Raw genomic sequence first — 70,884 nt, 5'->3', positions numbered from 1 at the left:
GTTCATAAAAATCAGCTCAAGTCACTGAATCAAACACGCTCTTGTTGTTTTCATGTAGATTATGGGAAACTAACAAGAAAGTAAGTAATATGGATATCCCAACTGAGGGTTCTGATAGAAAGTCAGATGTGGAAAAAAAAAAAAAACAACTTTGTTGTTGCAATCAAAGTAATGTTGACGTAAGTGGTTTGGAAATGTCACTGATCCACTGTAGTCCTGGAACAAGATTTTCAAGGAAAGCAGAAGACAATGCAAATAATTACAGTGCTATGACCTCTGGCTCAGGAAACTTAGTAATTTATAGAATTTATTATTTAAATGAATGCTTCTTGAACCTGCAAGCAACTAAATAAAGTGTATGTTGATCAGTCTATGGGGAAATGCTGTGAAGTGGGAGGGATATCGAGCTGCTGGGTATCTCTCTGAGAGCACGGCTGTGTTAGAAAAGCATAAGGCTCAAAGAATAAAATAAATTCCCAACGATTGGAGTCCAAACCAACACGTTTAGTAAAGCCCAGCCTTTCAGAGCTTCCTCTTTGGGATGCTGGATACCTGCTCTCACAATAAAGCTTTGGAATATTCTTGCAAGTGCAAGTTAAGACACCGCATCAAAAAGTGGTCTCATGACTTGTTTTAAGATCCCAAGATTTTTCAAAAATTAAAAATGGCATTACCTACCATGACTAATTGTTTTTCCCACCAGATCTGAATGATTTTACACCTGTTTGCAAACATAAACCCCACCCTTCGAGAACAAATCCTTGTCATCCTTGAGGAAAATCAACATCGTGAGACACCAGCCTTGAGCCATCCGGTTACATAATTAGATAGGGCCGGAGGGGTGCCTGGGTGGCTCAGTGGGTTAAAGATAGGGCTGGACAGCTGGAGTAAAGCCTCGGTCTGGTCCCCTGAAGAGCCCACTCCTGGCAAGACGACATTGGTTTTCGGTGTGAGGGCAGTGTGTTTTGCACACTTCAGCTCCGTGGCCTCTGTTCACACCTGTGTGCTATGTGGTCCACACCCTGAACAAGGTTCTTCCCTCATGTGGGGTTTCTGGAATCTGATCAAGTGAATGGCTGAAGGCCCTTGAGTCTGGACAAAATGCAGAGGTATCTTGCTTCACCCAAGCCATACTTAGCCCTTGTCCCAAGATCATTTAGAGCCACTGCCCCAAGGTCATATGGAGTCATTCAAGGGGATTCTACTGATTATGTCTTTCCCCTGAAAGGTGTTCAAATCACAGGCCCCTGATTCTGGCAGCTCAGGAAGGCCCTTTGGAATCACCAAGGGAAGCAGGGGAGAGAGTCCAGAGGGACCACAAGACAACTGAGCAAGACCTTGTGTTTTAAGAACTTCTCAAGGAACGGGAGCCCTTGAGAAACCCTCCAATTGAAATACCCTCCTGTATTCTGAAAGACAGGAAGTGTAAGGCAGCTCTGGTTTTTGGTTCAAGGTTAGATTCAGTTCGAGACCCTAATCAGAATAGCTTTTTACTGGGGCAGCTCCATCGGTTAAGCGACCAACTCTTGGTTTCTTTTGGTTCAGGTCATGATCTCAGGGTGGTTGAGTCGAGCCCCAAATTGGGCTCTGCTCCCTGCGCTCGGTTGGCATGAGTCTGCCTGGGATTCTTTCCTTCTTCCTCCCCATCGGCCTTTCCCCCTCTCTAAAATAAATAAGGAAAACTTTTTAAAAAATAGCAACTTTTAATTTACCTTAGATGTCTCAATCCAATGCATAAACAACAAAATGACGTACCTTTCAACTTAGAAGCCATTCACTTTTCGTGAAGAATCCTCACTCAGAAATAGCTGCTCTTGCCATTGCTCCAAGAATTGGCATTTCGGAATGCTTTGCAACGTGTTCCAATGTGGTTAAGGCATAGGCCCGTTTGGGATTTTACACTTATTTTTACAAAGAGAAAAGAGGGAGTCCCTTCAGCAGGTGAGTGGGGTGGCGGGAGCAGGGGACAGGGCAGACACACAGGCGATCAGTCACACGTCATGGGCCGTTGTCGTGATGATACCTTGTAATTCACCCATATTTCACACCACCTGTTGTATGTGTTAATAACGTTTCCAAAGACAATAAAGAGAAGAAGGTAAACATCTTCAACGGCTAAGAAGAAAACATTGAAACACACACACTGAAAATTATTCATCCGTAAAAAAAAAAGGCAATCCTGCCATTTGTGACTCCAGGGGTGGAATTTCAGGGCGTTGCACTGATTGAAATAAGACAGAGAAAGACAGATACCCTACGATCTCACTGATATGTGGAATTTATCAACAACAACAACATAAGTCGCCTGAACTTAGAGGTACAGAGAACAGGCTGGTGGTTGCCAGAGACAAGGGATTGGGGTTGGGCAAAATGAGTGAAGTTTAGTCAAAAGTTACAACTTCCGAGTGAGAGAACAAATTAAGTCCGGGGGATCTCACAAACAGCATAGGACTGTAGCCCAACTAATAATACTGTATTGCATATCTGAAAGTGGCTGAGAAGGTCAATCCTGGATGTTCTCATCACGAGAGAAACATTTGTAACTATACATGGTGATGGGTGACAAATGTTAGAAAAAATTCTTTTTAATTTTAAATAAAAATTGTCACTTCGTGGGGGTACCTGGGTGGCTCGGTGGGTTAAGCCTCTCTGCCTTTGGCTCAGGTCAAGATCTCAGGATCCTGGGATCAAGCCCCGCATCAGGCTTTCTGTTTGGCAGGAAGCCTGCTTCCCCCTCTCTCTCTGCCTGCCTCTCTGCCTACTTATGATCTCTCTCTCTCTCTCTCTCTCTCAAATAAATAAATATTTTTAAAAATTTGTCGCTTCATGAGAGTCCACTGTCACCAGGAACATGATCACCAAGTCCACCTCTGTCCTGCATCGACAGGTGCTAGCTTCCTGTTCCACAGATGCAGTAACAGAGGCTGGTGTTGAACAAGGCACGCAGCTGAGAAAGGTCTAAGGGGAGACTGAGGCTCAGTAGTGTGTGACCCAAAGCCGGCATACTGGCCACCCTCTGCGCCCGCTTTGAGCTGGACCATGTGTGGGGAAAACAGGCTATCAGTGACATGGTTCTGATGTTCTTTGTTGTTATTTTTATGCTCTAATTGCTGAGCAGCTTTAAAAAATAAATAACTCTCCCAACACATGCTGTAAACTGAACAGAATTATGAACCAAACTTGGGACAAACCTAGTAATGAAAAAAAAAGATTTTAAAATGAAAAAGGTAATTAGAGTACAAGAATAAGATAACTGCACCCATAATGCACGATCTTACCCTAACTCCTGGTGGTTCTGATTTTTGCATATACTTATACTCCTTTACAGACACTTACACAATTGTGACCACGTGTATGTAAAATTTTATTGTCTTCTCTTTCAAAAAAAGTTATAGTGTAAGGATTTCCCCATGTCTAGCATTTACATAACTTTAATTGCTAAATACCATACTATAAATTTGATATATATGTTTTTATATATATTATTTTTAGCTTTTCTGCTACTATATAATATACTATAATGAACACCTTCATATACATGGTATTTTGTTGTTGTCCTTGTTATCTTAAGACAAATTTCCACGGGGGATGTCAGTCGGCAGGACGCAATATTTTATAGCAGCAAGCTACCTTCTCAAAATTATAGGGTCAACCCACAGGGCCATCAGAGTACCACCATGAGTGACGCTCTTTGTATTACAAACTTGCCCACACAGGTGGGCAAACCTTCCAGACAACACCAACAGATTGGCGTCATCATTAGCTATTCAAGATGCCATGTATTTTCTGAAATGATTACAGTGGAAAACAGTAAAGCATCAAAAGACATATAAAACAGAATTTAGGTATGATTCTGATTACCAAATTTTAGAGCTTACAAAGACCCCAGGAGGAAGGAAAGGCTGGAGACACTTCACTCTCACCCTTTATCCAGCACACGAAAAATCTGAGCCTCATTTGCCCGAAGTCACAAATCAGGTCAGTAACAAAATGGGATGGACACATCGACAGACCTACTGAGGCTTTTGATGAGAAGTCCAGAGCAAAGGGGAGACTGACTCCGCCCCTTCCTCCCCCTTCTCAAGTCAAAGCCCCAGAACGAGTCCACCACTGCCTCGGAAAGGGAAGTCCGAACATGTCCCTGTGATTTCTGGGGACTGGAATCCGAATGTCAGAGCGTTTCCAAAGTCACTGCGACAAGCAACGTGTCCCAGACCGCTTACCCACTCCGATCCCTCCAACCCTCCTTCTCCACTCTCCTGCCTTCTGTTTTTAATTAGGCCCTTGGAACTCACTAGGTCAGATCCGAGCAATTTAAAGAATGACTTTCAAGTCGTATCTTTTAAGGCAAATGACTCTTGGTCGCCAGCCTCTATCAGTCAGTACGCCCTCAGGGAAATTAGCAACCTGATTCTTCCCCCGGCTGTCATTTAAAATAAAAAGCTTTCTTATTTGCCATTCAAGAAAAAGTACAGTAAACCTGGCAGCAGGCGGATAGGGGTAATGAAACATAATTAACCATATTCAGCAGGTTCCCAGGATCATATGTACCTGCATGTTTCTCGGTGATGTACCTTGGGGACGGTGGGTAGTGACCATTTGCAATCATGCTGCCCCTGCGAGTGTGGAGTTTGCGTGTGACAGAGAGAACAGCGTGTCCCACAAGATGCACTCCATGTTCCCAGGGCTGTCCACACTGCCCCGAGGCTGGATACACAGAACCAGCATCTGTGTTCAACACCAAGCCTTCAGGGAACCCCCCTGCCTCTCTCCTGGGCTCTCTTCACAGAGGCTGTTTGATGGCACTTACACCTTCTGATGATTGAGTTTCTCTGGCTAAATACAGGGTTTTCCAACCCCTCATTAACCCGTGCTCACTGTGTGCCACATTGTCTTGGGCACTTTCCTGGTGTCCGTGGGGTGAGTCCTCTCAACAAAGTTACAGGAAGATTCTACTACTCTCCTCAGATAAGGAAACTGAGGCACAGAGTGCTAGGTAACCCACCCCAAGTCGGGGCAGGAGACACGGTTTGACGCCAGGCAATTGGGCTTCTGAGGCTGCATCCTCTCCCAAGCCTGTGCCACCTCTTTTTTTAAATATTTATTGATTTATTTGAGAGAGAGAAGGAGAGAGAGAAAGCAGGGGAGCGGGGCAGAGGGAGAGAGAATCCAGAGCAGACTCCCCGTTGAGCCAAGAGCCGGAGGTGGGGCTTGATCTCCCTACCGGAAGACCAGGACCTGAGCTGAAATCAGGAGTCAGACACAGCCCACTGCGCCACCAAGGGGCCCCCTGGGCCACCTCTTCTGCTGGACAGTGTCCAGGCTGAGCCTCTCAGGCAGTTAGCTATGAGGGCCTTCCAGAGAACTGGGGGTACACAGCCTCACCTGGGGGACATGCCCTGCCAGTAATATGCAACCTCCGTCAGAGCCAACCTTTATATGGAATTCTAGAAGCACAAGTCAAAGAGAGCCACCGGGAAACAGGACGTTCTGTTTAAGCAAAGCATTAAACCTGATCTCTCTCTCTCTTTTTTAAAAAGATTTTTATTTATATATTTATTTACAGAAAGAGAGAGATCACAAGTAGGCAGGAAAGTAGGCAGAGGCAGAGGGGAGGGAAGCAGACTCCCTGCTGAGCAGAGACATCCCCCCACCATGTGGGGCTCGATCCCAGGACCCTGAGATCATGACCTGAGCCAAAGGCAGAGGCTTTAACCCACTGAGCCACCCAGGCGCCCTAAACCTGATCTCTTAAACACACACACACACAGACGCATATCCCAATGCCATGGGGAAAGAGCAAAAAGCAAGCAGAGGCAAGATGGCTGTTTGAGATGAAAAGGAACTAAGGAGACAGCATGTGTCTTCCCAGATGAAGTTACAGCATCACAGGTCCTATAGTTACATGATATCTCAGTCTTGCTCATTCTCTGAGGTGTGATTACAGTGTCGTGTCGTACAGAAGAAGGCACTTATTTCTAGGAAATGCATGCTGAGGTCTTTAGGCAGAAAGCATCACAAAGTCTGCAGCTTACTTTCAAATGGTTTACAAGGACACACGTACACAGAGACGAGGCAGAAAAGGCAAATACTTGTTAATAACTGTGGGATTCTGGGGCACCTGGGTGGCTCAGTGGTTAAGCGTCTACCTTCGGCTCAGGTCATGATCTCAGGGTCCTGGGGTCAAGCCCTAGGAGAAAGCCTGCTTCTCCCTCTCCCACTCCCCTGCCTGTATTCCTTCTCTTGCTGTCTCTGTCAAATAAATAAATAAAATCTTGGAAAAAAAAAATAAAAGTAACTATGGGATCCCAGTGGTAAGTTCATAGTTTTTCATCACATTGCTCTTTCCTTCTTTCTTTCTGCGTATTGAAAACTTTTCATAATTTATGTTGAAAAAAATAATAGATCTGGCTAGACTTATTTTGGAGTGTGCTGCCTAAAAGGACAGCCACAACTCAAATCTTCGAACATGAAGTTACAATGGAGAAGGAACCGGAGATACCGCGCAGTTCCGCTCATCTTAAAGATGAGAAAGGTGACCACGTTGAATAGTCAAAAGCTATTTAAGATACAGTGTTATTAATATTTCCATCAAGTGTTTATTTATCCTTTTAACCATTTTCACACCCTTGAAGGTGGAAAAAATTAAAATGTAAATAAACAATGCTAATTTTGCTAATGATTTTTTTGCTAACGATTTTTAAAATGTCTAACAGTTTAATAAATTAATATTGCTGGAAAATCATACAGCGTAAAGGGCAGTGACTTGCGTATCTGGCTCATGTCGTAAATGAAAGTAAAGAATAGAAAGACCCGGGACTTGACCAGACGGGGAAGTGAGGCTGGCAGACCCGGGTTTGGTTCTAGACAACTAGAGTGGAGGAAAAAGGAACATCTTAAAACCTGGGGAGAAGGGTGGAGAGAGGGTGTAATGTGACGATGTTACAAGTATTTCTACGTTGTTTATACCCACCAGGCCACACGTGGTACAATAAATAACCCTAGAAAGCCAAGTCCAATGTGGAGGGACCAAAGCACATCTGAGGAGGCATAAGCCAGGTATTTCCAGATGACAGATGACTTTGTGATGGGACCACTGCTGTCTTATTGGACCAGGGCAGTATGCATCTGCCTCCAGTAGGGAGTGTGCCCAGCGGGAGGCCCAGGGTCGAGGTGGGAAACCAAGAGCATGGATCTGGAAGTTATCAATAACTCTGTCCCCACGCTCATGGTGTTCACCCTCTTCTTCCGTCCTTTTGTTCACCATCCCCAACCTCAACTCTCTTCCTCCATCCCCCAAATCAGTGACTGCAAGATACCAGGAAGGTCAACCCCTCATCTTCTCTTGTTTCCCAACACAGGGACCCCCCAAAAAATTTTTAAAAACACACAGTCATTGGAACTCTTGATTTCCTAGCATACCTGTCACCCAGGTGTTTCCAAAATTCTCCAAATTGCTCTGTACCTGAGGAACTGGCCACGGGCACTTGTTGGAATGGGGAGCAAGAGTAAACCTGAGGGCTTTCGTAGCTGCTCCAGAAAGGTTTCTCCTCCTTCGGCATTTTGCTGCCTGGCCCTGGACAGCAAGAACCAACCTCTTAAGCACGCTTAAACAAATACATCGTCAGGTCTGGGAACGGATCAAAATCTTCATCTGATTTCCATCACATGATACACATGTATTTCTTCATGCTCTCGATCCTGGATAAAATATGTTCCAATAAGTGAGATTTTAAGCCCCTCATACATGTCACGAATTCAATATCCAATTATTTCCATTTCATCTTTGTTAATTGATATGAATCTTTTAAAATTTATACTAACTTGCATATTTATTTAATTGATCCAGTAGTGCTAGAAATAAACATTCCTGGAAGGTACACATTCGTATAACAGGTTTAGAAAAATTTTCTGCTATTGTTTCAAGTCACCTTGGGTACTTGATAAAATCCTGTTCTCCGGGTACGGAGTACTAGAGCACCCTAGCAAATTTGTAGCAATTGACTTTTGACATGTCTACCTGTTGGACTCAGTTCTGTGGCATAACGCTATTTGCTTGGGCCGTAGAGCATATTAACAATCACTAGAAAGATGAAGTCAGAGGGAATAATGCGGGTCATGGAAACTGCTTGGGATGTTGTACTTAGAGCAATGCCAGCAAAACTTCGTGACCCTGACCTTGAAAGGTGACTGGGGACCTGGCAGCCTATTGTACAAGGTTCGGTTCAGAGGGCGAAACTCTGACCCCGCTGAACGCTGCATTAATGAGCTGAGATCTCGCCCCAGCTCCCAGCTCCCCACTTAGAGTTTTCCCAGTTACTACATGAATCAAGTTACGGGCACCTCTGCTGGGTTTCCTGTGAAATAACCGATCTTACTGTAACCAAATATTACCATCTCGGAAAAACTTTATGCAACTAGTGAGGACTCTTCATTCTCAGGCAACAGAGAAAAGCTTCTTTGTTTTGAGCTTGAACACCTGGAACAAGTTATCTGGTGGGGGGGGCGCTCCCTGGACCCACAGTGGAGAGGGGATTCCCAAGACCCAATCACATCCCTGCTTGCTGAAGGCCGGCTGCCGGAATCTTCCTCCGGCCTCCATGTGGCCCAATTTCATTGGAACTTGCAGTTGGCTGAAACCTCGTAGCAGAGGGACCCCAGCATCCCTATGGGAGGATGACAAAGTTAAGGACCACAGAACTCCAATACAACATGCCACAAGACAGAGAGAAGGAAAGGGCTTAGGATTCGGAGATGGGAAGCATGTAACCTCTCCTCCTGCCCCCAGACCAGTCTGCGGTCCCCTCCCAACCCCCAAAGCAATTACCAACTAAGAATCCCAGCTATGCCTCGGAGAGAGCAGGCAGACATCTGGCACAGGATCAGTCAGCGTGAGCATCTGTGCGTGGCTGCCCTTGGAAACCAGCGAAACTCAGCGTTTCCACCTTGGCCTCCAACCATTTACTTTCCAGAAGAAAATCTAGGGCTGCTTCTTTTCTCTTTACACCATGGCTGGTCCAGCAGCCACAGAAGGGGATCCAACTCGGGCCAGTATGGAGGCAGGAGGAAGGGCTGGTACCGTAGGGGTCAGGATAGAAAACCGTGACCTCACGTGCTGTGAAAACGGGATCGCTCCTCAGTGTGAAGATCCCGGGCGACCGTAGGCAAACCCCCAACCACACACTAACAGGACTCTTGGAAGATAATAGCCCATCTTGGATCACACCTTTTAGTCTTAATAAAATGTCAGGTCCTTGCGGGAAGGGTCCGGCTCTTACCCATCTTGGGGCCACTCACCGAAGACGCCTGGATGAGGTGTGCGGTGATCAACACACATTCTGAGAACTGGTCTTTCAAACCATTATGGGAGCAGCAGTGCCCTCGGGACTGGGGCGATGCAGAGTCTGAGTCAGTGACAGGGTCAGGCCTGACTTAGCGAATTTTTGAGTGAGTTCCCATGAGATGCTGGGGCTACTGGCTTCAGGTGACCCTGAGTTAAGGGACATCCTGAGGACAGTTATTTGCCTACCGAACAGGCAACTTCCCACATCTGGTGAAATTACCATCTTTGCCTGTGTATCTAAAATAGTTGTATGAACATAGCTTCTCCCCCAACCAAATAACAACGTGTAATTGTGTCTCTGTATTAATTCTTGTGTCATTAATTCAGCCATACGAATGGTGAGAACGTATCTAAGCAACTCACAACATTTTATTTATTTCTAGAGAGAGTGGGGGTGAGCCAGATGGTGGGGGGAGAGAGAGAGAGAATCTTAAGCAGGCTCTGTGCCCAGTGCGGAGCCCAACACAGGATTCGATCTCACGACCCTGAGATCATGACCAACCCACTGGGCCACCCAGGGGCTCCCTAACTCACAGCACTTTACATGAGGATTCAGGAAAACAAAGCTGAGACTTTTTTACGGAGTGGTGGGAGCTGTATTACTATTGTTGCTGTTGCTATTTTTAATAATTTTAAATAAATTTTAATCAAAACCATTAAAAAAAAACCTGCTAAAGACAGAGGTGTGTTTTGACAGGGACAGAAAACCAGTGAAAGCTTGTCTGAAGGATTTATCCTTTGCACAAAAGTCATTGGGAGTCTATACCTGGTTGATGCTTTAAAAACTCCTTCCTTTACTTCTGAACTGTTGATAAAGGACTCTGTTAGCAGACGATTTCCCTTAAAATGGTAGGGCGACTATTAATTATTTCCCTCCCAGGGTTCTGTTTCAAGGGACCCGGTGTGCTTTTACTCATCCAAGCTGGTCCTTCCAGCAAAATACAATTCGGCTGCTCCTTCTGGCTTTAAAGCAAGTTTAATTTACTCGATTAAAAGTACGCCTACATTCGTCGTGTCTCCAAAGAGCCAGGGGAGACATTCATGAAGACTTTCCCTTTGAAATAAAATATACAGATTTTGTTTCCCGTTGTTTCCATGTTGATCTTCCTTGCTTTGTTAGTTTTCATGTAGTATCCAATATCACAGAGGCTGGCAGCAAAATGACATGGGAAGGCTTCTGACGAGGGCCCATTCTCTGGGCTTGTAGGCATAACATATATTTTACAAGAACAATGAGAAATCAGTGAGGGATCCACTTTGCACGTCCCCATAGAAGGAATACTCTCCGCGCTAGAGTTGGGGGCGGGGGTTGGTGTTTAAGTGCCTCTGAAATAAAGCCCTTGCCAGAAAGACATGCATCCCCCCATTTCTTGGGATTTTTCTATCACTACATTCTCTTCTACAAAGTTCCCCTGTCTAGATTGTTCACACAAACCATAGAAATTTATCAAAGAGAAAAGGAACCCTATTGACCAGAATTAATTACCCATTTAAAAAAAAATTGAGTGTTTTATATGTATTTGTAGATTTTTATCTTTCAGAGGAAAGTATGAGACGTACCTTATTTTTACCATCATGTGCAGAAATTCCTTAAGCAAATATGTGATTAGACCATTTAAAATGGAAGGCGTATTTATTCATAGCTCATACCCACACATTTATTTTTATTTACCCAAAAGATTGAAACTGCACTTTCCTGGCCCTTTCTTTGGTTTCCTGTTAAAATATATAATTAGGCCGATTTTTTAATATACTTAATAGCCCTGAGGAAACTAAGCAGTGATCTTTTTTGAAACTTTAAAAATATCAGTAGGAAGCGGTTCTCTTTTCTTTTTTCCCCCCAAGTTCAATAGCTCAGCTATCCGTTTCCTGTTTCCAATAGCCAAGGTAATTAGACCATAATGAGAACTCTTTGCTTGGAAGATGACATCTGAAAATTGAAACTATTTGCCGCGCCAACCTTGACACAAGGGGGAGGGGGCAGGGATCTCCTCCTTAGAGAGAGAAAATTCTGCCACTAGAATGTCATTCCTCCAAAATTATTTCTTCCTGGAAAGACTCTGAAGTCTGGGAGGTAAAGTGACATGCATACTGTGTTTTGTTGATTTGTTCATTTGTTTTTTATGGAGTGATCACTTCTTCATTGTTAAAGAAACATCTCTAAAAGCTTCAGAAAGAGCCAGAACATGCAGGAAACCTGTTCACTACATCAACCGCTTTTCTTTCTAGGCACAGCACCTGTAACGTAAAGTGCATGTGTCTTGAAAGTGTATCTTTTTTTTAAAATATTTTATTTATTTATTTGACAGACAGAGATCACAAGTAGGCAGAGAGGCAGGCAGAGAGAGGGGGGGAAGCAGGCTCTCTGCTGGGCAGAGAGCCCAGTGTGGGGTTCGATCCCAGGACCCTGGGATCGTGATCTGAGCCGAAGGCAGAGGCTTTAACCCACTGAGCCACCCAGGCACCCCTTGAAAGTGTATCTTGATGGCACAGCAGAGGGAATACAGACAATGGTGTTGTAATTGTAATTACAATGGTGTTGTAATAGTTGTTGTACTAGTTGTAACATTTGTTGTAATAGTGTGTGATAGTGTATGAGGTACGGTGACAGGTCACAGCTGCACTTGTGAGCACAGCCTAAGGTATAGACTTGTCCAATGTGTACATTGTACACCTAAAACAATGCAAATGTGTGTCAACTATATTTCAATAAGAAAAGTGTATCTTGATGAAGTGTTCATCTTCCCTGACACTCCTGTGCACCTACTACCAGCGTCAACAACTGGAAAATATCCAGCCCCTGAAGGCTCTTAACCCCTTCCTGCCAAGACCTACTCCCCAAGGGAGCCCCCGTCCATCCTGATTCCCATCCCCCAGATCGGTTTTGCCTGGCCCTGGATTTCACATAAATGCAGCCACGAAGGGCATACCCTTTCTGTCTGGTTTCTTTCTTTCCATTTTGTGTCAGATTCAGCCCCCTGGTTTTGCATGCGTTGGGTTCTTGCATTTTTCATTGCAGTGTGGTGTTTTCTTTGTGTGGATATGCACACTTTAATTGATTCTACCTTTCACAGACATTTGGGGATGTCCCGGTGCAATGACCATGGGCCACATCTCTAAGAGGGGATGCGTCCCTTGCCTCCCTTGGGGAGGAGCAGAACTCCTGGGGCATCGAGGGTGTACAGCGTCGGCAGGTTCTGTCCAACTGCCTTCCAAGGAGATTCTAGCCATCCTCCCTCCCAGTGGGTGCCTGCTGAGCACTTTGGGAATGGCAACAGGGGTATGGTCTCCCTGTTGAAATCAAAGTCCCAACTGTTCCCTAAAGGGATGTCCTAAAGGGAGTCCACTGGGAATGAACAAGAGGAGAGGAAGGAAAAAACAATTCGCAAAATGAAAACTACTCCCCAGGGAGGAAGCTGGTCCTGGTGATGTGGGATAGCTCGGGTCAGTGTCCTAGGGCCTCTCTGGGTGAACCGTTTCCCATACCCATGCTGGTGGGGTAGTGGGGGTCCGTGGCACTGGTCGGGCAGCTCACATTCCCAGGGCTTTTGGTCACATGCACACCGCCAAGGCTCTTCCTGGACAAGTAAGGCTGTCTCAGGGACAGGCTGCCTGTAGCCCCGGCCAGCCTGGTTCCTATCCCTGAAGAGGGATACTGAGCCTGTCTCAATTCAACCAAATTCCTTATGTTCTCTTTTTCCAGTAATCTTTCTAATGATTGACCAAAGAGTGACTAGTGGGACTATCTAAGGAATAGTCCTTGTGGCCAGTAATCCCCCAACCCGTGGGGGGCCTGCTGCCCTCTATGGGTCCTGCCTGCCTTCTGGGGGCAGCACCTCGTCCTCTCCCCTTATTCATAGACCCTCAGTAGCCCCAGAGGGGAGACTTCATGCTCTGAGCTTTAAGTAGGTCAGAATCCCAGGGGAGGTGAGAATCCTAACCTCCCCCACCCTACCAACCAGCAATTCTAGAAATACAGGAGAGGGAGGTTCATAAGAGACCATTGCCCCTACTGACAACTTCTCCATACAGACACTACGATGTCATTTTAAAAGTTTAATACGCCTGCTGTTCCCTCTCCAAATTAAGAATCCCTCACTGGCAGGAGCCCTGTGGGTTGTCACATGGTGACTTGAGAGACCCTTCTCCTCAGGATCAAGCCCCTGGCTGTACACATCTTGCCTGCCTCTCTCCCCCACCACCATCGCTCCATTTGCTGACTTCCCACTGGGTTTCCTCTCAAACCTTCTGCTCCTTCCTCCTGTCTGGAGCCCTGATTGGTTGAAATCTCTGCTGGGAGTTTCACAGGGGCCTGGTCGTTCAACAGGCTCTTGTCCTTGAAGTTTCACTTAGAACTCAAAGGGTTACACACACGATGGTCTGTCATTTCTCTGTAGCACAGACTTGAACCCAGACCCTAGGAGGCTTGTGTGCTTAGTATATACTGAGCTAGTGAGGGGCCCCAGCCATCTGTGCACCTTCTGCACAAAGGAACATCCCAGAGTGCCTGGGCAGAGACCCCTGACTCCAAAAGGCCAGCAGGTCAACATTCCAACAGATGTTGGCAGAGCAGAGTTGGCGTGAGGCAGAGAAGGGGTAAAGGCAACCTCAAGGACTTAGGTATTTCCCTTCTTTCTCTCTCTTCGGCCTTACTCACCAGGAGACCCTTGAGAGGCTTGCACTCCTCCCCTCTCCCTCTCTTCCCAGTTGGAGAGAGAGAGGGATAGGCAGAGAGGCCACAGCTACAACTGAGGGGGGTGCTGAACTGGGGTCAGAATTACTCACAGCTAAGCTCTTCCCAGATTTCTGAGTAAGAAAAATAAATGTCTGTTGGTTGAAGCCACTAAGCTTTGGAGTCATTTGTTATACAGCAATACTTCACTAAAATAGAAAGTTATGGGTACTACTAACCAAATATTTCTGGTCTACCTTCTAGAAACATAAGGAAAGGACATGCCTCCTCACCTTGGAAGTTAGATATGTACGTATCGATTTCTTTGGTAATGAAACTTCAAAAACTGATGTGGTCACCTCTGTGAAGGCACCTCAAGAACCAGGACACTGGCATCATTTCTTTCTCCCTCTACCAAACCAATGGTCAGTTTTTCCCAATGCTTCATCAGCTTAGAGCCTAGAGTGGGGGTGAGGGGGTGAAGAGCTCTGAGCCAACTCACCGTGGACATGGACATGGAAGCAGGAGAAGAAAAAAATCTTTGCAGGTTTAAACACCTCCATTTTGGGTGTTTGTTACCGCAGCAAGACCGGAACTATACTGACTAATGCAGGCAAGGATGCTCAGGAATCCCCTATCCCTCCACCTCCATTTCTTCCTGCCAACACCTCCATTGAGGTCAGCAGGATTCTACCCTTAATGTGGGATTCCTACCATCTGCACAGGGAACAGTGCTCTCTCCCCCCGAGGAGCCTGGTTTGGGAGCAGCTTGGGACGCTGGGCACAGTCCCCGGGACTCCTGTAGGTTAGAACCCAGTGAATGGGAAAAGCTGGTGTGTGAGTTAGAGGAGTTTAAGGTGTTAACAGCCCCTGTGATCTGGTTCTGAAAGTCACAAAGTCAACACCGATTGATCCTTTGCTTTCTTTTCCGGAACCATAGAGAATTTGGGGGAAGTTACTGTCTGGCCACCCAGAAAACAAAGGCCAGTTAGGATTTGTTTTATTTTCTTTTCTTCCCAGATCAATCCCCAGTTCCCCAAGGATCCGGTGTGGTTTTGAGCTTCCTCTATGCCTGTTCTGCTCTTCTCCACACATCCCCTGCTCACCCCTCCCAACCCCCTCAACCGTTCTCTCCTTCCCCACAGCCTCCTCTCCCCACCCCCCCACCCCCGCCCCCACGGTCCTTGGGCCGTGGCCTCCTCGTTAGGAAGTGTTAGAAAGTTGCTGGAGTAAGAAATGAGCCTGTGAAAGCTCCTTGTCCTAATTAAACTTCAACGAGCAGAGTGACAGGAGGCGACGGGGAGGAAACGGGTGCCACAGGGGTCTCAGACTGGGTCCAGGCTGGGGAGGGACATTGTCCTGCAGAACAAAAGCTGGTGTTTGCATGTGTTAAACCCCATCAAACTTCATCAGACCCAGGTGCAAAAGCCCACATCCCAAATGCCATCCAGGCTTATGCCACCTTCCAGAGGGCTGCTGGGACCCCAGCCGTCAGCCCTAATCAGGACAGGGCCCCACATCAAAGCTGGGCTCCCTCCACAGACAGCTTCTGCTCCGAGATGCATTGTTGTTAGGACTCCCTAGGCGCAGCCCTTGCCCCACGAATTAGGGCACAGAGCCCCCCATGGCATGGCTGGTCCCTGCCGGCCTTGTTGTTAATGAGGTAGGAAGGGCGGGTTCCTCCTGGCCTGGGACTGACATAATCACATAAAGCTGTTGCTTTGAAACAGACGGAGCTGCCCCAGAGTCAATTTCCCTGAAAGCAACGCAGAGCAGAGCTTCCTGGGAGAAGACACAATGCTGTCTATTGTCTCTGTCACTTCCTCTGCACCCTCCCGGCCTGGAAGCATCTACTCGGGAGCCACAGCCCCTTGCACAAAGCTGTTTGCTGAGGCCCAGCCGCGGTTTCCAAAACCCCCGTGAGAAGCAGTTTCTCTCCACAGTCATTGTTTCCAGACTGGCCAAGCCGGCTGGGAAGGAGAAGCCAGACCCAGGGAGACTGTCTTCCCGGCCCTGGGAAGAGGCCTAGCTTGCAAAGACACTGGACCCTGGCGGCTCAGGGTGTCTCAAGATCTCTAGAAGCACCCCGTTTCTGGGCAGAGGCTGGGGAGGTCGCCAGACCCAGCAAGAGACCCCTACATGGGCCGGGCCCTGAGTGAGGAGAGAGCGGGGTCCCCTAGGAGGTTCTCAGAAGGTTGCTGGGGCCCCGCAAATGCCCCAGCCACCTGGGCCACCGCTTACGCACCCCTCCTTCCTAATTCTGGCCCATTCCAGAGGCTCAGGCCTGCTCCCAGATGTGGCCCACCTGGGCGGAAGTTCCCCTCACACTCACCGGATATCCCCACATTTCTCTCTGTGCCCCCCCACCCCGCTATGTGTTCCCAAGAACCCAAGCAGAAAGAAGATGGGCCTGGGGGAGCCCCAAAATGGGCTGAGGAGGACCTGGGACAAGACTGGGGTGTGGAAAGGGAGCGGAACCTGGATGGGGTGTGGGCGCTGGTCTCCACTGAGCGCTGGCTAAGAGTCGGGACATTTCAGCCGAAGTTAGGTCTCCCCATCTTCCCGGCTCTGTGTATGGGGGGGTTCTGCCGCATTCACTGGGCCACTGAGAACTCTGGAAGGCACCAAGATTCTAGGGGGATCAAGACAGGGCCCAGTCTTACCAGCTGGGAGAGGGACGCGTGAATAGTCAAACCTAACCCAAGGCAGAGTTTACTGAGGGTTGTTTGGAAGGTGTCCTGAACGAGGAGGAAAGAGAACGGTTTGGTGCAGAGGGAGGGAGCCAGCCCTAGAGGGCTGTCCTCACCCAGCCTCAGTGGCCCTGGGGGACAGTGTGGAGAAGGAGTGGAGCAGGGGTGAGGGGAAGCCCTGACATGTTGATCACAAAGCGGGCTCAGACGCTTTATTCACCCCCCCCCGCCCCAGCCCTGCCTTAGCCTTGTCTCCAACCAAGTCTTTGGCATTCTTGGAAAATGGTGACTTTGTTAACCTGCGGCCAGCTCCCCACGCCCTTTTCACCTTTCATTTTGCAGTCTGGCACATGTGGCGGGCCCCCGGAGAACACTCGCCCATCCTGGGGGTGAAGCCGTGCTGTGGGGCCCCTGGAAACCGAAAGGGCCCACTTAAGCAGATCACTCTTGGATGCTGGCAAGAGTGAAATCACTCGATAGGTATTTTGTCGTGTGTTTCTTTTTAACTATATTAAAGAAAAAAAAAAACGGGGTGGATGTGCAAACCCAGCCCAAGAATACCTTGGCTCAGGCTCAACGAGATGAAACTTTAAAAAATGATTTAATGTTCTGTTAGACTGTTGCATATTAAAGCAATGTAATGCCTTCTAAGAGAGGAGAATCAGATTCTGAAAGCGATGACTTGGACACATTTGAAGAGTTAGAGCTCACTTATTACAAAAGCATCAATAAACATCCCACCACATGCATACAGCAGCCTGGACCTCTAAGGAAGGTACGCAACTGTCCTTTCGTTCCCAGATTATAACGCTCCCACCTTCTACTTCCCTTCCAGAGCTGCACTTTCCCAAACAGCAACCACGGGTGTTGCCGGGAAGCTCCCGGGAGAAGGGAGTCTGTGGTGCTGCGTGATCCGAGAGTTGCAAAGTCAAAGCCCTTCCCCGGAAACACAAGTTTCCAATGGCTCTCTGGCCGGACTTGGCGGGGGGCAGGCAGCAACGGTGTGTGTCCGTGATGTTGCACCTTGAACAGCGCAGCTGTAGAACCTCACTGCAGAGAGGAAAATTATTGGGCACTTGGCCCACAGCAGATGTGACGGGAAATCAAGCCAGGAGGAGCCGGGATGTGGCAGGAGAAAAGACATGGAGGGACTTCGAAGTCTTGCAAGGTGACCACAGGCGGAAACCTTAAAAACAAAAAAAAAAAGAAGAAGAAGAAGAAGCCATTCCCACCAGTGCCAGAAAATGGGGCTAACTTAAAATGCAGTTCCTTTCCTTGAAGTGGGCTTGGCAGGCCCAGTTGTTGAAAGGCAACAAAAAAAAAAAAAGAAAAGAAAAAAGAAAGAAAAAAAAGAAAGAAAAGAAAAAAAACAAACAAAAAAAAAGAAAAAAAAGAAAAGGAAAGAAAAAAGAAAAAAATTAAATTAAAAAAAAAAACAAGAAAAAAAATCAACATGTTTTACATTTGTCTAGCTTACAGTTCCCTCCAGGTCCCCCTAGCATGCTGAAATGATGTGTGAGATCAGAACAAAAGGAATTTAGAGAAATTTTTGCCATAGGGATTAGAGCTAAGGAGGCTACACTTTGTAATTTTAAAATATTGTTTCGTGCATTTATGATGTGAAATCGTCCAACAGGTAGCACCATTCCAGGCCCTCTTGGATGTTTCCAGACTCACAGAGCTGGGGCCTCTCCAGCCATGGCTTAGGAGGGTCACCTGTGCCCCTTGCCCCCAGAGGCCATCTCAGCCTGGAAGCCAGAGGGAAGTGTGCTTGTCCCCTTGCGTTCAGAGTTTTTTTTTTTTTTCCATTCATGTTCCAGGAACTTAGGTCCTCACCCCCACCTACCCCCATCCTCCAACTCTGTTCTTCTGTGAAGAATGGAGACTTGTTTATACTCTAGTGTGGACGACAACCCCGACTTTTTCTTTGGATGGCTAGGAAGGATTCCGTTCTCACTGGTCCTAAGCTAAAGTAAGATTTTTTTTTTTAAGATTTTATTTATTTATTTGACAGAGAGATCACAAATAGGCAGAGAGGCAGGCAGAGAAAGAAGAAGGGAAGCAGGTTCCCCGCTGAGCAGAGAGCCCGACACAGGGCTTGATCCCAGGACCCTAGGATCATGACCTGAGCCGAAGGCAGAGGCTTTAACCCACTGAGACACCCAGGTGCCCCAAGCTAAACTAAGATGTTAAGCAGATGAGGCAATTATATTTAGGGGCAAAATGTCCAAACTGGATTCCTATGAGCCTTCCCTGAAATATGAGGCCCCATGAAATTTCGTACCTTTGGGCCTTATGCAGCCCTTTCCATCTGCAATGCTTTCTGCATAATCGACTCATATTTTCTTTCTGCTTAAAGACGACACACTTCCCCAGAATGATCTTCTGTGATTGCGAGTATCTCTGTGGCAGAAGCTGCTAGTTGTCTACCAACATCTCTTCCCCTTTCTTCTTGACTAACAGACCCCTATGTTGTTGGGAGCAGCAATGGGGCCAGCCAGAAACAAACAAACAAAATATAAAACAAACAAACAAACAAAAAACCCTGCATTTCCTAGGTATACAGATATCTGCGGCTGAGGAGATGTAAGTAGAAGACATTGGGGACAGGGAGAAATTTCTTCAGAGAAAGTTCTTCAAAGAGGGACTAATTAAACCAGGAAGCCAGTTTTCTTCTTTGCCTTTCTCCTTGGAATATGGCCATGATGGCTGGAGCTCCAGCAGCCATCTTGGGACCAACCTGATGATGGAATTAATAAGCCAAGGTGGCTGAGCAGAAAGAAAGACCAAGCTGTCAAGCTTTCTAGTGACTTGGTGTGGAGCTGTCTCACCAGCCCTTGACGTTTCATCTATGTATTTCTTTTTATTTTTATTTTGTATTTCTGTATTTTTACGTGAAAATGAACTTGCTGCACCTTCTTTAAGCCCAGGTTCTGACACTAGCTGAACTTAACCTAAGTCCTCCTCTCTCTGCACTCTATGGATGGTTTTTTACACTTCCAGTTTCTCGTTCTGAGCCTGTCTTCTCCCCAGTCTGTAAGAGCTATGAGGTCAACCATGTATCTGTCCTGAACTTTCACCTTTGGAGCCTCAGTGCCTGCCTTGGAGTCTGGCGCATAATGGCAGCCCTGTACATGTTTGCTGACCGAGAGACCCCTGAAATACGGCTCTGCCTATGGGTGGGCCCACTTGGAGCTCCCTTTCCATGAAGTTAACCAAGACTCCAGGACATCAGGAGCCAAGCCCATGAGAAATCAGTATTTAGATTAATTTGGATTCAGAAGAGGGAAAAGCACCTATTTATATTTATTTATTTTTTTAATTTTTAAAAAAGATTTTATGTATTTATTTGACAGACAGAGATCACAATTAGGCAGAGAGGGGGAAACAGGCTCCCCGCTGAACAGAGAGCCCGATGTGGGGCTTGATCCCAGGACCCTGGGATCATGACCTGAGCCAAAGGCAGAGGCTTTAACCCACTGAGCCAACCAGGCGCCCCCTACTTACATTTATTTATAACAACAAAATAGCTATTTCTGAGCACCTGCTATGTGCTCCAAAAATTGGCTCCTTCTGTCCCACTTCACTCCCCATTCTTTTAACATTTCCGTCTGTGCGTCATTACTGCAGATTAAGACATATTCCCACATGTACGTTGCCTACCTCACCCTCCCTCTCCTCAGCCAGGAATTTTCCCTAGTGAATCTGTACAGGTGCACCAGGAACCAGGGGCCTCCCTGGGTGGGGTGGTCAGGAAGTGGGGGCTGGGAGCATGACCCTGGAGCCCGGAAGGAGCCCCCGGATTTCGGTCCCCACAGAGCTTGCAAGTTTTCCTTTGTCCACCCCTGCATCTATTTTGCCCAAACGTGCTTTGGGGCGAACAGTTACCACGGAAGCGCAGGCCAGGCCCCCTGGCCTCAGAGCTCAGCCTTCAGGGTAGGGCAGAAGAAAGAATGTAATCAGAGTTATGGCTTAATGAAGTGAACCGTGATGACCATAAACAGACAATTTGGGATTTGGTTTGTTATTTTGTACAAGGCAGTACCTTTCAACAGTGACTGGTGTTCGGGTCGGGCTTAAACATTGTCATATTATCCACCAAAAAAAAAAAAAAAAACCACTGTACTTTTCCACCTTAAAATGGGAATGGTTTTGTGGGTTGGGAAAGTTACCAAAAATAAGTTTCTTCAATCATAGGAGTAGCACAAAGGAAGTTGCTCGATCATTTGAAAGCAGAGCGGGAGAGGACTGTAGGTAAGAAAGAGCGGTTACCGGCAAGAGAATGCCAGACCACTTACACTGTAGCTTTTTTATATTTGATGTCTATAGTAGATGGTAAATCCAGCATAACTAGAGGAGAAAAAGTAAGTTTGTCTACTAGTTCCTGTCGATGAGGTAGAGCCCAAATACGTGTATGGGACAGCTCCTAGCTGTATGCTATGTTTTACGGAATAGCAAAAAAAAAAAAAAAAAAAAAAAAAAGTGTCCTCCCTCTTGAGAACCAGGATCTCAAATGCAGCGAGCCCAGCATGGCAGTGCCCAGCAGCATGGTGATATGGCTTTCTGAGGTCAGGATGGAGGGAGATGGAGGGGGTTGGGGGGCACGGGCAGCAGTGCCTCTCTCTGCTTTGGAAAAGGGCTCTGCTATAAGTTGGTGGCCTTTATTTTGTGTCCAAACATGTCAGCACCGCCTAGTAATAGCCCAAGTCAGGCCTATTTCTGGCCCTTTCTGAGTTTACAGCCACTCGGGGGTGCTCTGAAGGGGTTGCTCATTTTTTTTTTAAAGATATCATTTATTTATTTGACAGACAGAGATCACAAGTAGGCAGAGAGGCAGGTAGAGAGAGGGGGGAAGCAGGCTCCCTGCTGAGCAGAGAGCCCAATGTGGGGCTCGATAGAAATGCCTTGTGTGGGAGATGCTGGGAGGTAGGCAGAAATGGCAGGTCTGAAGAATAACAGGATGACTAGGCCAGATGTCGGGCCAAGGCTTGCCAGCCCTGTGGCCCCAGCGTGATCCTTATACCTTGCCCAGAGGTGAGGCTGGGACTCTGGCACCTTCAATGGCAGCCAAGCCAATGCTGCCAGCTTAAACGATGACACAAAGGTCCAAGTGTAGGATCTTGACTATATCATCTTAAAAACTTTCCCTCTACCCTAAAGAACCATCTCTTACCTTTATCTCTCTGGGACGGCAAATCAGGCATTATTCTACCTGCACATGTTTTCCCAACTAAATTAGAAACTCCTTGAAAGCAAAAACCATGTCCCATTTCTCTGCGGTCATCATAACCAACTCTTTTAACAAAGCATAAAACTTCACTTGGGATTGACCTTTTTACTTCTTCCAAGATAAAAACCAAGAGGGTACTTTGGCATATGCAAGGGATCATAGTTTCCCACCTGTAGAAGTCACCCGAGGTCTGGGAGCCAGGTGGCTGTGAGTTCTAGTCCTGGCTTGGTCACAACGAATGCCCTGACCTGGACAATGCTGGTCCTCCCAAGTCCAGAGCTGATTGGCCTGTGAAATAAAGAAATAGGTTTTGGAGATCTCTGTGGCCTCTTACCAGGTCTGCAGCATAGGCTAACCATTGAGAGTGGCATCTCATCTAGGAACATCTTCGGGACAGGTGGGAAAACAAGTGGGATTTACTTGTACTCTCCAACTCAAGGCTTTTAACTTGTTCTAGAAAGAGAATCAATGGCGATGCATTCACTACAGACCTGCAAATGAACTACCAAACTCACAGTTGATGGAAGTGCGGAATAGGTAAACAACCGCTTGCATTTTGAATATTTGGGGTCCTTTTGGAGATCTAGTACCAAGCTGTCCAGGGTCCATGACGCCCCCTGGTGGCCAGTGTGGGTGGTGTCTCTGCAGTTACGCATTTGGATTCTGGATGACTTGGTGTCTCTGTTTACTGAGCATCTGCTTTTGGCTCAGGTCATGATCTCAAGGTCCTGGGATTGGGCCCTGCACTGGGCTCCCTGCTCAGCAGGGAGTCTGCTTCTCCCTCTCCCTCTGTGCATGCTTTCTCGCGCTCTCTCTCTAATAAGTCATCTTCTTAAAGAAGGAGCAGAAGCAGGAGACCAAACAATAAGCCAACTTGGCAAGGGATGGTAAGTGCTATATGGGCCGTAGGACAGGATGTTGTGAAGGAAGAATGTTGTGTGCACTAGTCAGGGAGGCTTTTCTGATGAGGCAGCATTTGAGCCGAGACTGTCATGACAGAAGAGGTCACAAAAGAGCATTCCAGGCAGAGGCAATTGCCGGTGCAAAGGCCCTGAGGTGGAAATGAGATGGACGTGTTTTCAGAACAGAAAGACACACTGGGCAGCTGGTGTCTGGCGAGCATGCAGTGGCGCCTGGATGTGGCACAAGATGGAGGACAGACCAGGAGAGGCGTCGCCGGGTGTGAGGAGTTGATTCTGAGTGGGAGGGGTAGGGAACCAGCCTTCCTTTCCATCCCATTGAGAGCAAAATGACCCTACCCTTGGCCAGTGTAGACCCTGGGGCGTTGGAGGACCCCTCCTTGAGGAGATGAAGAGCAACCACACACGCAGCCTGACCAGGCACCCTCACCTGGAAAGGCCCGTTTCCAGAACAGTCTAGCACCTGAGCAGCAGCCATCTGCAGAGCCGTGTGCTGCTAAACGGTCCTGTCTTACAGAGTAGAAAGTTGGAGGTTAGAGGTCACCTCAGGCCCCACGGCCAACAACTTCCAGATTCAGGATGCTAGAAACTACTAACCTGGCCTAAGTCCATAGCATAATACGGAAGCAACGCATGGACTCAAAATTGCGTGATTTTTTTTTTTTCATATCCGCTATGCTAGCCACATAAGGACAATGGGGGAGAAACTAGGTAGTGTTCCTGCCCCTAGAGTTCCAGTCTCACAAAGAAGGGATGCCTGGGTGGCTCAGTCGGTTAAGCATCTGACTCTTGAGTTCTGCTCAGGTCATGATCTCGGGGTCTTGGGATGGAGCCCCACGGTGGGGTCCCCGCTCAGTGGAAAGTCTGTTTCTCTTCTTCTTTTCCCTTGTCCCTCCCCCTGCTCCTGCATGCACTTTCTCTCTCTCTCCAAAATAAATAAAGTAAATATTTTTTTAAAAAAGAAGACCCATACCAAATCAGTGACTACACCAAGAGATGTGTAATTATAATTTTGCATATACAAAACCATATGTATATTACAATGTAGCTGCCCCATGAGTCGGAGTATGTACAACGGTGAGAGTTACCACTCCTACAAAGACACCTGAGGCTCAGTGCCATTTCCCCGCTCTGGCCTCTCATTTCCTACATTGATTGTCCACTGTCTACACTTGGCCCTTTGCTGACATTACTTGAGCCATTCTGGGCTATCACCTTGTCAGGACCCGCCACCCCCAGGGGGAAGGGTGGTCTCATGTCCCAAAATGAGCCTCCTGACCTGATAATATCCATCCCAGCCCCTCCAGTGACACAGAACCTCATCTCCAAAGTGTCCTAAAGTCACTCCCACCCTCCCTGAGTCTGTGTCCTTTTCCATTAAACCTGTCTTCCTCAAGCCCCTGCATTCGACATCAGTCGAAAGAACAATTTTTGTTCCATGTAATGAACATATAACCTCTTCTTCATAGTTTTGCCTTGGTGCTCCTGGGCTTTGATTTTGTAAAACCGATTGGGCATAGCTGTAGGGAGTCTCTGAAGACTGGGGGGCAGCTGGCTCTTGTCTGCCATGAGTATTCGATTTTCCTTAGGCTTATGGTGAAATGTGGGCCTACGGTGGATCTCCACTTTGAAAAGAAACAGAGAGCTGGAGAGAGGAAAAGGACTCGTTTCAGCCTTCAGGACTAGTTGGGCTTCAGCTTGGGGGTGAGGGAAGAGTGTCCTTTCATATGGTATTGGCCAAGCAGAGATCAGAGCCTGGTGGGCCTCCTCATGCCATGATATGCATACAGAACTCCTGGGGCTCTGGTTCACAAGAGACTCTATCTCTGTAGTTCTCGAGCAGGGCCTGAGAGTCTGCATTTCTAAAAAGCTCCCAGATGAGACACTGATGCTGCCGTTCTAGACAGCACACGTCTTAGATACTTGTTCGTAGCTGGTACGTGGTGCGGAATCCTGAGCCCACCTCAGGGATCGAGTCTGTACATTAACAGACTTGTTAATTAAGGGATTAAGATCCCAAGTGATTCCTGTGCGAGGTACAGTGTGAGAAGTCTGGTTTCTAGAGCGGCTCTGTTTGTGGTGCCCACAGCAGACATGGCTAATCAATCACCGCACTGATGATGAATTGAGATCCTTCTCTGCATGGAGCTGCAAGTGCCCTTCTTATGCCTGAGCGTCTGCCTTGGGGCTGGAATGCACTAGAAAGATTGGAAGAATCAGCCCTAACATGTGACACATGAAACAAGGGAGCGAAAAACAAGCTAGGGCAAATTTAGGCTTTTCAAACCAAAATGTTTCTAGAAGGAGCCCAGGAAGTGTCTGCATTGTCAGGATGAAGCATAAATACATACAAAGGGGATGTGGTTCAGAGGGGGCAGGCCTAGAGTCAGCCAAAGAAGGGTCTCTGCCCCGTGGTGTCTGCAGCCCCTGAAAGCTATGACATCCATCAGAGAGAAAGCCAGGAAGAAGATTCTAGAATGGCTGAAAAGCTGCCCACCCGGCTGGATGTTTCTTGGCTGGGGCTGAAGGAAGGGACTAGGGTGTGTCCCGCTGGCATGAGAGACTCAGGTGGCTTACGTGGAACATTCACCACACACCAAGCAGAGACTGGCGCTGACACAAGCTGTGATGTCACTTAGGTTTCTCTACCTGTGTGGGAGGTCCCAACACCTCCTTCTGACAGATGAGGAAAGTGAAATCCAGGAAGCTTCAAGAATGAGGCTAATAAATGCCTTAATGGGAGTCCTACCCAGTCTGTCTGGCCCTTGGGGCTCATATATATTTATCTTTTGGCATAAAAAAAAGTATTTTCTGTAGTCTCTTGGCCAATTTCCATTAGAGGGTCCTTGGCTGTCTTGCCTGTGTGAGGGGAAAGAAAGGATGAAGATCAGGCAGCATCCAGAAGGGAGATGCCTGGGAGCTGAAGACAGGCAGGACAGGGCTCTGGTGATGCTGTCAGTCAATTATGATGTGGGCAGCAGTGATGTCTTCCTGTCTCTTTTACCACAGGTGTGCTTGGCATGCCTTACCTGTTCTCTTGTTAAGTCCCATGACCTTGCTGGGAAGGAATTGTGACTCTTGTTTTCCAAAGAGGAAGTGGACAAAGGGGTGATACGCGTTTAGCTCATGTGCCAGGTCCAAAGTGCTCCCTGGACAAAGAGTCACACGCACATGTGTCTGATCACAAAGCTAGAACCCCTTTACAGGCTCATGAAGAAGTGAGTGGGATTTTGTGGGCTTGCCTGGGCACGAATCCCCATTTCTAGCATCATGTCTATGATACGGGTAAAGTTTTGGGTACTATCAATAAGCTTTTGCAGAACCATTTATTTGTAAGTTGGGGAATTCCTGTTTCTCACAGTGGAAAAAACAGTAGTGGCAACTTCCTGCTGAACTTGGTCCCATGACATCTAGTGGCCACCCGAAGGAGTGCAGTGGGACCACACCGGACATTGGTTAGCAGGTGCAAATGCTAATAAAAGATGGGCTGAAAGTCACAATAATTGAAGTATCCATGGAATTTAGAAAATGCCCATTTAAGCCATGTGAAATCTGTAATTCTTGTTTTTGTTCCTACTCCTTATGCTTGCTTACTATCACTGGTAGAAGATACAGCTTATCCAGCCCATTGTCTTTTAATTGATAAACTATGTTTAATGATTATAATTTATAGTATGGCATACTAAACTATAATAGAAGCTCAATTCTTGCATCAAGCTCAATAATGAAAAACAATATAAAGTTGGAGCTGCTATAGGAATTCAATTGGTCTACTCCCCTGGGGGAGGGGTGGATGTTTTGGGATCACCATAATGCCCTATCAAAAAAAACAAACAGGGCAATATACATAAATAGGCCTCCCATCGGTTATGCCTAAACATATTATAAGATCTGAGGGCTTTACAGAGACTTTCTGATTATAGGGGAACTTCTAGGGTACTGCTTGAATAACTTCCATGCCACAAAGGCATGACAACAGAATCCCCAGACTATTTTGTGAGAATACAGATTTTTTTTTAAAGATTTTGTTTATTTGACAGAGAGAGATCACAAGTAGACAGAGAGGCAGGCAGAGAGAGAGAGAGGGAAGCAGGGCCCCCGCTGAGCAGAGAACCCCATGTGGGACTCGATCCCAGGACCCCGGGATCATGACCTGAGCCGAAGGCAGCGGCTTAACCCACCGAGCCACCCAGGCGCCCCGTGAGAATACAGATTTTAACAGCTCCTCCACTCTCCACCCCCATCTCTACCCCAGGATTCAAATAGTGGCAAACATCCAAAGGAAGATTCTTCCGTAATCGATGCTCCTTTACAGGGAGTCCTGGCTGAAAGGCAAAAGGAAAGTCTTGTCACTGTGAGGCTAGGACAGAGGAGTCCAAGAGTGATTCGCCAAACTAACACACTCAAATTAGTTTTCAAACATTTGGGGTTTGGCAAACTGCATCTCACTAAGCCCCCTTTCCCAACATTCTTATACCCATGTGGATTTCAGGGGAAATTTAATATGTATGTTTCTGATTCACTTAGGCTTAACTCAGCGCCATTGTTTAGCAAAAGCCACTTTGTCCAAGAATCTTCCAGATCCCTTTTATAAGCCCCTTAAATACCTTTCCTTCTAACCAGGAAGTGTGTTTTGCCAGAATCAATTGAGCTCACCCCCCACACACATACAAATAATTTGTTTCAAAACTTAGAATCCCTGAATTTCGAAGAGGGTTGCAAACCTGGCAAACAACTCCTTGTGTCACTGAGAAAGTCCGGTGGCAATACTAAGAAGTGTGGGATGTTATGAGGGAGACACGATGATTATATGTAGTGACATTTTGTGTACTTTAAAACCAGAAGTCTGACTTCTTGCTGCAAAGATTGAGTGCTGGTCTGACCAAGCAGCTTCCAGATCTGGGTGGCCCAGGGACCTGAACTCTCTAAGCATTGGTACCTTACTCACTCAGTAGGCTGGAAGGTGCAGCTAATTCCCATGGGCAATATAGGATGGTGGGCTATCTGCCCAGCCCTATAAAAATTCTCTTCCCTGGGAAGGACTTCAGCATCCAATTTAGGTAATCAAAGCTGTGGATGAACGAGTAGGTTAGCTTCATTTACTCCATCCCAGGGTTAATTTCATCTTTGTTTTTTAATTTACTAAAACCCTGAGCACAGATATTCAGAACATTTAATTAAAACCAGAAAAGGGAGAGATACTGATAAGATTTCAAACACGCTGCTTATTGCATATAAAGAAAACACAATTATTCTACCAGGGTTTAGAAGTTTGTTTCTTTTAGCCTCAGTGAAATAGTGTGATTTAAGTAGCCAGTTGCATCACTTAGGATTAGATTCAACCACATATAACAGAAAGCCCAAAAAGCAGGCTGTAGTAGGACAGGGATTTCCCCTGTGCTCACATGAAAGAAATCCAAGGGAGGAAATCCAGGGCAGAAAGCCTGGTTTTAGGGTCATAGGGTCTTCTTGTGTGTCTGCTCCAAGTTCCTTATCATATAACTTCCATTCTCAGAATTGCTTTATGGTCATAAGATAGCTGCAAGAGCCCCAGCCCTCACATTTCTGTTCCAGGCAGCAGGAAAGAAGAAGAGCCTCTCAGCTAACTCAGCCCCATGAAAAGAGCTCCTTCAGGAGCCAAAACCAAAGGCTTTGGCTTTGATCTCATTAGCCAGTCTTGTCTGCAAGAGAGACTAGAAAATATGTTTTATCCAAGCACACTGCTGTCCTCAATAATATGAAGTTCTGCTGGCAGGAAGGAAGAGATGAATTGGGTGATCAACCAGCTCTCTCTGCTTTACCTGCCATGCCCTCTCCTGGTCTTGTCACCACTCTTTATCACTGGGGTTACTGGTGGAAGACGGAACCTCAGGGCAAAGTTCCAGCAGCCACGAACTGTCAGGCTGAGTGTGTGGAAGGCCTAACCAAGGCCTGACCCACAAATATTTTGATGTATCCTCTTTGCTTTTATGTAGTTGCTTCTCTGCATCTGCACGGTCTGAACCTGATATACCTCAGACCAATACTGTGTGTGAAGATTTTCCCTCAGGTCTAGAAAGGACCAGAGGAGGAAGTAGATGAAAACAGTGGTGCCGTGGCCCTTTCAGCTTTGACGTGGTTGGAGGCGGCGGCGGCGGGGGGGGGGGTGTCCGCTGGCTCATCTTCCTCAGGCCCAAATGCTCTTGTCTCTGGTGTAATCACTGATGAAAACTCACAGGAAGACAGCTTGGGTGGTGTGTTCCCTGAGGACAGAATGATGGAGAAACATAGAGCGATCCTCACAGACCTTGACTTAAAGTGAGTGTGAAAACCAAGTAGCTCCCTACTCAAGTCAAGTTGAGGCCACATTAAACACTTCACATGAGAGGGGGAAGCTACCTTATCGACACCAGCGGGGAGATGCTGGCAGTAACGTTCATTTTCTCTCATTTCTTTTTTTTGAGATTTTATTTATCTATTTATTTGTCAGAGAGAGAGAGCGAGCGCACACACAGGCAGAGTGGCAGGCCGAGGCGGAGAGAGAAGCAGGTTCTCTGCTGAGCAAGGAGCCCAATGTGGGACTCGATCCCAGGACCCTGAGATCATGACGTGAGCTGAAGGCACTGGCGACTGAGCCACCCAGGCATCCCACCATCTTCCCTCAATGGGCACCTCTCAGCCCATTTTATAGCCAAGAAAACTGAGGTTAGGTCGCCTGCCCTGAGGCACCCTGCTTCTCAACTTCTGAGAACCACTGTCCCCATGAGGAGCCTAGCTTTCCATGAAAGTGTTCTGAACACCCAGGGGTTCCAGAGCCTGGCCTTGACGTCTAGATGCTGGGTGAGGTGAGTGGCCTTCGGGAGGCAGTTCTGCAGCGAACCACTGGCTATGGGGATGCTGAGGACCTTCAGGAGATCTCTGGGCCCCCCTGCTGAGACTTGAAATAAAGTACAACAAAATGTGGGATCCATGACTATCTCCATCATTATTCATTACATTTGCTACAGACTCTCCATATCTCCCGCAATGTATTATTAGTTTAAAATGGAATTAGGTGGAGCTTTCAATGCTGGGAGAGGAGTGGAGAGGTCATCTAACATCGATTTTATCTGAGTTATTTCTTCACGATTCCTTTTACTCAGTGTCCATCAAACAACCAACCCGTCCACATGCGATGTCTCAGACTCCTAATGAGATATGCCAAGAAGCCAGACCACAGCAGCACCACAGAGCTGAATATGAAATAAAAAGAGCATTTTTACAATGACACTAGTAGAGCGACCGTGGATCAGAGACGTTTCCACAAGTCAGAGAAGCCAGGGGAGCTCACGAACTTCCCCGAAGAAAAGTCTGCAGAGAGGAAATCCGTCTCCGAGAGGAACGGCAAAATGGAGAACCAGCATTTAGACAACACTTCACAGTTTAGAAAGCATGCCTTTGCACCATTCTCTCGCTTGAGTTCCCGCAAACACCGAAGTGGGAAGGAGATCATTTTACAAAGAAAGTACGAGAAACTCAGAGGGATGAAGTGTCCGACCCAAGAAAACACAGCTGGAATCTAGCCCTGGGATGTGGGCAGAAGGGGCTGGGCCTCTGGTGCCCTGGTGTTCTCTCTGGCACTCTCTCTGGCACGTGGACACCCAGCAGTGGACTGTGGAAGGAAAGGGTTCTTCCACCTCCCTTAGCAGCAGCGGCGACTCCCTCAGAGGTCAGGACCTCAGGGTCTGATCCCTAAGGAAGGCATAGCCTCCCGGGATGTGGCCACCATTTTGCACCGGGACCTTCACTCCGTTCTGTGCTGCTCCAGGCGTGTGGGGCCACGGGACACAGGTGCTCACCTTGGTGAGAGAAGAAGGGCAGACAAGGCGGCGAGAAAAATCCCTCCTCTACTGTCTGCCCCACCCACCCCCACACAGTCTGGCCCTGATTCCTGCACGGCTGCTGCCGTCTGGGGCAAGTGTCTGCATGCCTCTGTTTACTCACCTGTAAAATGGGGAGAAGAGCATCTTGCCTTCATCCCTCCCACTGGGTGGCCAGACGGGAGCAGCGGTAGCCTGCTGGTCTAGACAAGCCTGGCAGCAGGCTCATCCTCCTGACCTGTTCTCTGGGAGTTCCCTGCTCCGGCTGAGGGCCCCACTCCCATCCCAGGCTCCCAGGACCCTGTGGGTGGCTGTCAACAGGACGATTTGCAGGTGAGGTGGTCGGCATCATTGCAACTGGTTCCCAAGCCCGGATACAGCAGGTCACAAGTGTGTCTTTGGGTGGCAGTTAACGTGGCCCCTCTTCCAGATTTCATGACAAGCGAGGCAGCAGCCGTCTACCTTTGAGCAATCAGACTCTGCTCTCTTGGAGGACACAGTTCTAAGTCCCTGCCCTGTTTGCCTCTCCCCAACCATCCAGCGGTTATTAGCAGAATTTCCTCCACAAATCTTCAGACTTGTTTTTAAGCCCGACACAAATGACATAAGTTCAACCACTCGGAATCCTCCAGAAACTCTTGGAATGGGAGTTCCACTTAGAAAGCTTGTCCACTTGCAGCCTTTTCCGGCTTGGTGCCCCCACCAGCCTGCGGTCCTGGCGCTCAGGACAGGGAGCAATTGCTGCGGGACCCCACAGGTCTTTGTGGGCCCAGACACCCAGACGCTGGGGCTCAGCATCCAGCCAGGAGCCCTGACATGAGACATCTGCCCACGTGTTTCCAACAGGGCTGAGTGGGGGCCACAGGCCAGTCAGGCAGGGCAGGGAACCCAGGGGACTGGGTAGAAGCCACTGAAGAAAAGAGGCAGCATTGCCCCAGGGACTCATCAGTGTTAGTGAACACGGCAGGCATCCGAAGGCAGACTCACTGATGCCAGTCAGTGCTAATCAGGGCAGGGGACCTCGTACCCCTTTCCCTCCCTCACCTGTGCATTCTAACCCATAACAGCATAGGACCCTTTTACCCGCAGCGGTCGGGTGATCCCAGGAAGGGTTTGCAAACGTTTAAAAGCTTACTTACTCCACTATCTAGAAGGACATCCAGTAGCACTGCAGTGAGGAGGGAGAGAGGGGACAGAGGTGGTCACCATGACCGCAAAACCAACAGAAAGAACATCGCGACAGCGAGGAGTGCCTCCGTTTCCGGTCTCTCCAGTTGAGATGACTCACAGAAGGAAACGGGCCGAGGGGCTGAGCCTAACTGGGGATTAAGCCCATGCTTTTGTTGCTCAGTTCCTGCGTGCCCCACATCATTGTTCCAGAAACCTGAGGTATGACAAGCAAGAGAAGCCACGGCCATGTCTCAGATGGGACCCAGGGCAAGTCCCTAGGGTTGGTGTCGTGTTCGCCAAAGGGCAAAAGGAGAGGAGCGGGACAGGCCTCTGCTTCCCCGGGAAAAGATGAGCAGCCTACTGGACAAAAGCTTCAACTCTTAAAACGCAAAGCCGCAAAGATCTCCTGTGCGTCCTTTCTTTGTTTTTTGTTGTTGTTGTTGTTGTTGTTTTATTTTTTTTTTCATTCTGTTAAATTGACGTATATTTTATGCATTTGGAAGTCGAAATAATTGTGCCCAGGGCCCCTGCTGAAGGGCAGTCTGCGCCTGCTGAGGTCAGAGGCCCAGGGCAGCATAGGAACAGCCAAACGCTTTTCCCCGGACTTCTGGCCCTGGGCGTGTGAAGCCCCAGGACCACGGGGAAAGTCGGGCCATCTGGGCTAGCCTGGCCCTGGAGGCGGTCCCAGCAGGGGCCTAGTGGGGCGCTAGGCGCTAGGCGGGCGTCTGTCCTGAGAGCTGGGACCCAGCGGCCGGACTCTAGGCCCAGGCACGTGGGCTGCGAAGCGGGGCTGCCCGGGCAGGTTCGGCGACCCCTGATGCGGCTCGGGGTGGGGGGCCCCGGCGGGGGAGCGCGCATTCCCGGAGCGCGGCGCGCCGACCGAAGTCCGGCGAGTGCGCGGAGCCGCGGCGGGCAAGGGGCAGCAGGTGCGGCGGGGCGAGCTCCGGGGAGCTTCGGGGAGAGAGCCGGGTGCTGTGGCCCCGGCGCCCCCGCTCCCTACCCTGGCCCGCTGCCCGAACCCCGGCACTTCCGGGGCCCGGCGGCGCTTCGGGGGCGCTCCTCCAAGGGCAGCCTCCGGGGGGCGGGGGAGCGTGCGGCGCGGTGGCCGGGCGGGGGGTGGCCCGGCTCCCGCAGGGGCGGCGGGCGGAGTGGGGTGAGGCAGGCCGGCCCCCTCCCCTCCCGCCCGCCCTCCCTTCCTCCGGTCCTGCAGCCAATTAGACGGCCCCCTTGGGCGGGAGGCGTGGGTCGCTCCATAAAGCGGCGCGGAGCTGTCACCCCGCGAGCAGGCTGCGCACCATCCAGGCCAGAGCCAGCGCCGCAGACTCGGGCGCCTCGGGCCGGGGAGCGCAGAAGAGCCATGGCCACTACCAACGGGGCCGTGGAGAACGGGCAGCCGGACAGGAAGCCGCCTGCCCTGCCGCGCCCGGTCCGCAACCTGGAGGTCAAGTTCACCCAGGTGAGGCGGGCGCCCAGCCCACCCGACGGTCGCCTGGCTCCGCGCTGGGCTGTCCTGACCACAGTGGCGGGGACGAGAAGCCAGCAGGCGGGGAGCCCAGCCGCCCCGCTCCGAGGGTGCGGGGCGCTGCGGGCAGCGCGCCCTCAGCCGAATTCGTCCCCCCGCTCCCGTGACCGGAGCCTCTCCGCCCGAGGCCGGTCCTCTCGATGCTGCGTCCGGCAGCGTAGGACTTCCCGGGCGGGAGCGCGTCCGCCGCGCACCCCGAGGGGACTCGGCGATCTGCGCTCCCGGACGGGTTGTCGGGCGGCGGGGCGCAGCGCTTTAAGCTTCCAAGCCTGGCGAGGGCGGCTGCGCAGCGCCCGCGCGGCTCCGGGCTCCCGCCGGCGTGGCCCCGACGTGCCCTTGCCGGGTCCGCTTGAAAGGCGAGCCGAGGTGCGGACCGCGGTGCCCCTGGCGCGCTGGTCTCCCCGCGGACCCTGCGGCACGGTTTCTGGGGCTCAATGGGTCAGGCCTCGCGAGGGTGAGAAGGTGCCTGAGAACACTGAGCTGGCCTGGGAGCTCGGGCTGCCCTGGGGAGCTGCGACTTGGAGATTCCAGAACCAGATCATCGGGAACACAGGAGGGACGTCGTACCTTCCGTGCTTGGCCTACCTATCTTACCAGTAGAGCCAGGGCGGGTAGGAAGGTGAGCACAGATGAAACTGCCCTGGAGCCCCGCGGCCCTGGTGTTGACAGAGACTGCGTTCTCAATGGTCTCCGAACCGGGGCCTGGGAAGCCGTGGGTGGCCAGGCCGCAGCGCGCCGCGCACCGTGGAGTCTCTGCTATTTTGCGCTGGGCTGGGAGGCTGGAGCGTCTGGAAAGCGGTGAGATCACCTGCCTAGGGCAGAAAGGAAGATGGCGAGGCCTGGAGCCCAGGCTGAAGAGGGCTGCCGGGGGCGCGTCCCGTGGGAGAACCCTCGGAGGCTCTCCGGAGGCTGCGGACTAGGGCCGGGAGTGCGGCCGGGTCGCCGGCCAGCCGAGAGCGTCGGCTGGCTTCTCTTTCCCCAACTTTCCCTCCTTTAAAATTTTTTTTTTAATTTGCATCTTATCCATAACCCTCCCCACCCCCAACTCCAGCTGACACAGCACTGAGAAAATTTCCCCATCAATTTTACTTTCAAAAGTAGCAATTATGTCTCTCAAATAGTTTTAATCAAGCGGAGAAAGTTGCCGGCCACTATGTGTGGCCTTCAGATTTTGGTCTGTTGGCACTTCATGTCGGCTCTGCCTCTGATCACATGACATTTAAATTAACTGTTTTCAGAGGGCTCCGTAATCAACAGAGACACTTTGCCATGAACGCTGGAGATTATTTTTAATGTAGTTTCCGTAGTGGTATCAGCTTCAGAGTGAAAATTCCAATCACCAATTCTGAGAACAGCCAGCAGAGTACCTACTTCTTTTCAGGCCATTATACTGTTGGTGCTGGCCTGTTGGTGGTGATGGTGGAGGTTTTGTTTTATTTTTGTTTTGTAAGGTTTTTGTGGGTTTTTTTTTTTTTTTTTTAATGCTACAGAAGCCAGAAATTACTATGTTATTGTCCTTGCCTTTCTACCTTTCTGAGTCCTATCCAAGCAGTGCAGCCACTTATGGGAAGTTTCCTTCTTTCTCTGCAATTCTTTGTGGCCCTTCACAAGTGGATAGAGGGGAGGATCTTAGCAGATTCAGAGAGCCACCAGTGTCTGTGGTCTTGCTGGGTGCCCCCTCTCCTAGTGGAACAGAAGTGGCTGTGTGATTAAGGCTGGGGAGAGGCGATGAGACCTCCAGCCGCTCTGTCCTTGCTCCCGGCCCTTAAGCCCACCACCGCAGAGGCCTACCCCAGGAGCTGTGGGCCGCAGGCAGCTTGTGTGGTGATGGCTGAGGGACAGGAACCCCAACCAGCAATGCTTCAGGAGCCTCTGGCTGGAGAGGCAGCAGACAGGGCCTAGGAAAGAGGCAGGAGAGCCAGAACTGCAGAACCGAGACCTGGGGGCAGACAGTGGAGCCGGCAGTGGGGAAGGGTGCAGGGTGTGAGCCCCGTAAAGTCCTATTAGTTTTCAAACCTGACTCATGGAGCTTCTTGCTAATGGAGAACATGCCAGAAATGGTGGGTCTGAGCCCCAGCCTTGGGGATTCCGTTTCCCAGCAAAGTCCAGTTTTCAGAAGGACGACCTTGTCCCAACTTCTTCATTTCTTCTCATGTTATTTGTTTATGAGAGAGTGAGAGAGAGAGAGCAGGTGAGCATGGGCGGGGGGTGGTGAGGGGCCGAGGGAGAGGGAGAAGCAGGCTCCCCACTAAGCAGGGAGCCCAAAGCGAGGCTGGACCCCAGGACCCTGAAATCATGACGTGAGCCGAAGGCAACTGCTTAATTGACTAGCCATGCAGGCACCCCTGTTCTCTCATTTTAACATTGGGCTTTGCTATGTGACTCCAATAGCGGGGGGGGGGGGGGGGTGGTAGGATCCCTTTGGGATCCTCCCCCACCAGATCTCAGAGGATAGCAGCCTCTTTCACTTTGGGGGGTGGGGGTAGGAGGTCCTTTCCTTTCCTTAGAGAATGTGTTCCAGTCACAGAGATTCTCTGTAAGACTTTCTGTCTGGTTCACTTAAACACCCGTTTTTCTGATCTCTTTTATAAAAGCTACAAATCGCTCCAATATCCTGTTCTGAAAACATACTCCTTCAGGTTTAGCTGGAGTCCGGTGGAAGTTACTGTAAATGGCATCAGCAGACCTCACTTGTGTGGCCGCCATCTTTACCCCAACCCCCAGGCACCCGGCTCCTCTGAGAGGCTGTGGTTTTCCGGCTCAGCCTGGGTGACATGCCATTCCACTCATTCAGTAAAATGTGGATCCCGGAACCTAATTTTTATACCTCTGTAAGGTTTATCTGAAACCAATTCACAAGTCAAGAAGCACAGTTTTGTTTTGTTTTGTTTTGTTTCTGGATCCATTATCCTGAATTGGGGCTCAGAACAGTCCAGGCAGCATAATTGGTAGGCCACACTTACTGACCCCTTCTTTGTGTTTTTGTTTTGTTTTAGTGGAGAGAAAATCAACAGTAGAAACCACTTACAAGATTACTTACCAGTGTAGTATACAGAGAAAAATTTTTGCAAAATTGGCAACCTCGCAATGGGAAAATATGGTCAGAGTTGAGAAGTCTGGTTTTGTGTGTGAAATAATTTTTTTTTTTTTTGGAGGAACATGCTTGGAGATGAAGTGTAACAGACATCTGATCGTTGCAATCCGTTTCCATCCTCCTTATTTATATTCTCTTCTACCGTCTTCTCATTTTCCCTCCCCCTTGGAATTGATACCAGGAAGGATCTAGAATCAGCAGTTTTCACTGATGGTCTGTATTTTCTAACCCACGAAATTTCATCTTCCGACAAATGGGCCTCTCTCTCTGGCTGCACTTCCCTCCCCACCCTAACTGAACCTCTCTTCTCCACTTATTAATTTCTCACTGTTACCGAGCGATTGCTTGCTGGATGGCAAGAGTGAACTCTTGGATTTGGTTTCAGCTGGAAGAATAAACCTGTAATTGTAGCCTGGCCGATTCCACGTGCTTCCCTGGGGGCCTGGCCTCATGGTGAAGGCACTGAGCTTCCAGAAGTCGGATGGGCACATCCTACAGGCAAGGGATGCTTTCAGCTCTGGATTCCACACGGGGGACAGGGTGCCTCTGCCCACCTGCCCCATAAGAACTGGCCTTCCTTGCTTTGTCCCTGCCCAACTGAGCCGTCCCTGCTTTCCAGAGAGAGTGATCAAAATGATCTCCCCCAGCAGCTTCCCAGAGTGAGTTTATTTCCTGGGGAGCTTTGGAGTTTTTACAGGAGAGCCCAGGACGGAAACTGACTTTCTGATCTGTCATCACTGGGAAGTCAAGAGTTCCAAATGAATAAAATTCACAGTAATTGAAATTAGTCCTTGGAGGGACACGATTCTTTTAAAGGACTCAAAAAGAAGCAAATGATATGCATATAGGTACAGAAATGGAATTCGATGAGCTAGGTGTGTGCTTAGAAATTGTTGATGGCGTTTTGTTTGATGGAAATGCTTCTAAAGCATCTTACTCATGTCTGTGACTGGGGTCTTTGTGACGCCATGATGGGGTGTGATGACCAGCCTGTCCCACACCTGTACAGAGGATCGGCTGTCTTCTGGGTAGCCGGGACCTCCACATTGTCAGACCGTGCTTTGTGTATCATCTGTCACTTCTGTTCCTGGTTCTTTTCTGAAGGTCCTCTCTTTGAATGAAGCACTTTTTTTTTTTTAAAGATTTTATTTATTTATTTGACAGACAGCGATCATGAGTAGGCAGAAAGGCAGGCAGAGAGGGGCAGGCAGAAAGGCTGAGCAGAGAGCCTGATGCGGGGCTCAATCCGAGGACCCTGAGATCATGACCTGAGCAGAAGGCAGAGGCTTTAACCCACTGAGCCACCCAGGCGCCCCTAATGAGGCACTTTTTTAGGGCAATTAGAGTAAGAGTAAACTAAGAATAAATAGTACATACTTTTCAGCATGGGAACTCTGTGAATTCCTTTTAGTTCACTCGTGATATCTTTTTATTTTATTTTATTTTTAAAAAAGATTTTATTTATTTATTTGACACAGAGAGAGAGAGAGAGAGCGCACAAGCAGGGGGTAGTGGCAGGGAGAGGGAGAAGCAGGCTCCTGCAGAGCAGGAAGCACTATGTGGGGCTAGATCCCACGACTCTAGGATCATGACCTAAGTGGGAGGCAGATGCTTAACCAACTGAGCCACTCAGGCGCCCTTGTTTTTATTTTTAACGTCCTTCTTCTCAGCTGTGTTCTAGATAATGGAGGCTCCCGACGAAGTGATTTTTGTGGATTAATTCTTTGGTTCTAGATATAAACGGTTATTTGCTACATCTGTTCATACAACCAGAACATTTCCCAGACCAGATAGCTTATCTTTCTTTTCCAACACAAGCTTTTATTAAAACCCAACATGAAAATAAGCATTTTAAAGGGAATGGGGGAGGAGCTAGTTCCTTGGCAATCCAGCTGGAGGTTTCAACAGGGAGGAAACAGAAGGGAGTGCTTGCTACTGACCTATCCTTCAAGGTCAGGAGATCCCTGGGCACTTTGTATGTATAAACCTATTTGGTCTTCCCCCAAACTCGATGCGGGTGGAGGATTTAATTTATACCCTTTAACTATTCGACTCGGCTCTTCTTTGTGAATCCACGTTGATTTAAATGGCTACCTCCAGCTCAGGTCATGATCCCCAGGGTCCTGGGATCAAGCCCCGAAGTGGGCGCTCTGCTCAGTGGGGAGCCTGCTTTTCCCCCTCCCTCTGCCGCTCCCCACCGCTTGTGCTGTCTCTCTCTCTGTGTCAGATGAATAAGTAAAATCTTTGAAACAAATAAATAAGAGAGACAAGATATTTAGAAAAATTCTAAATGACTTTAGTTTCATTAGGACAAAACGTATTAGAAGTCAGGAGGCTTGGATTCTAATTCTGAGTGTGTTCCTGGTTGGGCACGTGACTCCATCTCCTCCCCTGATCCCATCTGTAAAAGAGTGGGGAGGGGGGAAGAAGAGGGTGGGGGAGGACAAGACATTACCTAAGGTCCTCAGCATGTTGGAATGATATGATTTTGATTTAAGCCCTAATGCATTACAACTTCCTTTCCTGGTTAGATATTCATCAACAATGAATGGCACGAATCCAAGAGTGGAAAAAAGTTTGCCACGTATAATCCTTCAACTCTAGAAAAAATATGTGAAGTAGAAGAAGGAGATAAGGTGAGTGCTTCCCCTACCCCCACTCCCCCCCCAAGTAATTAAATTACAGATAACTAGAGGATAAGGAGGCAGTTTGGCTCAGCTCTAAGACAGACCTGGCCCATACTGGGGGTGGGACCTGGTTTGCTGCTTTTCACACACGTGGCCCAGAATGGGATCAATTAGGGACGAGCCACTGCAGAGTCATTCTCCTTTGATAGAGTTTCCCCATCTATAAGGATGACCTCAGCGATCCTCATCACATGGCTAAACAAAAGGTTTTTATCAGTGATTTGAACCTGGAGGAACAGAGCCCTCTTTCCAGAAAGCATTTCCGGCTGGTATGTTTCACCAAATGCCGCATTCTGGCAGGAGACACTTGAAAGAGAAGGGCTGGAAGGGGAAAAGACTTGCTAACCGAGTCATGCAAAGTTAACGTCATGCAGTCACCAGATTTCTTTTCTATCAGAACCTGAAGGGATCATGGATAGCTATAGTCTTTATAACTATATATGTAGTTGTGTATATATGTAACTTCTGGATGTGTCCTTGATACATTGCAAAGCCACAAAGTATCTTTTAAATATACATGCCTTTAGAGGAAAGGTTGAAGGTAAAACTTTTCTAAGGAGGGAAAGGAAATCTAACCCTCTCTTCCACCCCCAGAATAATCATCTGACATTCCGAAACATGTAGGGGTAATGTTGAATGGGGACAAGGTGAAAGACATGTCAAAAAGAGGCTTGAATTGGATCCCACTCGTGAGAGTTCCGTGACAGGCAGGAAACACGCAGTGGTTTCACCCATCCAGACCCTCCCATGCACAGTGCTTCAAGCTAAACTCTGTTTGCAAAGATAATAGCATTGAGGAGCTCGTCTTTGTATGGTGTGAGGATGTGGGGCGACTGGGGTGGGGAGGGGTGTTGGAGCAGGGTTCCCAGTGGGTGGTTCCCAGGTACAGGACCCAGGTATCAAAGGAGAATTAGATCCCTGCCCCAGGCTCTGGTTTTTCCCTTGGTCCGGGCTCTGCTCTCAGCATCCACAAACAGACATGGTCCTGTTCCCCGCAGCTAGAGAGGCCCAGGCTGCCCCACCACCCCAGAGCGTGGGACAAGGAATTCTAAGTCATAATATCTCCTTTACCAAAGCTTTCACTTGCCTCCAAGCACGCTTTGGAGGCACAGAGTCTTGGTGGGGTGTCTCTCTTGACTGCACTGGGCAGCCCTTGCCTATCATACTGCCCCAGGGAAGTGAGGCTCAGAAGGGCCTGGGGGAGGGGCCTGGGGGATGAGGCTTTGTTCCTCAGCAACCAGAGCCTCGAACTCATTTTCCTGCAATAAGAATGGGTGACATTAAACAATTCTCACTTCTTGCCTTTTAAGAAGAAGGTTCCATTGTAATTCTTCTATGGGTGCACAGAAAATCCAATTTCTTGCTGGTGGAATGGTGCAACCCTTCTGCCCCCAGGCAGGGTTGGGGGGGGCAGTAGAGATGAGGCTGAAGACAGGGAAGAAATTCCAGATCCTCCCTGTCTGTCTGTAGACTTTTCCAATGTGGTCAGTTCCGAGATCCCCAGAAGCGCTCATGCTCCGTTCTTACTATGGGACCACAGTCCTCGGCTTGACTAGAATGCCGAGACAGACATGTCCCACCTAACTGATGAACTGTGGGAGTGTGCGTGTGTCCAAACTGGGCAAGCAAGTGGAAAATCTTTTCCTACTTGGGTCACCAAGAAAAATAATTAAGATCTGTAGTCTTGCAAGCTATTTTAAAATGCTTTTATAATCAGAAGGAAAGTTCATACTTGGCCATTGTAGAAATGTTGAAAAAGACCCAAGCTATAAAGAAGGAAAAAGTCACTTGAAAGCCCCAAACAGGGGGCCCAGCAATCTCGAGCCTAGCTGCTACCTTCCTCTACTGTGCTGATGGACGTAGGTCTCTGCCGTTCTCTGTAAGTGAAGAAAGACTGAACTCTCCCAAAACACGGTCGCGACACAAGGTGACACACTCTCTCTGGTTTTTGGCCGCTCAGCCCGACGTGGACAAGGCAGTGGAGGCCGCACACGCCGCCTTCCAGAGGGGCTCACCCTGGCGCCGTCTGGATGCCCTGGGCCGGGGCTGGCTGCTGCATCAGTTGGCTGACCTCGTGGAGAGGGACCGGGCCGTTCTGGCTGTGAGTACACGCCCATGGGCGGGCAGGTGCGGAACCGCCCGGCGCCCACGGGGTTTGGGGGAGACCCAGGGCTCTGGTTTTGTGTGGAGCTGTATGGCAGGTGCTTTGAGGTAAAGCTCTCTGGCAGTAAGCATGTGTCCACGCCATCCGGCTCAAACCCTTTCCCTTTAGAAGTCAGACTTTTGTTCTCCGCACTTCACGTTCTTGACCAAGAACTTGCCTGGAGGAAGTTCAGATGCGTTGGTGGTTCCCATACTCCAGACGGTCCCAGCCAGGCAGATGAGTTAGGCCATATCCTGGTCCTGCCTGTATGTTTAGGAAATAAACTTTTTTTTTTTTTTTTTTGGCTACATGAAATCTCTTTTACTATTAAGTTGAACTTCATCTTAGGTGACAAAACCCGGGACATTACACGTTTAATGGGCTGGTATATATTTTTTTGAATACTCATTAAAATAGATGCCGCCTGTTAGCATAGAAAACATTGATCCCATAGAACTCAGAAATCACCCCTGTTTCACCCCTGAACCGGGCAGTGGGGAGCACATGTGGAGTGATGGTGAGGGCAGCGTAACCTGGTTATGGGGAAAAGCTTGGGCTCTGAGAGACCTCAGTTCGAATCCCAGCTCTGTCACTTACTAGCTGTGTGACTTTGGACAAGTTGCTTTACATCTCTGAGCATGTCTTTCTTTATGGGAGATACCAATAATAATGATCTTTCAGTGGTGTGAGAAATCCTTAGCAGAGTCCCTGGCATGCAGTAAGCACTAACTAGATGATAGCTATTATTAGGATGGCGTGGACACATGCTTACTGCTCATAATAATGCTGCCCGCCCAGCCTCATGCCTTCCTGGCCAGTAATTTCTAGGCACCTTAGTCCCCATGCAGCAATAAGCATGGGAATTCAGCCCACTCCGTGAGGTTGGGTCGCTCCTGCCAGACCGGGCTGTGAAGACATTTATAGGTTGTAAATGCATTATTTACAGGGATCCTAAGACCTTCCTCTGGTCTTGCAGTCAGTGAGCAGAGGAAATCCCAGGCCCGCCTCCTGCCTTGAGGTCTTTCTCAACCCGCACAAGCGGTCCTCCTACGGCTCCCGGGCTCCTGTTTGGAAAAATTGCTCCAAACCTTGCGGCCCAGTGGGTAGGGGAGCTAAATCTCCTTTTCAGCCTCCGATTTGAACAAATGGTTCTTTCCTCTCTTGATCTGATGTCTGGACCGAGCCGTAGAGTAGCGACCTTCCTGGCGACCGTGTCATCCAGGAGGCTGATACTGTTTTTGTGCCTGAATGTGTGTTTGGGGGCTGGACTGTGGGGGAGCTCTGTATCTGGGAGTTCATTTGCCCAGGGAGCTCAGCTCTCCTTCCTTCCCGCCCTACCAGCGAAAGCCAGCATGTTTGCCCCCAAGTCCGGGCATGGATGGCTCCGTCCCGGGGTCAGCGTTTCTGTCCACGGAGCCTCTGGTTTCTTCCTGCAACGAAAGCCAGCCTCAACTCTCAAGCTGCCAGACTGGCTTTTTCAAAAACATTTCTGTTTTCACCCAGCATGAGCTCATCAGTCTGCAATGTCCGTGGGGACTAATAGGCAGGAGAGGATGTGCCCTGGGCACCCCTCCCCACCCTGTCCTCAAGTGTCAGTATCATCTGTGGGAGCTAGTGGCGAGGCTGCCACCTCTGCCTTCAGCCCGCCCCACCGTCCTGGCCGGGACTGGGTCGCGATCGCAGATGCAGCGAGTTGCCTTTTGCCGCTGGGACCTCGCTGCCCACAAGAAATAAGATACAGCTCTTTGCCACATCATGAAAGAAACAAGAGAATTACTGGCAAATATGGTTTTTCAAACCGGGACCACATCAGAGGAAAGCACCCTCGCCCTCCACCTTGATATGGTTTTCCTGCATTTTCATGCTGCGAAGTGCTTCTTTCCATCATGTTCTCTTGCCGGCTCAATGGTTTTGACAAAGCTCCGTATTTACTTCTGTATTCGATGTTTAGAAACAGATGTGAAGGGATCCGGCAGCCCTAGCTTTCTCCCCCTTCTTGAGGCACCTGGGGTCCAGACTCTGGCTCTGTGGGTGCTCTTTCTGGAAACCCCCAAATAGGGGCCCTTCCGGTTTACTCTCTTTTCAACCCAAACCCCATCTCTGGGCCTCCTCGTTTTAAGATATTGGCACAGTCACTGAGTCTCGGGGCAGGTTCCCTCAGCCCTTGTCTTCACTCTTTCCTATCTGAAGGTTACAGTGTGTTAATTTTTCAGAAGACATATTTTTTCCTCTTCAAAGGTCAAGGGAAGTAAACTCGGGAGCAGCTGTGGTTTGCTCATGGTCCAGCCCCAATAACTGTTTAAAAGTCCCCATCGGTAGCTAACGATTGATTTCTCGGGTCAAGCCCTATCTGGTCATCTGCGAATCTTTTTTTGTGTTTAAAAAGAATTTCTTGTCTAAATCTATGACCCTGATTTGCTTGGATAGCTTCCTGTAGAACCAACCTGGCAAATTTGTCTTGTCACTCCAGGAAGCAAATGCACCCAAGTTAATAACGAAAGCTAGCCAACGCTTGCCGAATACTCACCACGGGCCGGGCTTTTCGTAGCCACTTGGCCTGCACATTTATTATCCCATTTCAGAGAGGAGAACACTGAAGCCCACAGAGGTTAAGGGACCTAAGGTTATCCAGCCAGAGGAAGTCATCCAGGACTAGAGGCAGGACTGCCGCACAATGCTACGCTAAGGTCTTCTGCCTTTCTTTTCCTCATCTGATCCCAGAAAAGGGCCAAGAATAAACCTCCAGTCCCACAGACAGATCTGCAGATGCTGTCCGGAGTGCCTGGGCCAGGACCTTTCGGCACGATTTGCCACAATTGGGTTTCCCGTGGAAAAATAAGTTTCAGCTTGGAAACAGTAGGAGCCAAAGTACAGTGTACTAGATGTTACCTTGGCCTGACTTGGTCCCTGAACAGCATCCTGCAGGAGTTAGGATCCATCCCAGACCTAGACCAGCCCTGTCATCTTCGGCAATGCACACTCCTGTCTCCTTGGTGTCCCCGAATAAGGATCACCGAAAAGGAAGCTGCCAAAAAAGATAATGAACATAGTCATCCCGCCTAAAAATGTCATCATGAAACAGTTAGCATGGCCCTTCCCGGGGGCAGGCCCCGTCCTAGCCCTCACCCCAACCCCATGAGGCAATTATCACTCTTACTATTATTATTTCCCTTTACAGATGAAGAAACCGAGTCAGGGAGGGATGTTTTTGGCGGGCTGCCATTCTGGGAAGTAGTCGTTCCTTCCTAGGAAGGCTCTGCTCCTTCCCGAAGCAAAGTTCTGAGACAGTAGCTCCGAGCACCCTGGGTAGCCATTCTGCAGTCTTCCCAGATGCAAATGTCCTGGGGCAGCAGCCTAAGGAGTAGTCAGTGCGCTGGCCAGAAGTTAGATGCCACTGAAATCAGTGCCCCTGCTGGGTGACCTTAGGTGACACCTGGCTCTGTTAGCCCTGGTGTGGGCACCCAGAGGTGTCAGGGTCAGAGATGAAGCCGATGCAGGTGCATGTGGAGGCCCCTCTCTTCCCCAGTGAGTCACCGTCTCACTACATGGACTCTAAAAGGAGAATCCAGCCCCAGGCTATGTGTCCGGGTGGCCACTTCCTGCAGAGATCCATGACAGGCGGTTTCGGCGCCGGGCTCCACTGGGGCCGCTTGTCTGAGGGACAAAGGGGTCCTCTTAAACCCCAGGCTGGAAATAGAAAAGAATCCCGGCCATTGAGTGGCTGCCCACTCGCCCTGGGTAATCACCTCCCTCACCACCGAGGGCGAGCCCGCTCCCTCCCGACTGCGCATCCGGCTTGGGCAGCCCAGTTGGGGAGGACACTGCCTTTTGTGCTGGTGTCTCTACCCTTCGGGGCTCCGTCGCTCTTTCCACAGCCATGCTGGTCAGCCCAGCCAGGAAGGAAGAACCCGCAGCATCCCCCCTTTTATTAGAGGATGCGAGCCCTCTCTAGAGCCCCCCTGAAAATCAGCTAACCTCCTGAAAGCTTCCCTAGGATGCCACAAGCCCACATGGCCAGGTCCCCCAGCTGGCTCTAGACAGAAGACCAAATGACATTGTGCCTTCCTTCCCAGGGAGGCTCCAGATCACCCTTCCACCTGCCTTCCTTCGCGGGGATGCCTGCCCATGCCCTGGCCATCCCCTTCCCCCCAAACTGAGCACATTTCCCCCCCAAGATTTTATTTATTTATCTGACAGAGAGAGAGAGAGGGAACACAAGCAGGGGGAGTAAGAGTGGGAGAAGCAGGCTTCCCGCCGAGCAGGGAGCCTGATTCGGGACTCGATCCCAGGACCCCAGGATCATGATCTGAGGCGAAGGCAGACGTTTAATGACTGAGCCACCCAGGTGCCCCCCAAACCGAGCATTTTTGAAAGCAGAGTAATCCTTGACAGTCTGAGACAGGCCTGACAGGGGGAAACACAGTGGCCTGCTTTTGGAAGGGACACAAGGAACAAGGCAGACGCAGTGTCCTCGGACTGTGTTCTCTTGCCCCACCCCCGGCTTTAACCCCCTGATGGCGAAGAAGGAAACTGCATGTGACACAGATACTGTCTTTTCCCTGCAGACCCTGGAAACGATGGACACAGGGAAGCCGTTCCTTCATGCCTTTTTCATCGATCTGGAGGGCTGTATTAAAACCCTCAGATACTTTGCAGGGTGGGCTGACAAAATACAGGGCAGGACCATCCCCACAGGTGAGCCAATGCGGGACTCGCAGCCTCATATGGGGGTCCCGGGGGCTCTGTCTTCTCGTTGTTCCTGGTAGCCTTTGCAGAGCACCCTTGTTCCCCGCTGCCCCCCACCCCCGCTGACTCCTCCCTTCGGGGCCCCCTTCCGTTTTGCAAAAGGAAGTGGGCTTGTGCTGATTTCTCCTTTGGAATTTTACTTTTAACATTGAGTTAAATGTCCCTTCTTTGTGGACTAGACAAGACTTGGAGCTGACACGTTGGTGGGCTTCTGGGTTTCTTTCTTGTCTTTTTGCAACATAAAACCCTCAGCTGAGATTAATCCCATATGTTCTACTCCACAAACCTCTCTTTCAGATGACAACGTGGTATGCTTCACCAGGCATGAGCCCATAGGTGTGTGTGGGGCCATCACTCCTGTAAGTATGGCAACTTCTCTAGATAGATCCATGTAGATTCTGCCCCACTCCCCGGTGGCCTCTGGGACCCATTTCTGGTGTGTTTCGGTCACACTGGAATTAACTAAGTATTTTCTCTCTGGCAGGGGGCTGGGTGCTTCAGAGTTATTGGGGTGGGTTAGCTCCCGTACCTGCTCTCACGGTTGACTCCTGGAGCACAGCAGAAGGCACTGTGGATTCCAGCCGAGGGCTCAATAATGCCAGTTTCTCTAGGGCAGGGGTCTTTTAAGAGGGCCTTGAAGGATGAGAGAGAGTCATTCCATAGGAAAATGGGTCTTCTAAGCAGTAGGAATGGCTCCAGTGAGGGTGTCAAGGTGTCTGGACTCCTGGGGGGGTGGCTGTGCGGGAGGGGGAAGCAATAGCAGGACAGCTGGTGAGACCACACTTAGATAAGGACTAAGTGAGGAAGAGGAGGAGCACATGTCCAGTGGTCCAGGCCGGGCACCCCTAGGGAGTGGCTGCTGAGGGCCTGGGACTCTATTCACTGGGCAGTGGGGAGCCTGACAGGTAGCAGGGAATGGAGTGATGCTGCCCTCGGGCCACTGCAGCACCTGGGCAGGAGGCTGTGCAGACAGGCAGCAGCGTGGGGAGAGGACTGGAAGTGTGCTCTGTGTGTCTCTTCCGCCAGCCATTGGGAGCCCACTGTGAGCCAGGCACGGTGTCAGGGTCCCAGGTACTGAGGACATGAAGCCAGAGGGCTCAGCCCTCTGAGGGCCCCTGAGGAACTCACAGGTCAGTTAAAAGGCTGAGAAAGGAATCCCCAAGAAAAATGGTAAGACAGGACCTGTTGGAAGACCAAGGGGAAGCATGGATTTGAAAGCTCCTAAGGAGGTTGAGTTGGTGGAGTTTAGTGTCTCATCAGAGGTCGGGGGTGAGTCATGGCTGGAACTGGGTGGATGGTGTTGCTGGTGGATTTGCGGAAGACTGGGGGAGAAGCGGGTTAGGGTGGAGTGCTGTGACAGATGAAGGTCATTCTAGACAGATTGTCATAGAGGGGCTAGTGGAAGAGACAAGCAAAGGGTCCCATTGGACATTTGCATATTTGGCTTGGGGGCTCGAGAAAGGTGAGGCCTGGAGACGCCCACTGGCAGTGGTCAGGACAGAGGAGTTTCCTGCCCATCAGGTTGGGAGGAGGGGATCATGCAGAGAGGGATGCAGAGTGAGAGAAGAGGGCCTGGGGCCAAAGGGATCTGACTGAGAAGTCTGAGCAGCTAGGGTCAGGGACATCCCTGGAATGGAATACATTTCCAGAAAAAGACTATGGTCAATAGGGTCCTCTCCTTCGTAGCAACTAAAAAGGACACAACTGCTAGATTTGCTCGCTGGCAGCAGTGTGGGGAGTTTGGGGTTCAGTGGAAGTCCCATTGCTGGGGCTTACAGAAGGGGACCTAAGCATGTGGGCACAGCTCTTCCAAGAAGCTTCGAGGGGAGAGAAGGGAGCTGCTGGAAGTGGCAGAAGCCAAGGGAAGGCAGAGATTTGCTTGTCAGAGAGGAGAGATGATGGTATTTGTGTGCTAAGGAGTGGGGGTCCAGGAAGAAGAGGGGACCCCAATCATTAGTGGGGGGTACCCCAAAACAATGCCTGCCATCATTTAGCCGAGCACATTGGCCCTTGGGAACTGGGATCTTAGATTTGTTGTCTCGTGGTAGGAATTCCAGAGGGAGCTGGGAGAGAAATTAGAGTGGCCTGATCACAAGGTAGCTACCTTCAGCCAGCCCTGTACGTACAGCTTCACAGAAAGCTCCTCTGTTCGGCATCCTTGGAACATAAGGAGCCAAAAGGACTGCTTTGGGATGGGATGGTTGGGGGACAGCTAGAATCAAGCTACCTGCTCTCTTGGAAATGCTCGGTTTCATTGTGCCTCATCGAAGATGATACTCGGAGGGGCAGGGTAGTGGGGGACGGGGGACACAAGGCTCGCTATGAATCCCGGCCTTCACCTGCTAGTTTGTGACCCTGGGCAAGTGACCTCTCCCTTCTGTGCTTCATCTGTAAATGGAGGGGATAATAGGACTATCTCATATGCATTGATAGGGATCAAATGAGTTAAGTGTTCAGTGGCTAGAACAGCACCTGGAACAGAGTGAACACTCTGTGGCTGTTACTTCTTGTGTTAGGCTTCTTATCACTGTGATTTTGGTATCCTTGCCTGTGTAGTTGAAAGACAACAAGAGACACATTTCCCAGCATGATCTCCACCAAACAGCAATCCAGTGGGGGTTTAGTATGTATTCTGTAAGAAGAGAAAAAGATCCTCTAATACCTGAGTTTAGCAGAGGCAGGCCTCGTTCCTGCAGTATTTTTCAGCTCCTTTAACACGCTGATAGCATCATAAACCTCTAAGAGGAGAAGGTAGTGCGCCTACAGCAGAATCCTCTTTGCAAAGACTACTTATGGCAGGAATGCAGATCTGATCTTTGCATACTCCTATATTACCTCCAATGCCCCAAATCTAGACTGTGCAAAGCAAATTCCTCCCTGGAGACCTTCCTGGGCCTCCAGGACAGGGCAGCAGGGTGGATCAGACTCCCCCACCCCCACCAAGCTCCTCTATGTTCTGTCCCCAGTGGAACTTCCCTCTGCTGATGCTGGTGTGGAAATTGGCACCCGCCATCTGCTGTGGGAACACCATCGTTGTGAAGCCGGCGGAGCAGACACCCCTCACTGCCCTTTATCTGGGCTCCCTGATCAAAGAGGTAAGGCATCCGAGAAAGAAAGAAAATATTATATGTTGTTGATAACATCCCCACCACCGTCACCAGATAGAGCTGCCCCATCACGCCGAGTGGTGCGTGACAGTGCCAGCCGGCTCACAGCTGAGTGGGAAATGGAATGGCTCCCTGTGTTGTCCTTGGCAGGCGCGCGCGCTCTCCCTCCTGCTTGTGGTCACTGAGCTAGAAGCAACTCCATTCCTCCCACGGATCCTAACGAGAGGACTGAGCTCTTATTATGGGTTCAGACCTATGGTTTAGGAGCAAATGTTTTGTCTGGAGGGTTTGCAGGAGGGTCCCTCCAAGTGTCAGAGGTTCCTTGGGGCTGGCCTCTGTGGTGTGGCCAATGGTCCGCTGTTCTCCTGGAGGGGTCCTCTTGCCAGCTCCCACTGAAGGGGCTGTGGCAAGCCGGGCTCATTCACCGGAGCCTCCCTTCCAGTGCTCTGCGCTCGGGCCATTGTCTTGTTCCCTCTACTCCCCACCCCCTACAGCCACCATGCTGGGAAACCAGCAGCCCGAAGAAACACCTCCTTCCAGACACACCTGGCATCATGCTTCAGCCCTGCCGAGCCCAGCTTGTGTGTCGCCGAGAGTTTAAAAAAGAAACAGGAAGGAATGAGGGATGGTAGGAGAGAGCCGTTCCTTTCACTTCTCGGCTGGCTCATACTGTTGGGAAGCAGCACCTTTACTACTTAGAAATAATGCTACAGCCGCCAGGAACTGGCCCGTTTTCCACTTTCCTTTGACTGGGGATGTAGGACATGATTACATCATGTTAATGAGACGACAGATTCTAAAATCACAGCCGCAAACACACAGCACCTAGGAAAACGAAAGACTCCAGCACTATGTCCCAAAGTCTTGCCTTTCTAAAATAGTGTGTTTGCATGAGATGGTAATTAATAAATTATTCATTAAATCGTATCCCCCACCTTATTCATTTGTGGTGTTCCTGGTGAATAAAGAGGCCTGGGAGGAGCAGGGCAGGAGGCATGAATGTGAAAGAAGTGACTGTCCCCAGCCTTCAGGATATGCCAGCTTGGGGTGTGGCCCAGGTTCAACAAGCAGGAGCTTGGAGGATGTGATACCACATTGCCATTTGGAACATTGAGGGGCAGGTTTAAGAAATGGGAGCTGAAGCCCAGGGAGAGAATATATTCTTTTTTTAAGATTTTCTATTTATTTATTTGACACAGAGAGAGAGATCACAAGTAGGCAGAGAGACAGATGGGGGGTGGGGAAGCAGGCTTCCAGCTGAGCAGAGAGCCTGATGCGGACCTCGATCCCAGGACCCTGGGATCATGACCTGAGATGAAGGCAAAGACGTAACCCACTGAGCCCCCCAGGTGCCCAGGGAGAGGATATTTTGCAGGGGCCTCTGAACCTTGGAGGATGTAACCAGGGTATCTCTCCTCCCTGAGAATACATATGTGTAGACAGAGCCACACACACACGCACACACGCACAGAACGGAGCTCAGCCATGGGGGTTCACTACCATTTTGCTCCAAGTCCCTTTTGGGTTATGAGGTACTGCCTGGAAGGAAGGGCGTACGTACGCCTCGCCCGGGCCCAGCCTGCATGCACCCTGCCCACCTCAGTCTGGGTCCCCGGGTGGCTGTAAGACCCAGGCCCTGGCTTCCCAAAGAGCGGAACATCCTACAGCCCTGGTTCCCTCAGCCTGAGCGCGGTCTCTGGCCGACATCTGTCCATTCTCCTGCACTGATGGCCGCCTTGATCTCCATCCAGGTCGGATTCCCTCCAGGAGTGGTCAACATCGTGCCGGGATTTGGGCCCACAGTGGGAGCAGCGATTTCCTCTCACCCTCAGATCAGCAAGATCGCCTTCACGGGGTCCACAGAGGTAACCCTCCTCACCCACGGTCAGTCAGCGTGGCAGTCGCTGTCTGAACCGAGACCTGGGAATGTTCCCCTCCAGCAGCTGAGCTATGATTTTCTCCTAAGTGTGGCCACGTTTCAGTGCGTAACAATCAGTTAAAAAAAAAAAAAAAAAGGCAAATAAATAAAGTCACTGGTCCAGTTTCCAAACTAAGTAAGTATCTAATAGAACTCAGAAGCCTGAGAAAAAAAGATTGGTAGATAAGATAAAATAAAAATGTAAAACATCCAGAGGACAAACAGTGTCATAATCGAAGTTCACGGATACATAGCAAGCTGGGAGAAACCCAGTCATGATGTGTGCAGCTCTCCAAGGCTTAAAATCCATAATACCCTTAAAAATCAGTGAAAAAGGAAAAACAGACAAATGAACAAAAAACAAGCGCTCTCAGTGGTGGGGCAGTTTGTAACTCAGAGAAGGGAAACACCGAATGTCCAACAAGCTTGACCTGGCTCATTGGTCATCAGGGAAACGCAAATTCCAGTGGAAGTCGGAGTTTTTGTCTGTCAGATGGGTAAAAATCAGAATCTGGTCCGAGGCCGTGGGAAGCCAACAGACACTCCCCCATGGCAGTCCCCAGGCACAGGGCCACCTCGTAGTATCGATCCCACATTGGACTCAGAAATTCCATTTCAAAGCCACTGGTCAGAGAGAGGGCTTCTCACAAGCCCTCAAGGACATGTCTTCCCGTAATTGTGTCCATCCTGTGTGGGGCGTTACAGCCACTACAGTAAGGAAGACTCTTTCCTGGCTGAGTTTGAAGCACACAAAAAAGTAAACCGTGGGAAAGTGGGTACAGAATGATCCCACGGGGAAAAGTGTGTGTGGAGATAAATCCGTAAGGATGCCCAAGAAGTTCTTCCTGTGGCCACGTCTGTGCAGGTCCTGGGGCATAGGGGAAAAGGGAGATGAAAACTTTCTCCCTTTGCCCTGACACACATCTCCGTGGGGAATTCTGTGTAATATTCTTCTGTCCTTGAAAAAGAAACAAATAAATGCTTCCCAAGCACTAAGTGTCACCCCCCCTGCCCCGCCATCTCCCCAAGAGAGCCCAAGCTGTCTTCTCCCCCAATAGCAGACTCGTCCCTTCTCCTGCCCATGCCCGGCTTCTCTGCAGAGACACCTGAGCCCTCTCTAGGCGCCTTTAGGGCTGCCCCATGGGTCCAGTGGGGTGCTTTTCTCACTGGGCAGCCAAACTCAGGGACAAGAAAGTGGCCTCTGCCAGCGGCCTTGCTCGGCTGGCAGGCATCTCCGGAAGGGGGACAGGGGTGCTTTCCCACCCTAGGTCTCCCTGCTGCACCCAGCCACGCAAGCCCACCTCAACCCCACAGGGAATTGCCAGTCCGTGGCAGAATGGTGTTCCTTCTGTTGCTCTCTGGGGACAATCCCTGTCACTGTGGGACTACTCCAAACGTCATTCGCTCCATCACCTATGAGCTGGCCAATATTGAAAATGTACTCACACCTTAGTTTTGGGGGAACAGCCTCTTGCTGGATGTCTGGTTCTAAGTGTCTGTGTGTGGCTCGGTCTCCTGAGAGTCTGTGGGACCCGCCGAGTGATGGTCCGGCCCTCGACTCTGGCAGCGTGTGCTGTGATAGGAGAGACCCTCTGGGTACGTGAAGGAGCTTGGTGAGGGGGTCCTGTTCCTGCTCCAGGTACCGGTTCTCTCCCTTCCCCCTCGGGAAGCCTCGGTCTTGAGTCTGTTGCCAGAGAATTGGCTCTTTCTCCTTCTGAAGGTCAGCTTTCTTATTACCATAAATTTGGAGGTTCCGCAGATTATACCAAAGAGCCCCACGGAACCCCGTCCCCCATGAGCGAGCACTGGAACAGCTACCCCTAGGTCCCCTCGAGCACTCTTCCAGACGAGCTGCACCGGCCTGCTTCCAGGAGCCGGCTGTGCCACTAGCCCGCTGCGTGGCTGTGGGCGTATCGCTGGGCCTTCCAGAGGCTCCCGCTCCATCCACCCCTGTAAGTGGAGCAGCTCAGACCAAGTGATGTCCAGGTCTGATCCGTGAGGAGACGCAGGGAGAGGCCGGGGCCTGGGGAGGCAGCCTCAGAGGCCTAAGGCTCCCGGGCAGAGAGGCAGGAGACCCATAGATTTATCTAGAATGTCCGGGCCAGGTCTGGCCCAAGCCAAGGTTTCATCTGGTCTGTTTTTCATCCTGAAGGTTGGAAAGTTGGTTAAAGAAGCCGCCTCTCGGAGCAATCTGAAGAGGGTGACCCTGGAGCTTGGGGGGAAGAACCCCTGTATCGTGTGCGCAGATGCTGACCGTGAGTGTCTCCCCTTCTGCACGTTGCTGGGGTTTAGTCCTTAAATCTCTTCCTGATTCCTTGTGCAAGCTCAGAGCCAGCTGAGAGAGAGACACACGTATACACACGAAATGGCGATGTTTATCCACCTTGGGTTGTCCTGTCCTAAGCAGGCAGATGAGATCAAAACACCAGCTTTATTGCTCATGGAAAGCTGCCTTGGGGAAATATGTGTCCTGTGGGGGCGGGGGGGGGGTAAGGGGCTGCCTGTTTCTGCCCTTCAAGATTATGTTTGTGTTCCCCGTCCCTGCAGAGCTGGGGACGTAAGGAGCCGATCCAGATCTTTCTCCAGACTCCCCTGTGCAGGGAGATGGCCAGGAGAGGGAGGAGCTGGGCAGGTGCTCCCCACTCACAGGCATTAATCACCCCCTACCCCTCTCCGAAACTTGAGATGTTTCTTCCTTCTTTGTCTCAGGCCTGACAAATGAGAGGACAGTGGCAGTGGACCCTTAAACATGTCCCCCTAGTCTGGGTCCTGTTTGTCTGTCTGTCTCTCGCCACCACCTCTTCTCTGGGCAAGCATCCCTGCCCAGCAGCTTGGGGACAGTGTGTGTCTTGCTAGAGGTTCCTGAGATGATATGAAAATGTATGCTATTCTTGGCTGCCATGTCCAGAGGAAGGAAGGGCCATGTTGGACATTCAGTCTCCTGCTGACAGGGTCAGCTGCCAAAAGTTGTACCTTCCCAGGTACCCCAAAGCACCTTCTAGAAAAGCCTTCCTCACCTGCCCTCTTGAAATTCCTTTCATGGAGAACAAAGCTTTACATTCCACTCTCAGATAAGGTGGGCACTGCAAATATCCCTGAGAAAAGGGACCCTAGTACAATTTCTTGCTAAAGTGTAAAGGACTGATATCACTTCCTCTTCTTGAAGCTGGCTTTCTGTGGGAGAGCGAGGGACCTGGGTGAGGCAGCAAGCTTCAGGGAAGGAGAAGGAGGCTGGGCATGAGGACAGATGACTCCTTTGTTGCCTCGGCTGGTGCTTCCTTGTAGAAGCCTTGGTAGTGTTGGTACTGGTTTCTGGAACCACACAGAGCAGTTCTGGCTATTGCAACATCTGGGGTCCCAAACTCCAGTCCTGAAGAGCCAGAACCCCTGTTTCGCATTCTTGGGCCACCATATCTGGGCACCTGGTCTCCACCTCAGCTCCTCCTCTCTCCCTGGCACTGAAGGACGCTGCAGCTAGAACACAAAACTCCCTCCCGTTCGGGGTTGGTTTTATAAGGCTCATGAACGCGAGGGCAGCATTCCCCAGAGCTGCTTCAGAGCGGTGCCGGGGTGTCTGGATAGCCTGCCTATGCCCTGCAGGGGCCATGCGTTTGCCCAGTGCAAAGTGTGCAAAGTGTGCCCAGTGCATTTCCTAAGCAGCAGCGGGCATGTTGGAGGGGGGCGGGGGTGCAGAAAAACCAGCTTACTGTGGAGCGCTGGAGACCACACTGTGAGCTGTAAGCGATACCCCACTGAGCATTCTTCTCCCTGAAGCACGGCCCCGAAGGTTTTCCTTACTAAGCACCCTTCTGGTTTTAACCCGATGCCCGCTCTCAAGTTCGGATACAGACCTCCTCAGGCAGAATCAGTGCTCTCTTTTTAACCCTTATCTGTCCTACATGGAGTTAACGTTACTAAGACTTAATAAGCAAAAGAAGTTGACTTCGTAGGACTTGGTAGTGAAGGAACCTCAAGGTGGACTAGCTCTCACCTGTCGGCCTGCATCAGTACTTACTTCCTGAAGACTATTCTAGAACTCTCTAGAATGCAGGTCCTCCAGAAAGGGGAAGGAGTGGGGGTCCGGAAGCAGGTGAACCGGGGAGTGCAAACTCTCTGTGGTCCTTAGAGTAAGGAAGTCCTGCACTAAGGGACTGATTTCCCCCCACAGTCGGGTGCACCCAGAAAATCCTTGTTCCTGTCCTCACTGTTGGGAAATGCCGGGAATAAAACTAATTTCTGCAAAGCGGCCATTTCGGGGCCTGTTTTCTGGTGCGGGCAATTAGCGTTGCAGCTGTCACCCGTCCTGCCCTAACGACTTAATCGCTTCCTCCTGCCCCCGCCACCCCCTCCGTCCAGTGGACTTGGCAGTGGAGTGCGCCCATCAGGGAGTTTTCTTCAACCAAGGTCAGTGCTGCACAGCCGCCTCCAGGGTGTTCGTGGAGGAGCAGATCTACGCGGAGTTTGTGAGGCGGAGCGTGGAGCACGCCAAGAAGCGTCCGGTGGGAGACCCCTTCGACGTCAGAACGGAGCAGGGGCCGCAGGTAACCCACTGATGCTGCAGAACCCGCCGTGTGCCTCTGGGGGCTGAACCAGGCAGCCCCTCTCGCCCTTGGCCCCTTACAGCTCTGGTGCTTTTCCATCAGTTCCCGGGTCCCTCCCAGACAGAAGGGAGGCTGCCTCGCCTTCCACTTGCTTTCGTTTTGACGCCACCCCATCGGGTCTCTGTGGGCTTATAAAGCGGGAGTGGACACACAGAGGTTTTGCTCTTTGCGGCTGATAATGCCACGCTTAAGGCCCCAGCAAGAAGGGAGGCATTCCCAGTTCATACGGCGCCATGCCTGCGCCCTCCAGCCAAGAGGGCCGTCCGGTCTCTGAGCCACCAGGATTCCCAGAAGAGAGACTCAGGCAGAGGCTGTGTTACCCGGCTGGTCTGCCTGCAGAAGAGGGGTTGTAACCATGGCCAAAAGGCAGCAAAGTACAGGCAGAGGCCAAATACCTAGAGCCCACGGTCTGAGCCTCCAGGCCCTCCCTGGAACTCACGTGCACTGTAGGACAAGGTCACGGTCGGATACCAAAGAATCCCAGTGGAGAGGGAGTGCACAGAGGGCTCAGGGAACAGGGCTGCGTCTCTGGGCAGGAGGAGCCCATCTCTGGAGGCCTGATTTGTGAAACTAACGACGGGATGAAAATGATCATAACCGCGAGGTTTAATAACCTCTTTAAAAGGGCACATCGTGTATCGCTTTCTTACTAATTATGCAGTACAGCAGATGGATAAATATTTAAAAGAGGGCAGCCTGACCATCCATGCATTATTGAAATAGAGCTCAACAGCAACCCACTTTGCTGGGAGCCAAAGTCCTGCCCCAGCCACGAAGTTGCAAATCACATGTCCAGACTCCGTACTTGTGTCTGTCCCGGGAGCTCACTGCTTCCGCACTGCACTGACACCGCATGTTTACATGGGAAGCCACACAAGTTTGGCTCTGTGACTTTGTGGAAGTCCCCATCTGGAAAATGGAAGTAATGGATGAATATTGTGAATATTTCAAGATACCTAATAAGTCTTTTTATTTTAAAGGTGGAGGCAAGGGGAGCATTCAATGACAGGCTCCCTGATCCACGTGGCAAAAGAAGTGCATGACTTCAGGCCATGTCTATCAGGTCTTGCTTAACCATCCCCGTGGGGGTGCCCTGGCCGGGGAAGGGGGAGGACCATGTGGAAAAAGGTGCATTTCTGGCCACTGTGCCCATCCTTGCCTAGCCTCAGCCCACATGCACGGCGGCTCCAATGCCACGTGACCCTGGTGGAGAGAAGCATCCCAGTTGTGGCCAAAACTCTCCACCCTGCCAGACCTCAACTCCAAACCTAGTGGCCAGTGACACGAAGTTGTCTAGTGACCTCGGTTGGATTTCAGGTCTGAATGCAAACATGGCCACAAGCCATTATCAAATCCACCGTGATTGTAAAGCTAATCCAGACTCCGTGGGAAATATGCGAGCTGATCCCATACTAAGGAAACCTTTCACCCCATCATTATTCGTAAGTCTCTTTCCAAGGCTCCAGGCTTGACTTCTGAAGCCAGATACAGAAATCTCTTCCAAGAGAGCAGATTCAAGCAGAATGGGTGTTGATTTCGTCGGTGCTTTTGATGCTGCTGCTAAAAGTCCTTCTGAAAGCTCACTTAAGCCGCCTAACCTCAGCATATTATTTTAGGACGATGTTGGATTTTTTTCCTCCCAAAGTGCTTTTTCATCTACGGTAATAAGATTTTTACTCAGAGAGGATTTACAGCTGTCCAAATAGTCCTGTCTTTCTCCTGCCTATTAAACAGCTAGCTGACCTAGATCAGTGTCCACTGCAGACAGCCAGCCAAATGCTCCAGAATCGTTCAGGTTTATTTGGCAACTGAGTGACGAGGCGCATAAACATTGCACAAGACACCTGGTGGGGGTGGTTCCGGTGCCCTCTGCAGCAGAGCCAAGTGTAGCTTCCAACCTGTCCTTCGGGGTCGGCCTGACTCTATCCCTGGTGTTGTGCCCGGCCATGTCCTTTACTTCTGGAAGGTTCTCCTTCCAGCACAGGAATGCACCAGCTGACATTTCTTGGGGGATTATTAGATTGAGACAATGTGTTCACATGGACTCATCAGGAAGAATGGAGTCTGGATATGCAGGCTTTCCACGGGGACCCAGCACTGCCCCCAGGACAGACAGACAGAAAATAGTCACAGCCATTCAGGACCTGTATTTGGTGAAGCCCTTCAAACCCTCTTGGCCTCTGGGGAGGAGGGAAGGGTATCTTGGAACTCTTAACCCCAAACTTGGTTCACCCAAGAGAAGTTGAAAGAACCTTGAGCTATTACTGGAATCATTGGAGTTGTTTGAATTACTTGCTTAGGTGGGCGTACATTCCCAGGGGTTAAAACCTAGAACACATAGAGAGGTCAGTGGAGAAAAGGCTTTCTTCCATCCCCCCTTCTCCATTCATAGGCCTGGTTCTTAACCTTCCTTCTATGGGTATCGCACAGTCTTAGTTTCTCATGTATCCCTCCAGAACTTCTTTATGGATATAGAAGCAAATATGAATATGTGCTCTCATTTCCTCTGGTTTTTTTTTGTTTGTTTGTTTTTTACCCAAAGGGTAATTGATATCTATCCTGTTTTTCACCTTGGTTTTTGTGCCCTTGTAAGAAACTTGGAAGGGCTTTCTATACTAGGCTGGGGGTTGGGGGTACAGGGTAAGGTGGTCAGCTTTCCTTCTCCCTTCTCCTCTGCACCATGGATGGGCAATTCCCAACTGTCAACCTCATCCCACATGCCCTGTTAGAAGAGGGCAGGGCTTCCAGATAACCTACATGACACTCAGCTAGACTGGAAGTTTAAATAAGCAAAGAAGACTTTTTTTTAATCATAAGCATATCCCAAATAAGGAAAGACTTCTTTAGCATAAGCATATCCCAATCATGACTTGGGATATGCTTAGGCTAAAAAAGTCTTTCAAAAACGCAGATTTAACTGGGTGCCCTGTAATTTTATTTGCGAAATCTAGCAACCCTTGCAGGATGCAAGAAGTTGGGAGAGCAAAGAATGTGACCATTTCAGATCGCGTTTCATTCACAGGTTTGCTTAATAGCATGGAAGGGGTGGGTGGTAGGATAGACGGTACACGGGAAAGGATGAGGAGAGCCTATCTCCCCATCTCTCCCCTGCTCCAAAAAGCCTAGACTTGTGCATCAGAGGAATATCCGCATACAAGGCACATCTGTCCCGTGAATTACGACTTGACAAGAACACTTAGGGGTAGGACAGCTGATCATGTGAATGGCCGTTGGACCCATAAGATGGCAGCCGCCACCCGAAAGGACTTCAAGCCATACCTCTCCTTGTGTTTTGCAGATAGACCAAAAGCAGTTTGACAAAATCCTCGATCTGATCGAGAGTGGGAAGAAGGAGGGAGCCAAGCTGGAATGTGGGGGCTCAGCCATGGAAGACAGGGGGCTCTTCATCAAACCCACCGTCTTCTCAGAAGTTACGGACACCATGCGCATTGCCAAAGAGGAGGTACTGGAGGTGGCAGGAAAATCTTCATCTCCAGGGGACTCTTGTGGGGTGGGAGGGCGAGAGGAGGGAGTCATACAAAGAGAAGTCTTCTCCAGGGCTCAGGGACCCCGGAAGTCATTGTGAGGGGGGAGTTTTCCTTTCTCCTGTGGCTTTCTTCCTCTCCTTTGGTTTCTGAGGGAAGCCATCTTGCCTACCTGCCTTTGGGAACCCCTAGCCCTATATAGCAGCTGTAGAGTTTGTCCTAAACCCCTCATTTTCACACGTCTCTGGGGAGCCTCAGTCCCTCTTCTTTCTTCTAACACGTCCTCTGGTTAGCTCTTGGTGGAGGGTTCTTGCCCCCTGTGGGCTATACCAGTGGATTCACAGCCCAAAGCTGCCTTCAGCCCCGCTAGACTGAACTAAAACGAAAAGTGTGTTCGTTCAAAGAACACATCGGGGCTGGAATGCTCTTTGAGGTTTTCTGTCACAAGTATCCTTGGAAATGCTGGAAATTGAGGAGACCCCCGCCCCAATAAAAGTGGGATTCTAACTTGGTCTTTCAATCTCACTGTGAGTCTGGATGGACACGGGTTCCCACCTAGGGTCCCGGGGGGTGGGGTGTTTTGGGACGCAGAGAAAGTGAATCATCGCTGAGCGCTTCCTGTGTGGGTATTTTATAGACTTTCTCCTGGAGGTTTTTATGGGATTTTTATTTTTATTTTACATTGCGAGGAACAGTGTCTTCCTCCGTCCCCTGGGAGTTATTAGGGAGACATTTTATGGTGCCTTGTTGATGGAAAACGTACCGCCAAGAGGCCGGGGCACACAGTCCTACAGCTGTGCCCTAAAACCCCCTCAGCAATAACTTTCCACAAAAAAACTCGCCAAGTTTTGTCTTGTGGGCACGTCAGCAGGATGGGGCTTCTCAGAAGCCCTGATGACAATAAGAAAAAGAAGCCTGGAACATGCTTTCGGTTGGTATCTTAAGTTCGGCTTCGTCGTAATCCTTCCCTTCAGATGTCAAGTGTCCGGTAGCTCAAAAGATCTCCTCAGGTTCTTTGCCCTCCAGTCCTCGTTCCTCACACGTGTGAGGCCGTGCTTGCTCCGAACGGACGCCCTTCGTCCGGACACCCCCCTCACCGCTGTTCTTACAATTCCACATAGATTTTTGGACCGGTGCAGCCAATCCTGAAGTTCAAAAATATCGAAGAAGTGATAAAAAGGGCCAACAGCCTTGAATACGGACTCACGGCAGCTGTGTTCACAAAAAACCTCGACAAAGCACTGAAGCTGGCTTCCGCCTTGGAGTCTGGAACCGTCTGGTGAGTAGCAGATGCGTGCGTCTCCACTCTCCGGAGGGGGCTGGCTTGCTCGCTTCACCGCCCTTCTGCGGACAGACAGCTTCTAGTCACATGTTCCGGGCCAAGCACTGTCTTAGAGCTTTGGTCCATCCTCATGACCACGTCTGAGACGGACACCGCCATTGTCCCTGTTGAACAGAGGAGGAGATGGAGACACAGAGAGGCTGGGTGATTTGCCTAGGGTCACACAGCGGGTACAGAGCAGAGCAGAGCCCAGAGCCGGCTGGCCAGCTCCGCTGCCCCTGTTGCTAACTGCCGTGTTTGCTGTCCCTCGCGCTCCACTTCCTCTACCTTTATTTTTTATTCTGACTCTAAAAGCCGTGTATGGTCTTGTCCGAAATGTGAACCAAAGTCCCTGCTTCCCCAGTCATCTTGCCAATGACATTATCCTCACTGGAACGATGATAACGCTTTGGGGCTCAGAGAGGCTAAGTTACAAGCCCAGAATCCTTACAAGCCAAGAAGCAGGAGAGCTTTGAGGTCAGGTCTGGCTGATTTCAAAGCTAAATCTCATTCCCTGATGCCGCAGTTTCCCTCTTCTTTCTTCTCGCCTTGACATTCCATTCCTATCTTGGCGAAAAGCTTTATGCTTAGGAATATTCAGATTTTAGGCGTGCCTGGGTGGCTCAGTCAGTTAAGCACCTGCCTTCAGCTCAGGTCATGATCCCAGGGTCCCAGAATCGAGTCCCACATCAGAATCCCTGCTCAGTGGGAAGCCTGCTTCTCCCTCTCCCTCTGCCTGCTGCCCTCCCCTGCTTGTGCTCTTCCTCTATCTCTCTCTGTCAAATAAATAAATTAAAATTAAAAAAAATTTTTAATGACTTTATTTATTTATTTGACACAGAGAGAGGTCACAGTAGGCAGAGCAGCAGGTAGAGAGAGAGGGGGGGGGAAGCAGGCTGTTCCCCGCTGAGCAGGGAGCCCAATGCAGGGCTCGATCCCAGGACCCTAAAATCATGACCCGAGCTGAAGGCAAAGGCTTAACTCACTGAGCCACCCAGGTGCCCCAAAATTTAAAAAAAAAAAATTTAAAGAATATTTAAATTTTAGCTTCTAGTGGGAAGAATGCGAAGGCAGAAGTTGAAAACCCACTGTTGTCATTACTAAAACTTTGACAGAAAGTCATCCTTTAGGCAACGGTCTGTTTCATGCCCCCGAGAGCGGGGACACCCGTGACACTGGTCGGCCTTCCCCCGGTAATCGTGAGCATCTTTCGTTCCTCCTCTAGGATCAACTGCTATAACGCTATCTACGCACAGGCTCCATTTGGTGGCTTTAAAATGTCAGGAAATGGCAGAGAACTGTAAGTATTTGCTCTCGCACGCCTGCCGGCAGGTGAACAAAACACACCCTAGATTCGCGGTGGGCAGGAGTGCGGGCAGGTGCTCTAGTCCACCGGCCTTGCCCCGTGTCCCACTGAGTCAGCCATGCCAGGACGGCTGGCGCCCCTTTCCCTCCGGGGCTGTGATGGATCTCTCTCACCCTCTCTGTCCCTCCTGCCTTCCCGCTTCTGCTGTCCTCCACCCTCATCCTCATCCCCTGCTCCTTCGGGCCCCGGGACCAACCTCTAGCCTCGGCTTCCGTGTCCTCCCCGGCACCTACCACACATGGAGATGCCAATAGAGACTTGGCCCAGGCTCCCCACACGAGGACGGGGGCAGAACTGGAAAAGGGCACTTTTTGCCAGACTCACACAAACCCCAGCCCTCAGCAAGGAAGACAGACTCTTTCCGAGGCTCCGCGGGCAGACTCGGGGTACTCTGACTCCTTCTCCATGCCTCTCTGGGAGACCTACTGCTGTGCCCTTCGTGGCTCCCCTCAAATCCACCACATGCTCCCAAAGGGCTGCTTTCCATCTTGCCCGCTGGGAAGAGGCACTCCGTGGGCAGAGAGTCATGGACAGGCTTTCCTGTGTCTGGCCCAAGATAAAAGGTCCAGGCACGGAGCCGGACAGAGCGTTCCAGGAGTGGACACACTGTCGTTTCCAGCTGGACGAGGCCTTCTCTCCCACGTCCTTCTTGGTGGTTTTTATTAGCCTTTGTGGACAAACAGCTTTTGGGATCCATCTTCCCAGGGGGAGGGACCATCTGTGACAACAGGCAGGGCTGCTCCTGGAACATTTCAGAGGGCTCCGAGCTCTTACTCTTTGTTAAACAGTCTGTGTTATTTATATACAAATGCATTACCTCGTACTTGTTTGTAGATCTTCCAATGGGAGAACTCAGAGGCTTCCCCTCGGCTTGGGCCTTCGTGGGGCCCTTGGGCAGCTCCCCTTCCAGATTCTTCCTAAGGATGTTACTAGAGAACGGGGCTGGCTTCCCTCCCTGAACAAATGCTTTCGACTCTTCTCCATGGAACTGGGGTCCCTCCCCCAATCTTGGTCTTTCTTTTTGATCCAGTCATGGCAACTATGCCAGAAACATCCAAACATCTGAGGAAAACATGTCCACTGGTGTCCCTCTCATGCCTATGACATGTTTCCCCTTCAGGGAACCTCAGTAAATTCTCAGCCGTGAGAACCCTTTGTAGAAATCATGTTTCATCCCACATGGCTTGTCTGTTTTCTGTTCTATGTGCCTCTGCTTCAGTTTCCACACCCTCCTGCTTGAGAGAGGCATGGGGCCTGGGCTGGGGTCACCTGGGTCCCTGTCAGGGCCCACCACCAGCCGCAGTACGGGTGACCGCTGGCCGGTACTGAGCACAGACCGTGCAGGCTCTGTATGAACACTTTTTCACGGGTGCCTTCACGCCGTGACAGTCCCCAAGATGGTGTGTCTTTGTTCTGATTGCCATGCCAGAATACTGTGTAGACGGGGTGGCTTAAACAGGAGACACTGATTGCTTACCATTCTGGAAGCTGGAAGCCTGAGATCCAAGTGCCAGCAGATCTGGGGTCTGGGAAGGGCTCCCCTCCTAGTGGATAGAAGGCTGTCTTCTCACTGTGTCCTCACAGGGTGGAGGGGGTGAGGAAGCTCTCGGGGGTCTCCCTTTTAAGGATACTTACCTATTCATGAGGGCTTCCAACTCTCCTAACCTAACCACTTCCCAAAGACCCCACTTCCTAATACCGTCCCACTGGGAGTTGGGGCTTCAGTGTAGGAATTTTAGGTGGACACAAACATCGGATCCATTGTAGATGCCTGCTACTACCACTAACTACCCATGTTTCCTGGTACTACCCCAGGGATGCCAGGGAGGTTCCCTGCCTTTCCAGGGGTCACACTGCCAGGAAGGGACAGAGGCGGGGTTGAGCCCTTGGGCCCACCGCACCACAACGCCTTGCTCAGTGGGGGTGTCACCTCGGTAAGCCACATGGACTGAAGCCAGACAGGGCATACGTGGTCATTTGTCTCCTCTGATCAGCTGCCTTCAACCAGTCAGGTCATGACTGATGGGGAGGGGACCCAGGACCCCACACGGTCCTCCCCCCAGAGGCCAGATGCAGCTTCCTGCTACAGTAAGAATTTGGGGCCCCAAGCAGACGAGCTTGGATGTCGAAGCTGCAGGAAGGGTGTGTGGGGCTCTCCTGACTTCTGGTGTGTACTAACTCACACCGACTCTGGCTTACGGCTTTCCTCACCTGAGTCATTTGTGTCTCCACCCCCCTCCAGCCCCTGGTTTTAACTGGCTTTCAGGGCCTCAGCACCCCTGTCTGGCTCAGGGTGCAGAGGGCAGCGTGGCTCTCATCCCGCCGCAGCTGGGACTTTTTTCCATGTGTTTTTTTGACCCTTGGCATATATTTTTTCAAGGCTTTTGATAAAGCACTTTAACGTAATTCACAAGGGGCCTGGAAACTGACTCGAAAACCAATTTCCATTTGCACTGGTCTCTGATTAATGTCTTCATGTTCCATCGAGTTCTCCTTTTGTGTGCTGGAGCACGGGGAGGGGGATTCCGTGGTTTTCCCCAGCCCCGGCAGCCTGGACCGGGCTGGCTCTCTGCCGCCCACCCACAAGCCCCTCCGGGGATCTGGTCCTGCGCGTATCTTGGGACGAAGCCTCCAAGTTCTCTTCCTCCTGGGCACTTTTCTGGGTGGTTTTGCAATCACAGCAACAACAAGCAACAAAAATCCACACAGTCGAGACGGGTGGAAAGCTAGGCCTCCCTCTGCGGACCCTTAATCCCGTTTGTTAGAGATAAGCATGGTCCTATCACTCATTTTTTTTCCCCATCTGTTTACTTAGCCAATATGTAATGAGCACCTTTGGGGCACGTGCTGGGTTCTGAGCCCAGAGCAGCAATCACACCTTCCCCTGCCAAAGTTCTGGTGGGGTCCAAGAGGAGAAGGGCCGGGCTCGTGATTGGCCTCCAGCGCCAAGACCATCAGGACTGGTCAAGAAACCCAATAGGAGATGCCACAGGGGGTCCAGAACTTGAACTTTGGCAGGAATTGCAGGAATAGGAAGAATAAGGTGATTCGTGTACTTCATCCTACAGAAATGGTTTAAGACTGGACTTGATTAGTTAATCAGCTAAGTAACTGAACGTGCTTTCATCATTTGGTTTATTACTTTTCTTTACGAAGTCGCTAAATCATTAACTACTTTGCGTTTTTAACAACGCAATACTAGATATTCACTTTTAGAATTTACTTGTGTATTTTCTTTGCAGTGCATTTTTTTCTGTTTTCTTTTCTTTTTTTAAAAGACTTTATTTATTTATTTGACAGAGAGATCACAAGTAGGCAGAGAGGCAGACAGAGAGAGGGGAAAAAACAGACTCCTTGCTGAGCAGAGAGCCCAATGCGGGGCTCCATCCCAGGACCCTGAGATCATGACCTGAGCCGTAGGCAGAGGCTTTAACCCACTGAGCTACCCAGGCACCCCATTTTTTCTGTTTTCAAATGAAATGGGAGCTAACTATTTTGGGGGCTTGAGAATGGGCTTTGGATATTCCTCCATTCTTTTTATTAAGGGTCTCCTGTGATGGACTTTTGTGTTATATCCAAGGGCTTTTCCTATTACGAACCATTCTGGCATAAATCTTTATGCCCTTGTGGGAGATTATTTTCAGAATAAATTCCTAAAATTGGGTAATCTGCTCCATGAAAAATGAATTTCTGGTCTTTTGGTTTGTGTGTCTTTAATTGCAAGGGCGTTGAGCATGTTTTTCACACTTACTAGTAATCTGTATTTGTTTTTCTGTGAACTGACTGTTCATGCCCTTTGTTGATTTTTCCATTTGTTTGTGGGCTTTTTAAATTGGGTCTTAAGAGCTCTTTGTATATGAAGGAAGATGGCACTGTTTCCCACACAGGGTTGTGATTGTAATTTTTTTCTAGCCTGTCATTTGTTTTGGGGGGTTTTTGAAATGGATTTTCCACTCTGCAAAAATTGAATTCAGTGCTCTGCGTATGGCTTTTATATTTTGTGTTGTGTTTTAAAAAGATTACAAAATACTTCACTCCTTCTCACGGGTTCTTGAACTATTTGTTTCAGGGAACTACCAAAAAAAAATCTTAATGACCTATTAATTAAGAAATAGTAATACTTTCTACCCTTTATTTATTTTTTTTAATTTTTTTTTTTAAGATTTATTTATTCAACAGAGACCCAGGAAGAGAGGGAACACAAGCAGGGGGAGCAGGAGGGGGAGAAGCAGTCTTTCTGCCAAGCAGGGAGCCCGATGCAGGGCTCGATCCCAGGACTCTGGGATCATGACCTGAGCTGAAGGCAGATGCTTAAGGACTGAGCCACCCAGACGCTCCTACCCTTTATTTTTTACCTGTACGTAGGAGGTGCTCTATAATAAATCATCTCCAAACAAGATAAGGTCAAGGAGGCAATGGTATGCCCATTTTAAAGATAATGAATTGGAGGCTTAGGAAGGCCTAATTACCTGCCTGCATAGGTCTAAGCCAATAGTTCTCTAGCTTGAGCAGTATCAGAATCTCCTGGCTTGTTACGGATTTCTGAGCCCCACTTCAGTAGGTGTCTTCGTTTTCTATTGCCGCTACAATAAATTATCACAAAATTTGTGGTTTGAACAACCTAACTAAAAACTATTTTACACAGTTCTGTAGGCTAAAAATCACATGGTCTCACTGAGCTGAAATCAAGGCATGCACGGGGCTGCATTACTTTCTGGGGCCTCCAGGCGGAGAATATGTTTTCTTGTCTTTTTCAGCTTCTAAAGGCTCCCCACATTCCTTGGCTTTCGGCCCTGTCCTCTGTGCTCAAAGGCCACACCGTTGCAGCCCTCTAAAGCCTGCTCTTGCAGTCTAATTTTCCTCTGACTCTCTTCTGCCTCCCTTGTTCCCTTTTAAGGATCCTGGTGATTACATCGGGCCCACCCAGATAATGCAGAATAACCTTGTATTTTATTTTTTTATATATTTTTAAAGATTTTATTTATTCATTTGACAGACACAGATCACAAGCAGGCAGAGAGGCAGACAGAGAGAGAGGAAGGGAAGCAGGCTCCCCGCCGAGCAGAGAGCCCGATGCGGGGCTCCATCCCAGAGCCCTAGGATCACGACCCGAGCTGAAGGCAGAGGCTTGAACCCACTGAGCCACCCAGGCACCCCTAACCTTGTATTTTAAAGCCAGTTAATTGGCAACTTTAATCCCATCTACATCCTTAATCCCCTTTTGCCGTGTAACCTAACACCAGTTCGGAGGGTTCAGATAGGGTCACCCTGACTCTGGGGCGTTATTCTGTCAACCCCTGGGGAAGGGTAGGGGGCCTGGGAATCTGCATTTGGTGCAAGTTCAGAGGTGTCACTGAGGCACTGAGACCACACTTTGAGAGCCACGGATCGAAGGGAGGAAACGGGACTCTGCAGACCCTCCAGTGGCCGCCTCAATTTTGAGCTCTTTTCCTCAACAGGGACACATTTGTATTTACCTAACCGCAGAGAAAGTGTCGTAGAGGCATTTGAATCTGTCCAAGGCTGCATCTCAGTTCTGGGAAGGGGAGCTGCCCTGAGGAAAGCCCATGATACCTGAAAGGGGCCCCTGGGCTCTGCAAGACGTAGAGAAAGGACACAGAGCAGACTCAGAGGTTGTGGCCCCCCGCGTGTCTAGTCTGTGCTCACATCTGCTCCCCTCACTGCTCTGGGCTGGCCTGACTCCCCCTGTGTGTCTTCTAGGTCCACTCTGGGCCCCTCCATGTCCCTCTTCCTTGTGGATCCTCTGGCCACATCGCCCGGTCCCCTCCTTGTCCACCCACGTGGGTCCTCTTCTCGCTCTGTACTCCCCACCCAGGGGATCCACCTCTCCCCTCCCCCTGATCCCTTTCATTCTTTTAAGGCAAACCCTTAGTCTTTCTGAATATTTCCAAAGCATCACACACCAAAAAACCTCATATTTAAACTGAAGTTATACATCGAGTAACTCAAACATACTAATGGTGTGACCGTCCTGGATATTCCCCTGTGAAGTCATCACGTTCTGACCTTTTGCGCCGACTCCAGACTGCCCAGCTGAGTAATTGGCCAGCCAAGCGTTAGAACACAGTGGCCACAGAATGGCAAGGTGACATGCCCATTTTATATTCTCCTCTTTTCTGTGATCGCAGTGGTGAGTACGCACTGGCTGAGTACACAGAGGTGAAAACTGTCACCATCAAACTCGATGACAAGAGCCCCTGAAGGAAAGGCGGGCTTCTTCCTCAAACATCTGACAGCTGAATGTGGCAGATCGAACTTTGCCGAAGAAAAAACCGCATTTGCCGCCTTCCCTGGGTTCCTTGGCGCTGGAGACTTTAAATCTACTGGATCTGAATGAGTTCCACTTTCCTCTCACACTCCTGTTTTAGTGACTCATCCGTTGTACATGTGGGCTTGCAGTCCCGCCTGGGGATGGAGCTCGGGGCCCTTTCGGTTTCTCCCTTTCAACCAGGTCCCCCTGGGGACAGTGAAGGGGCTCAGGGCGTGGCCAACGGGAAGTGGTATTTGAAGTCTCCAGAGGTCCCTTAAAAATGTTTGGCCGATTCTGACTCCGGTAAGAATTTGGAAAAACGCCCGGCTTGCTCTGCAAACAGGGCCCTGCACCTGCGGCTTCTCGGGGTTACCTGCCCATGACCCAAGCCCCTCCTACCAGTTAGCGGAAAAGAAACAGAACGAAGTTAAAAACATAGGAACAGGATTGTGAGGATCCAATGGGGGGCGCTTTGGGGAAGCAGGTGCCATGGAAAGGTACTGAAGGTCTTGGGTGTGAAAGGGCGTGGGTTCTTCAAGGACAGCCTCTTGACATTGACCATGGGACTCCGCTTAAAACGAAAACTCCTTTTGGAATATGACCGAATCAGTGCGTAACATGTTTATCTAAAACTATGTCACGGGCGACCTTAACCAAGGCACTTTCTTAGGCAGAAAACATCGCTAGTGTCACCTTTGCTGCTGGTGACCCAGTGATGACAGCTTAGCAACTGCGTTTTACAAACCAGAGCCATAATTCCCTTTTACAAATTCTGAATTTCTGCTATTTGCATTAACGGGTTATGATCCGCCTGTGTAGCTCTCTATGTCTCCAGCTTGGTGATGTATGTTAGATTAGCAAAGCATATACAACTGGAAAGGCTGTTGCTTTAATACCACTTGGTTTTTTAAAGTCCTATTTTGATATTAATGATTAATTAACAAATAACACCGGGACTCCGTGGAAGAACTGGGTCCCTCAGTACTCAAGTGGCCTGAGGACTGCACTAATATGTTGTGAATGTTTCTTTTCCTCTTTATATCTGCAAATGCTGTGCAATCCCAAATTTTAAAGTGTTCCCCGATTGCTTCTAAAACAACAAAACCAAATGGAATTGCGCTGTTTGGATACTTCCACTGTTACTAATTAGTTACTTTTCTGAGGGTGCTTCTATTTTGGAATTAGATTATGTTTGAGAATTAAATTGGGGGGGAGGGCAGTAAGATGACAAACGTCAAAACCAGTGTGATGGATGAAAGAAAGTCCTGTATGGAATGGGGTTGTCGTTCTTGTCAGAAATAGGCAATATGCAATTCACCTTCTCTGCATCAGTTAACACTTATCACTTAAACTGTCAGCAACTCGCTAGGTCAGGGGTTGACTTCGTACACTGAATTTTCAGGATTTTATCTCAAGCAACTATAGACACTAATCTTGTTAGTAATACATTAGAGGGTTCTTATTCTCTCATTGTACAATAATGCCTTTATTATGAAATGCTACATTATTTATAATTGGTATAGTTAATGTATCTTTTTATAGTTGTAAGTAAACAGAGGTGGTATATTCAACCTTCTGTAATATACTGTATTTAGAAATGGAAATCTATATAGTAATAGATTTCACTTCTTTTAAGGTTTACTCCTGTGGTATGGTTTCAGAAAAATCTATTGGCCTGGGAATTCTGACCCCCAACTACCGATTGTGTCTGACAATGCAACAATGATAAAATAAAATCGGATATTTGACAAACATTATTTTTTTTCATTTAAGGAACAAACTCACTTTAATTCTGCGGCAGACCTTTCTCTTTCTCAGAGCTAATGTACAAAATGGCTTGTCATAAAGCAGTATTTGTGGCTTAAGATTCAAATTCCATTTGCTCAATCGATAAGGCCTCACATTTAGCCTGAGTGTGAAACCCACTCGTCTGTGTTTGCGGGTTAAGCAGACAGGGAGCTCAGCCTCAAAGGCTCCACGACTTAGCTGGTGAAGTGTAAGCTGTCACCTAAGCTGCCCAAGTGTCCTTTTATTAATGAGCAGGTGAGTCTGGAAAATGGTGGGGATGATGACACGGGGGGTTAGAGAAAATATTGCATTCTGCTGCTGTCTGCACACGTTTCCATCTTTGTCACGAGGATCTTGGTGTTTGGGTTTGACCCAAACTTGAGTTTCTAACATGCCTCAGTCAGCAAGTCATGAGCTGACACTGAGGTTGGATGAAGAGCTTCCCTTGTACTCGGTTAGGTCCATCCAGTTACATCTGTGTATTTGATGTTGATCATCCAAGATCATTTTGGCTATGGGGTGACAAGGTGCCACTTTTTTTTTTTTTAAGAGAGATTTTATTTATTTATTTGTCACAGAGAGAGAGATCACAGTAGGCGGGGGGTAGGGTGGGGAGAAGGTTCCCCGCTGAGCAGAGTGCCTGATGTGGGGCTCTATCCCAGGACCCCGAGATCATAACCTGTGTTGAAGGCAGAGGTTTAACACACCGAGCCACCTGGTTGCCTCTCAAGGTGCCACCTTTTAAGAGAACACTTAAGAGAGGCCTGGATCAGATCTCTCTTAATGTATCCACTTACATAGGTATTCATGGATTTAGAAAACTTTCATTTCTCAATCTCAGTGTGAGCAGAACATTCTAGGAAAATGGCCTTTTCCTTTACTGGTTTATTTATTTTTCCTTTTTTGGTTTACTTATTTTTCCTTTACTGGTTTACTCTCTGAAGGGAACCATTCTGGGGACACACACTGGCT

At 49.6% G+C, this 70,884-nt stretch overlaps 1 protein-coding gene across 1 annotated transcript; it reads left to right on the top strand.

Annotated features, from left to right (window-relative positions):
* The first annotated feature begins 33,142 nt into the window (after positions 1 to 33,142).
* On the top strand, positions 33,143 to 69,876 carry ALDH1A3 (aldehyde dehydrogenase 1 family member A3). Its single transcript, XM_044230362.1, has 13 exons — positions 33,143 to 33,319; positions 39,011 to 39,115; positions 41,127 to 41,267; positions 45,875 to 46,004; positions 46,353 to 46,414; positions 49,022 to 49,150; positions 50,914 to 51,027; positions 53,233 to 53,335; positions 55,437 to 55,621; positions 58,980 to 59,144; positions 60,288 to 60,445; positions 61,713 to 61,787; positions 68,003 to 69,876. Exons 1-13 carry the CDS (start codon positions 33,221 to 33,223, stop codon positions 68,073 to 68,075), a joined length of 1,539 nt encoding a protein of 512 aa, XP_044086297.1. The 5' UTR covers positions 33,143 to 33,220; the 3' UTR covers positions 68,076 to 69,876.
* Positions 69,877 to 70,884: the final 1,008 nt, after the last annotated feature.

Source organism: Neovison vison, chromosome 13, assembly GCF_020171115.1.
Source record: "Neovison vison isolate M4711 chromosome 13, ASM_NN_V1, whole genome shotgun sequence".
NCBI lineage: Eukaryota > Metazoa > Chordata > Mammalia > Carnivora > Mustelidae > Neogale > Neogale vison.
The sequence above is the reverse complement of the archived record's forward strand: the minus strand, read 5'-3'. Positions and strand labels throughout refer to the sequence as shown.

What these genes read in the sequence shown, in the direction of transcription:
- ALDH1A3 (XM_044230362.1), top strand. Translation starts at nt 33,221, where the DNA reads ATGGCCACTACCAACGGGGCCGTGGAGAACGGGCAGCCGGACAGGAAG. An exon ending in CCTTCACGGGGTCCACAGAG is followed by an intron (nt 51,028 to 53,232) that starts GTAACCCTCCTC and finishes TTCATCCTGAAG; the next exon opens with GTTGGAAAGTTGGTTAAAGA. An exon ending in TGCGCATTGCCAAAGAGGAG is followed by an intron (nt 59,145 to 60,287) that starts GTACTGGAGGTG and finishes AATTCCACATAG; the next exon opens with ATTTTTGGACCGGTGCAGCC.